Below are 71,268 nucleotides of genomic sequence, written 5' to 3' on the forward strand. Positions count from 1 at the left end.
TCTCTTTGTCTTCAGCTTCCTGAGGAAGTGTAGACAAGTGACTTACCCTTTGTCCCCATTTCTATTCTTTAACATGAACTTACTGGCCACTCCCCCCATCAAGTTTGCAATGACCTATGCATTGTTCCAAAGAGATTTCTTCAACATGGAAGTGGTACAAGAAAAAAACCTCTGCAGCATGAAAGATCATTACTGTTAATCATGTTACCATCCCCGTGAGAAGCACTGGGACTGAATGAACAGCGAGTGCTGCCGAAACCCAAAGTCACCAAGTGGAACATTTCACCCTGAGATATTTTGGGATGTTTAGAGAACATGTCACCAGGAAATTGCAATTCAGCTCTATCTGGTTTCTCCACCCCAACCTCTGTCCTGCTATTCCAGATGCATTTTAAATGTGGGCAAATGGAATGCATAGATGTGGATTTGGGAGCCAAATATGGCAAAGTCAGCAAAAGGGCAGAAATAATAGTATTTAAAATGTTACAAACATCATTTTGCATCACCTACAACCTTTACAGCACATAAATAAGAAAAAAACACAAACCTAAATGTCTCAGCTAATATAATAAAAGGTCTTGGTTTTCTTCCAGGTTATTTATTTGATTAATGGAATAATATGACTCTTTAGCAATATTTTTCACTGTATTCTTTTTCCTCTCCATTAAGTACTGAAGTCAGGCTACAACAAAAACCAATACAGGCTTATCTATATTAGTGGCTTCCCTATGCAGAACCAGATTGAGAAGAGCAAGGACACTGTTTCCTCCTGCAAGGAATGATGACTGCAATTTCTTCTTCCAGCTGACCATATAAAAGTTAAATGATCTTTTTCCCCAATAGCCATCTTAGAACTCATAGTAATTGGTACAAGTTGGGTGCCTTGTTGAGGTTTGTGACCAGGAGGATTTTCCAAAACTTTAGAAAAAAATTACACTTAAAGGAGAAATAGGAATTTTTTGCAGATGGTATGAAGTTTTGAATGCTTGCTGATAAATACTCTGAGTCATCAAAAACCTCTGAGCCTCATAAACACATGAAGCAGTAACAATCTGCACCCAGTGGCTTTCCTGTCCCAAAGAGATTAGCAGAGATGAGGGACAGGCTCATCTGAGCAAGGAGGTAAATTCACAACTCCATGGCTACAGCCACAAACTCAAGGGAATGGGCAGCACTGGAGATCATGCCCTGGTTCAGCTGAGCTCCTGGGAGCAAAAACCAAACCACCTTTTCAAAGAGCAGTCATCCTATCCCTCCTAGTGCTCTACACAAAGCCCAGTGGGAATAGGAGGAAAGCCATAAGAGCCCTGCACAGAGCTTCATCCCAAAGATCCTCAGGAGAAAGTAGTGCTCCCTTCAAATCAGCAAGGTCTTCAGACAAGAAATTGGTAGCCTTTGTATGGTGGAAACCAGAAGAGAAGTCTATTGCTCTTGCTCTCCAAAGCCTAGAGCTATCATTTAATGCTTTAAATAAAAGTCTTCTCAAAGCTACTCATTTGATTTTATTTTGCTTTGGTTATTCTGCAGCAAGTTTGACAACAAGGGCACTTTGCAGGACTGTGTGCATGGCACTTGTAATTAAAGTCAACGGGAGTTATGAAATCTTTAAAACCAAGCCTGGGTGGCTCAAGCCAGTAGCCCAAAATTAGAAGCAACATTTGAAAATGCAGTCATATTCTTTGTGTGTTTGTGTTACAGCATCACCTAGGGGCTGCAGCTGAGATCAATGCCTACTGCTCCTGGAGCTTCCAGGGGTACTGACAGACTTGGATGCTTCCTAATGCTCAGGTGTGCTGTAGTCATTGTCACAGAGACTGTACTGAACCAGGCTCTAAGCATTTCGATGAGAAAGTTCATCTGGTAGATTTATATGTACATATACAAACGCACACAACTATTTTATGCATTGTTTTTTGAGCAAGAACCACTAAAATACTGAACTGGAGGGCACAGCAGTTGTAGAACATACTTTGGATCACAGCCACAGGAATGCTGCTGCTGTAAATTCCCCTACTCTAAAAACATTAAGTAAGCCATCCAGCTATTTCATGATCATCTGAAAACTGAGATCCTCAAAAACGATGAAAATTGAACCCACGTGTATCCTTAGTATAGTCTGGCACTCACACTGTTGCTGATTATAGGAATTCAATGTTTATAATTTGCATTCTTTCCCACACTTGCTTTTTTTTTCTGCACTGAAGTAAAAACTCACTTGGTCTTACCATAATACAACTTAGACTGTTGAGGGCAAGACTGCTTCTTTGTGAGAAAAACAAAATCCAAGCATGAAAGACCAATTCTGGTCTTTTACTGAGAAATGATAGAAACAGGAGAAGATACAGTCCAAATTAAAGACACAGGAAGGAGCTGGAAATAAAAATCAACACCTCAAATTTCCAAAGTTCTTTGAGATAATCATGACTTGGACTCAAGAGTACAAAGGAATTTGATCCATTTTGCTGAGCAGCTGCCCAAAGTGGACGGGTCTCAAACATACAACAGGAGACTTGTGCAGGATCTACTCTTTGTGATGTTCTTCAGATGGATAGCGTAATTGCAAAAAAAGCAACAGCAGATCTAGAATCATCCAGAACCAAACAAACCAACCAAACCAAGGTACTTTCTCCAGACCCAAACTGGGTTCCTAGAGTCACCCTCATGGTTTATGCATATGGCTCTCACGTACAGACAGGTTACTGGCTTCATTGGTAGAACAGAAAACGTGAGCAAGTCTGTGGATTATCTTCACACTGCCTGTGGGCAGCCCTCTGGCCCCAGCTGTGCTGACATGTCTGAAAGGTGTGCTACTCAGTCCAAAAGGTGGAAGCAGCAGAGCCTGACTATCAGCTGGCTTCAGGGGGGCTCATGCAAATGAAAGCAGCACAGGAAGGCGCCTGAGGTGCTCCTGCAGCCACAGCACTGACAGAGGGGTGAGCAGGCATAAAGGTAACAGACCATGTACCCTGCTAGGTATAAGCCAGGAGTCTGGTTGTCCTTGTACCTTTCAGCCCACTGCACGAAGAGCTTATGGTTTTCTAGTCCTACTTTGAGTAACATGTAAGTGGCCAATTCCTGACCAGCCACGCTAAAGCAGAAGTGAGTCCAAAACACCCCGGGAAACTGCACCCTGAGGGAACTACATTAATTTGCTGAATTAGGACCAAGGCCTGCCATTATTCCAGAGAAGAAAACTGTGGTATGGATAAAGAAGGAAGATCACAACTGCAGACAAAGGGAGCCAGAGTACTACAGGAAGTATTTTGAGCATTCAAGCAGATCAGAAACCTGTGGTTAAAATTAATTGTGTGTTCCTTAGAGTGCTCCAGCATATACCAGAGGGAACAGGTGGCTCAGGAGAGTAGTGCTCAGGCCCATTAACAGAACAGAGCTGAATGTGAGCACTCGGACACTGAATTAGGCACACCAACACCTATTTCAATCATGCTGCCAGCTTTTGGCTCCAGCTTCTAGTCTGGGCCAAATCATATGATCTTAATAGTGTGCAAGTTGTGCCTCAGGGTGACTGTGCACAAATGAAGCCACTAGGCCCATCTGACACTGCTGATTAAGCTCCACCCTCAACAGCAACTACCAAGACATAAAACAAAGATTGATCGTTCAAATGCAGTAGAGTTCCATGCTTATAAAGGAGCCCATTTTTTAAGTGTTGCTTCTTACACGAAGTTTCTTCCATTGTTCCAATTTTTTCCCAGTATTTTTAATGCTTTAACGAAGAATGAAAAGATAAACACCCTCCCCTCTTCTCTAATGTAGTAAGCAGTGTTCTGAGAGTGGTGGCTCCTATAAATTTTTAATCAGGTATTTTCCCACCCTTCAGAAGAGGTTTACAAACTGAACACTTGACTTCAGCTGTTCTTACCACACTATGAACAAGCTTAAGTCCTTAGGTTAGGCTATCCCTAAGTTTCCTACTACTTTAGAAGGCCTCTCTGTAAACCAGAATTCAAAAAGATGTTGAAGGAAAGCCCTTCCCAGCAAATCAGAAAGTCCCAGTATTGAATGTCTGTATAGAGAAGGAACTGAAGTAGAAAAGGAAAGCTATGCTGCTTTACAAACTACACATCTGGCTCTGAAGAGCAATCAACAGCTCACAATAGCTCTTAGGAATAACAGAACTGGAAACTGCTGTTGTGGGAACTGTCAGCAGTGGAAGCCAAGGCAAAGTAATTTAGGCACTCAGTGGCACTTTGTACTGGCTGTTTACTTGGTGACAGCCTGTCCTGCAGTCCTTGTACAGGAGGCCTCGTTTCTTCTTTGAAGGTCTGCCATGACACCATCTTGCAACTCAGCTCTCCCATCCAACAATAAATAAAACCCAAAAAAGAACTAGTAAGACAAGAACTTATCCTGTACACTAGAAAAGCTTCAGAAATGATAATGTAACTGTTCTTATTATCAGATCTGCTGCTCCAAAATAATAAATTACAGCAAAACCTTAGAGTGCACTGTAGGCTGCCCAGGAACCACCGCATTTGTTAAAATTCATTCACTTAGAATTAAACATAAGAGCTTCTAAAGGCAATATGTCAATTTCCCATGCCTTACAGGTACAGACAAACACACATTCCAGTGCCATGGGTTGATTTACACAATTATTGCAAAATACAATACTTTGCAATCAATACAAAGCAATTCTATTCAAAAATTATTAAACATGTGGTAACATCTGTGTCCTCTTGTGATAACAAAGCAAAACAAAAAGTTTTAACAGCTGGAACATCAAATGATGATCTTCACAGAAGAGTAACAAAAGAATTGGTCGAAGCCATGCTCAAAATATTTAATAAGATGTGGTGTATGATCCATGCAGCAACCTTAATACTGGAATTCAGTACTCAACATGAGCTCTGATTCATTGTATAAATCTATTTTTAAACTCTCAATTTTTATTTAATCTACTACTTCAAGTTCTTGCCACTACCCTCTGCTTACACCCCGCTGCCTCAAATTAGCCTCCCTTCAATGACTGACATTGATGGACAGCCTCTGGAGGGCCAACTCCAATCTCTCCACAGCAGCAAGGGAGATTACTGGAGGACAGAGAAAGGAAAGAATATCAGAAGCAGGAAAGCAGGAATGAGAGGTTGTGGCAGAACAAGTAGTTTAAAACAGGACAGCACATCCATGACTGTTACAAAACACTGTTCAAGCAGCAGAACTCACACATGGATGCTTGTTGCTAAACAGCTCAGTGATTTGTCATTTATAGGTGTTACACACATACAGAATTCAGCAACAGCACAGTAGCTGATAAAACTGAGATCACTAATTTTACAGCAGTGATCAAAAGCACCTTTCCAATGCCTTCCAGTGCAAAGCTCACATCCAAAGAGATGGGCTGAAAATACAGTTGTCAGTCAGTGGAGGACTTGAAAGAACACATGAGAATTCCAGCCAGAACTGCTGATGGAGGAGACAAAGTACCATTTACCAAGCAGCACTTGAATAGTTTACTTATGTTTCCCTTTTCCCTAGCAATCTCTCTTTTAAAGTAAAGAAAGAAAAAAACCCAAAAACACAAGGAAAAAAAAACCAAACCACCAACTAAAAAAAACCCAAAAAACCCCCAAAACACCCCCAAAACAAATAACTAAAAAACCCAAACAACCAACACCCTCCCAACCCCCCCAAATGAAAGACCACACAACAACCAAAAAAACCCAACCAAACACAAACATTTAAAGTAAAAAGACTTAATTGGAAATAATTTAAATGTGTTGTCAAACAACATTTTTTCAGAACAAAGCTGTTGTAATAGTGTACAGAAGTCAGCTTCCATCAAGATGACACTTCAATATTTCTCTTTCGAGTATTTTTAGGGTGCAGTTCAGCAATGTGAGCACCAGGCCTACATGTACAAAACATGTGCTTGTCCCCAAGGCAGGTAGATGACATACTTCAGCATCTGTTTACACATGTAAGCTTTGTATACATAGTTGGTGTGTATGCCCCTTGCAAGTACAAAATAGGCTCTCACACTGGAAAACCACAGTACTTAAAATACCCAAACCATTAGATTTCAAATCTCTTGCTTTGGTATTGAATCAATAGAAAATTTACAATGCCATTCTTCAGTCTTACACAGACTGAGTTTTTAACCAAGGAAATAAAAGAAATAACATGTCTCAGTATCCAAAGAAATCTACAAATACATTCATCAATATGTAGTACATTACAAATACAAAGGCAATATATGGAATTGCTATAGTATGAATAAAAACCAAGTAGTTGTAGGAGAGCCTGAAAGTCTCCCTAACGTATTTTTTCATGTAACATTAAATGTCACTGTGGCAATGATGATACAGCAGCTCCTACTACATTACTTTCCAAGCTGTACACTTCATGTTTGATTGAAAAGCAGGGTAGGAAATTAAAGGCCTCTGAAGAGCTCAGCAGCAACACTTAAGTGCATTGAAAACATTGATAATCTGTGGCACATAGGAACTGATGGATTACACAGGATACTTTCTTCTATTTACAGTATCATACACTTGCATAAACGTCTCTGCTGTATTTTTTCTTTAGTACCTAGCCTGTGGCAAATCACAGTAACATTAGTCAAAGAAAAAGCAAATCCTATTTTCTCATAAAGACTAAGTAACTAATGGGTATCACTTATCCTTGCTTAAGCTACCTACCCACCCCTCTGAATGCCTTGAATCCCAAAATTTAATTGGCACTAAAACATTTTGATAACTTAATACAGAAACTGATTGCTCATGATTGCTTACCTCTTGACTTAATCATTACATTCACTGCTGGAGAATTATCCACTTTGCTAGATGTCACAATTAATATATTAAAAAAAACCAAAAGAACACTCAGACAAAAAGTAAATCACCCCTCTCAAAAAAAAAAAAAACAAATTGCAAGAAAGAAAAGAGAGACTTTGCTTTTGAGTATCTGATGCATGACAGGAAACACCAAGGCAATGAGCTCTATCACATCATGCTGCCTCTCAGACACCAAACACTACCGCAAGTCTCCACAAATAATTGTGTTTATGGAGACAGTAAGCAACTCAGCTTCAGCAAAAAACTGCCTTATCACCAAGCTCAGTAGGGCATCTGAGCCTTCAAAGCAGTTTCTGATATCAGTCTGAAGACAATAGGATTTCTGGGTCAGCTAGGATGGAAGCAAATAGAAGTAGGAAGAAAGATTGCACACAATGTGGCACAGATGAAAAAAAAGACATATTTACACTTGAAAATGCAAAACACACTACAGTAGAGGAGGAAAAACAATGAAATAACATGACCTTTGTCACTGAGGACAGGAGGCATGGCCCTCTACTATGAAGCAGATTTTTATATATGTATTTTAAAAACTTTTAAAAATTGAATGTGTGTGACTCAAGCAGGACAATGTAGAACAAAAAAATCCCTGTGTTTGAAAATCAATTTCACATCCTTTACAAGAAACCTGGACCCATTTCCTTCTTGGTTAAACCCTGACATAAGGCCTAAAGAGCCTTTAAATAAAAGCAAGCAATATGAAATTTTTAAATACTTACTAACAGTTGCATGAGAAAGTTTTGTTGTGAGACTGAGAAGGAAGGGCAGAGCTGCTTTTAGTCAAAGGGTTGCATACTCTTCTAGAAAACAACACAATAAACCAGACCAAAAAAAATTCAGTCAACTACACCAACTCACTATCAGTTTACTAACCTTTGGGTTGAAGTCCTCAACTAATCTATTAAAAATGGCCTTGCAACACCTGAAAACAAAGCAGGGAGTACCTGCTATGATAAAACAACATTTTTTTCCAGTATACCCCTCATGAACTTTTGATGCCACCTACTGATGAAACTAGATATATATCAGTGAATGGCAAGTGTCATCAGGCAACAATTTATATCAGTGAATGGCAAGTGTCATCAGGCAACAATCTGCACTACACTGGTGGCTCCATCTTCATCATCCTTCTCTTCAACACCTCCTTTTTTAAACTTTAATTTAAAAATCAATCTTCCATTTGATAATTCAGAGCCAGGTCAGATCTTCTTTGTCACTTCTGGTCACACTGTAGGATATCTTTAGATACCACTCTTATTTCTTGCCAATTCCATTTGATACTTTTGATTTGGAGTGTCGATTCCTCCTTCTAGATGAATGGCTTTCACTATTGACTGAATGTTTTGGTGGACTATTGTCAGCACCTGCTGAGAAATAAATATCTATTTAATACATATATATATTTATTTAGGTGACACTGTCAAGCTCCTATCCGAAAGGCAGTAAGGCTTTTTAGAGCTACAGTGTTAACAGTATGGATTATTTCAGGCTAATACAAATTGGTTGATACTTGTACTCCATCTAGTGGCCTAATTTTTTTAAAGCAATTCTTAAGACTCCTGTAAAATTCTTCCCCCGCTCCCCCCCCAAAAAAATTGAAGTTTGCTATAGTAGAGTACAGTGGTGAAACATCCTCCAATTTAAATCATATCAATAATTAAACTTCCCCATTTTTCTTAGTGGCAGAAATTAAGAATTATTTAAGCAAGTCTTAAATAAGAGCAAGAATTATTTAAGTAAAGTCTTAAATAAGACTTTAAGCAAAGTCTTTTAAGAGTACATGTCTGGACTTCAGTCTTTCAAATGACAGAATATGTTTTATTCTGAGAAAAAATGGGAGGCAGTGGGCACAAAAACAAGAAATCAAGAACAAAATGTGAAAGAAGCTTGAAGCCTGTAATTATTGAAGTAACAGGAAGCTACAGAGAAGGGTTTTTTTAGTCAGATTTTTCCAGCATGCATAAATGGAAAAAACATTCTGAGTGCAAATCATTTTTCTCCAAAATATAAAATTCCACAAATTTACTAAACTGAGAATAAACAGCCAGAAAAATCATGTATGAAATATAAAGAAGATCTGTTTTAGCTGCTTTTCAAGCTTATGATAAATAAGAAATATTTTTAATTTTATAAACACCTGGAACATAAACTCTGACAGATAACTTCCAGGTGTGAATTTCTGATATATGTTCAATAAGCAAGACCACACCAAAAGACCTATGGAGGAGGCAGATAATTGACCTCTAGTGTAAGGAAAAGAAGTCAGAAAGAAGCTGCCTTTGCTTAGTGCAGAGAAAGCTGCTTATGACCATCAGGACTGCACTGACAAGGCAAAAGTCAGTAAGAACACAAGCTCCAGGGCCCATTGCTGACTATTTCTTAGCAAGAAGAAATAAAAGTACAGCAAATCAAACATGCAATGCTCAGAGAGAAAACCTGCTCACAACAGTTATGAAATGCATAATGCCCAACACCTACAATAGTGGCCTGGAGTAACAGCAGAAAAAATCAGTTGACACATTAAAAAATAAATACATTTCCAAGAATCAGAATTTAAAAGTGAGCAAAGAAAAATAGCTCTGTAGATGATTTATCTGCATTGGTCCTGCAAAGATGTTAAAACAAGTCCAGCTGAAACTAGGTAAGTTTCTCAAGCCTCATTTTCTAGACCTGAGCCTTAATTATACCATTTCAGGAATACAGCTACAGAAGTACCAATACCTCTGCTGAATTTAGAATGAAGCCAGGAAGCATCTGGACTGTATGGACTGTCTTCACTTTCTGATAAGGTCTGCAAAACAAGGACACATGTCATTGGGATGCTGGTGATTCATGTTATCAGTACTCCTCCCACTTGCAAATGGACTTAGAAACTGTAGCAGAAGTCCTCATAAAACATTCAGACAGTACTTTGGACGTTTCCCTTCCTAGTTAGAAGGCACCACATAGATGATACAGTAGGAACTCACCACTTGCCACGTGATCTGTTGTGTAACCAAGTATTCTTAATATTCCCCTAGCATTCCACCTGTACAATGGGAACATTAGCTAACCATTCATCCTTGAACGCTGTGCTAAAATTACGACCTCATTTTGAGTAACTAAGAGGACAGCATTCTTTAGAAACCACAATGTAATTTGGGATCTGTCCAAGGCCTGCTGAATTCAGAGTTCTTTCTCTTGACTTCAGTTACACTCTAGACCATCCCCCCTTATCCCTATTTATGCTAACTCTGGTAAAGAAATCCAAAATCTAGGAGCTTTGGAGTCTTAACTCTGGAATGAAAAAAAGCCAGGCTTCTTTTATATAAGTACCTTTTCTCGGTGGCCGTAGTACTCTGCATACCAAACCATTCCATATAAACACAGGAAAGTTGTAAAGGCCTAAACAAGGGTGGAGAAGAAAAAGAACAACAAGAAAAACAATCTGTAAAACTTTTTCCAAATTCCTTGCTGATTCAAGGTCTCAGAGTCCCTGGAGATGCCACATTTAGACTTTCATGCTCTGTTTCTCCCTGCATCTTTTGTCAGGATGAGTAAGACTCATGTGTCAACTTCAAGCTACACACAGAGCCTGCCACCATGGGGTATGCAGAACAATTCTCAATGGAAGCCCAAAAATACATCCAGATCAACCACAGGAAACACTGCCAGCAGGATTTCTGTCCACACTCTGTACAGTCATCACACAAGGGCTGGTAGGCACTTGTAGGTATATTAACAGGAACCACCAGACTGGGAGAAAACCAAATTCTCCTTCTCTGCCCCATGCTTCAGGCTAGGTTACATACTCGCTTTCATGGTACTCTGATCTGAGAAGCAATTCAGTACTTCTCTAAAGTAGCAGGAATAAAATCACCAGGCTAAATAAGAGAACAATAAATTCTGACTCCCCATCACCTGTTCAAACTGTGTTCCCAATTAGAAGGGAGAAGTATTTATCTGTCAGCCCATTATAAATGGCTTCTTTTTCACTGACTGTGAAAAATGTGCTTGGCATCAGAGTTACAAGTCTGGCAAGACAAACATCCATTTACTGTTATAAAATGGGCATTTCATGCTGCATTTGCAGTAATCACACTGAAGTACAGAAAGTTACAGGCTTAGTGAGAATGATTTGCTTGATAAATGAGGGTTGTTTATGTAGTTGTAAGACTTCAGTGTGGCACAACACACATTGCTTATTAACACTATCCATTAACTCCTGTTCATTTCCAGCAGGCACTACAGCAAGCTCCACCAAAGCTAGGCTCAATCAAACTGACATCATCTCTCATAAAGATAAAGCTTCCTATAACTACTGTTTGTTCCATTGTTAAGCACCAGTAATCTGCTATGTCAAGAAATGAGAAGTTACTCTAGACCCTTCAATGTGAGTTCTAAGCTATCTAGCATTTGTTTTTACTAGGACATGCATAAGGCTCTTTACCAGCATTGCCCCACAATGATCCCCTGCTGCCAATGTTCCAGAGAGGAAGCTATTTAGATGCTTTCAATGCTTTTGTCATGCTTTATGTTTCACATGAGAAATTTCACTTACCACACAGAGAAGCCAAAACACAACATACAGTATTTGTGTTTTGGAAAAAAGATCTTGTCCAAACTTGATGCACACAATAGCTTCAAGGAAGGCAATTACCCTGTGGGTAAATGAAAGCAGGGAGGAGAGTGATTAAAAACAGTAAGGATTTAACTCACATGTTCACAACTCAGACCCCAGACTGTCAGCTCTAAACAAGCACTACCCTCTAGTGAGCACTCACCTCCCTGACACCACCATTAACCGAAACTCTGACAAATGCAATTTTCTATCTATACTTTTCTCAGCATAAACAGCACACAAGAAGTGATTGACTGGCAGTTCACTGTTCCATGGGGCTCAAGGGAACAAGGAGTGTGTGCCAATAGCAGAGAATCTTCAATTGTGCCTACCACTGTGCTTCAGTTCTCACCACGTATGAATTTCTTTTCCATGCTGAACACCCAACAGACTCCCTTGATGGATGAACTAGAACTGAGCTTTGTTTATTTCTCTACCAGATGTAAATTTACTGCAATTCTAAATTGTCTAGTTTGTTTGCTTCGCATGTATTTCCCATATTTTCACATATGAGAAAATTCATATGAAACAACATTTCAAATTCTCTGAGAACCCATGCATTTGCTCTGGTTTATCTGTAAACTCAGGTCCACACAACAGCTGCAGAGGATTTGGGGAGAAATGTGAGAGGAAAAAATGCAGTTTTTACTTTCCTCTCTGACATTAAAAGGATCAAAAAAAGTATCTCAATCTCTCTCTCTGCTACCAGGTGTTTACATCTTTTCAGGTTCAACGCTATGAAGGCTTTTCCACTACTTGTTTATGAATCCAAAGTTTCTATTGTTTGCCATGAAAATAAATCTAGTTTGTATAGGTCCTGAAGAGAAAATTAGGTAGGTTTAACAATACAAGTGTAGAAAAGTGACACTAAAAACCTGCATTAAAAGTGCAGGAAATTGACTCATCTCAATCTGAAGCAAATAATGAAAAACACTATTAAATTTAAAGTGTAATAGTTAGCTTGCTCAGTAGAGGCTTTAAGGTTGTACATCTGAGCAATGCATGAAAACTCCTCCTCACCTATGTGCAGACACACTTAACATCACATCAAGTGTTCTAGTCTCCCAAGCTTGACACTGCAGGACACATTCCCTACCAGCACTCTCAATAACCAGTTCACAAAAAAATGGCACTACTGCCTTTCAGGGAAGACCCAGTTTCCCCCACAAAAGAGGAAGGAAAATGTGTGCTTGACTAAATCACTGGCATTGCAGAGATGGTCCTGGTATAAGTAATAAATCACAGCTTTCCTTGTACTATTCAATTTGACTTCCAGCATGATAAATGGGGCCAAAACATAAAAATGTGGCAGTAACACCCAACTGACCAATACACAAATCAATGAGATGCATATTAACAAAAAATTGAGAGCAGTATTATTCTCTTTAGTAACTATTTTTCCTTCTTGGTTTTGTATTATTCTTACTGATCCAGCTGCAGAGTAAGAAATCATGAAACCAGAGTGAGAAGAGAAAGATCACCATCAGGAAACAAGCACAGGGTTATGATACACTCAAAGGCATAAACAAAACAATAGGCTATTTTTAATAAGGACTCCAAAAATACAGCTGTTTGCCCTGAACTTATACATTCTGTTATTCCTGTCAAGAATACTTGGGTTAAGCACATTTTACAATAGGAAAGCTATTATAGCTGATGAAAAGAGAAAGAAGGATGCTAACAGTGAAGGGTGTTAGTGTCCTACTGAAGGGGAATGAGAGCACTCCATAGAAATAAATATGGTTAGTTTTCTTTCAAGCAAAATGGTCTTGTAACATTCTAACAGATTTTCCTTTTTGAAAGGCTTCATCTTAATGAAAATAGTGCAATTTCAGCAAGACTGTTGCACTGACCTTGTTCATGCTTTACATCACTTTATATCTAACAAGAGTGATGCAATAGTTATGTCAAGTTGAAAGGAAACAGTTTTGTACTAATGAAAGGCACTAATTTTAATTATAGCCATAGTTAGGCTGCTTAAAATCCCATTTGTGCCTTTCGAAGTGTCTTGGTTACCACAGAGATGAATGTTCCATATACTTCTTTTAATTGCTTCAGAAATTATATTCTAGATAGTTACATTACTGGAAGATTTCATCTTTTTCTGCAATCAACAGGAATTCCTAGTGATGCTCTGTTGTTTCTAGCAGATTACAGAAGTAAGCAGTAGGAAGGAGAACACTTATTCCATACCACTTCCCATTATTAGATCAGACTGTGGGTGAATGTTCTATTGCAGTAGACAATAGAAGCAATCCTGCAGACATATCTGGGTATCTATTTATTGACACATGTTACATTAATGTGTTCAGTGAGAGCTTTGGACCAAGGATGATGGGTTCTGTAGTCCTTAACAATTTTTCAGAAAGCAACCATGCAAACTCTTCATTTAAAGGTATTCTCTAAGAGAAAAAGAGATTGCAGTCAAGGTCACCATGGCTCACAGAAGTACCATAGTAGTCACCATAGCTCACCATAGTACACTCACAGAAACGGTGGATAACCATGGCTTGTTTCACTGTCCTCTGCTGTGATGCTGCTAACAGCAGCAATGCCCACCTTGGCAGCCAGGGAAACTTCACCCTCACAGCCATCAAGCTGTAGAGGTAAGAGCTTTTTCCTTCTCACCTGACTAAGAATATGGGCAGAAAGGCCAATGGTGCTTTGAAAGAGCCTAGCTTTATCCACCAGCTCCTAGTTATTCCTTCTGTTGTCCTTATTCACTCCATTACTTCCCATGTTCTTTCCTCCAAATTCAGAATCTCCCTTTCCTCTGAACTTGCAAAACCAAAACAAGACAAGGCTTCATGGGAACTGCCTGTTCCTGTGCTGGACCCATCCTTGACACTTGTCCAAGTGCTTCAGGAATGCAGCAAGAACACTTACCCAAACACCCAGCACTGAGTTCCCACCCTCTTGCACTGTGTGTCTGTGAGGTAAGCATAGTATTGCCTGAGAAGGGAAGAAAGAAAATTCTTCAGTGAAGTTGAAAGTCCTCAGAATATTTACATTTAGAAAAAAAATTATGTTACAGATGTATCTATAGTGAAAATGAAGTGCTGATGGTTAAATTCACATGCAATCATTCTGGATGTCTACCAGATGGCTTCAATTCTAATAGGACAGATTATCACATATATCAAATAGCTTGAGACAACACAGAAAACAATCCTGAGAGCAAGGACTGAGAAAGTACCCAAACTAGTAGGCTAGCAACATTTGTCTCCTGCCTCTCCAGAGTCTCCAATTCTTATAGAAAAACTGCAACAGTTTCAAAAGAACTAGAGAATCCCTCCTTTTTTTCCACAGTTCATCTTTTATTTATTAACAACCACATTTTCTTGAGAAATGTGGGCTTGAATCTTTAAAGAATATGGCTATTCCATATTATGTTTGAATGGTCTAACCACTGGCATGTTTTCCTCTCAAGAACAGTAAAATTTTTCACTATTCTGAAAACAGTATGGAGGCCATTCTGCTCTGCTCTCTGTGCTCCAGAAATTTAGGAGTTTTGAGAGGGGAATTCCAAAGAAGTGGAATCAAAGTTTCTGTTCTCAGGTTCTGATTTCTACTGACAGATGGAGAAGATTAGTGTTATTACTCCAGCAATACAAGGACTGCTAAAGAATAAAGACTACTACAGGAGTGCAAGTACTACAAAGGAGAAAAAAAAAAACCATACAACTTCACCTATACAAGAGGTCACAGGGTATTTTGGGTGATTTAATTAATAGTGTGAAATCACTGCACATAAAACTTAAGACACTATTTGAGGAATAAACCAATTCATGGCTGCCATTTAACTGTCCAAGGTAACATCACTTTGGACATGAAAAGGGAATTCTCTGCTTCTAAATTCAGACCTGTGTGCATTCTACCTCCAACCATGAAATGGGGAAAAAAAGAAAATTAAGGAACTTTGCTAACAAGGTAAAACAGCACGCATGACCAAAAACAGATTCATGTTCCTATACAGCTGTCAATGCTGCATAAATATTGCTCTGTTCTCACAATAAGCTACTCCTCAATCACAATCAGGAGCTGTTAGAAAAATCAACAGCTCTGGTTTTCCTCATCTACACTTTTGGGAGCACCTGACTCATTAACTTGAATACTTTCACATGCAGTCCTCAAGGATAACATATGCAGCTACCTCACAAAACAGGGAGATGCTACACAAACAGGAGAAGGAACAGACTGGCTCTGCATCCCTATGGCAACACAGTTGTTATGTACATTTTACCTCATTAGTTTATTTGTGAGGAAATACATTTTATTGACAAGAGATTATTGTTTTGCATTTTACGGTGGCAAAAGCATACATTTGTGAAATGTGCCATACTTATTCACAAACTATATGTAGTTCTTGAATGCCTGGAAGTTAAATTACTTTAAACTGAAAAAAACACTGAAGCAAAAAAATTACCTTACAGTGGGTGCTGTAATGATTCCTATGAAGAGAATTCTCCCCCAGCTTAAAGGGTGGCTTGCTTGGAACACAAAGATATGTTTCAAAAAGAATGTGTTCAACTCAGTTAGCTAGATCAAAAAAAAAGCTAGTTAATAATGTTCAACTTACATAATTCCTAATGAATTAGTACAGAAAATGTGCAAAGATTAATATGGAAACTAGAACATAAGGAATTCCAGCTGTGTCTTTTGCTAGGACAAGCAAAGTAATATACTAGTAAAACAAAAAATTCTCCCCTAGAAACCTCTATCAAAGTATTTGCTCTCTTTCCCAAAACTAAGGGACCAGACATTAATTCACCCTCTAGAGATCTTCTGATAGCTTGCATCCTAAATCAAGTACAAATAAGCAAGGCAATTTTGGGAGAAAAGCAGAAGAGATCATACATTAAAAAAAAACCCTCAAACGACTATATCAAATATTTATGGTTTTCCTTTAAAACACTAAATTAAGATTTTTTTTAAAAATCACAGAAGTTTTAGTTTTAAGATTTTAAAGCATTTGTGACACACTATAGAGTCTTGCTGGATCAGTGACAGTATCACTGATCCGTTCAACAGTCAATGGGAAATGAAAAAAATCCAAGAAAAGCAAAGCAAAACAAACAAACACACACCCCCCCACACAAACCAAACTTAATCTCCTGTCACATCAGGACATTTAATAAAAATAAATTAAAAATCCACCACCTAAACTCTACTGACTAGCAGTTTTTAAATCTGTGTCAATTGCAAAAAGCCAATACAGCAATCTGTAACATTTGGCTTTTTCCACAGATTCTGTAATTACACTCTTGTACTACCACATAACTCCCATGAAAGTGCCCTGTCCAATTCCTCATCATCACTTCATTTAAGTGTGTACTTCAGTAACAGACACACAGTCCATCAGAATATTTTTTAGTCCAACATAGGCAGCAAGTAACTGAGCTGATGGCAGCTCTGATTTCACAGAATTGATTTCTTACCTGCCAAATAATCATGAAAAGGTAGACTCCAGCCACTCTCTGAAATGAAGACTTTGGGTCAAACCAGCGGACGTAGGTCCAGCTGGCTGGGGTGAACTGTAACACAGCTCTTTTGATCTTCCCTGTGGTTGTGTGAATGTCCCTGGGAAAAATAATGCATGCAGTAAATACAAGGAATATGCCAGAAGGAAAAAAAACCAAAAAAGCAACAGCTCTGTTACTGATGTTTCTGAGGAACAATCACATTTGTTTGGTCAGCAGAGATCTTCTCAGACACAACTATGTACCAGGCAAGGGGGGAATTCAGAAAAATAATCTATTAAGCATTTCAGTCAAGGTGTGTATTCTGCTAGGAAAGTCTGCCCTTCTCTATCCTCAGTCAATAACTCAGTAACTAACTACAAAACACATTTATCATTCTCTTCACAAAGAAACAAGGACAGCAATTCTGCAACTTCCTTGGAAAATCTAGAGCCTATTTCTTCCTAGTTTATGTTGCCACTGCTCTTACCCGAAACACTCCTTGTTCTAGAGCTCACTGACATCAATCCTTCAAGAATCTGTCAGATTCATTATTCATTATTTGTATTAGGGACTGGCTCCACAGTTTGATAATAGTACACCTCCAGCACACATAAGCCCTGCTATTCTGATAGCAGATGCATGTGGACCTCCTGGAGAGGAGTGATAACACTTTTAAAAGCTAGAAAGCACTTAAATTCCATTTCAAAAGGGAATTTTAATGCACGTTCATCTGATGTGTTAATGATTCTTGCTTTTGATAATATTAATTCAGATGAGCAACAGCATCCAAAGGACACAGAATCTAAGAAAAACTCAGAGCTTCCTCTTCTGAAGGAAGACTAGCAGGACTAGTCATTTTTCACCCTGTTATTTCTCTGGCCCTTCTAGACAAAAAAAAAAAAAAAAAAAAAATCCAAAAAATTCTCAGATTTGATAATTCCAATATTTGTGTTCTTCTAGGCTAGAGAGAGCTTAGATTAGGGAGAATCTTCTAAACTTTAAGATCTGTATTTATTAAATGAAAAAAAAAAGAAAAACTAAAAGGGCACAAGCAAAAGCTTCTCATTCTCATGAAGCAGCATCTTCATGTTAAAGGTCAGAAAAATCTACTCATGCATTTAAAAGAACATGAGGAAAGATTATTTCACAAAGACAGTAAAGACTAGCTGTGCCATAGATAGTCTGCTGTTTAAACTTTCAGTGAGCCCCTCTAAAGACAGAAGGACCATCAACTCTAATGGAAATGCAGAAGAACTGAATTCAGACTAAAGGCTGGATGGTTCTTTGAGTAATTAACAAATCTGTGGGTAAAAAATAAAGCAGTACAGAAATTCACACAAGGTACAAATTTGGAAGTCAAGATCTGAGTTCATTTTCCCTCTCTCAAGGCAATTCGCTGCACTTGACCCTGTTTCATGCTTACCACTGGTAATGTGCAGATATCCATGCTTGCTACCAGCTAGCAGGGAAGAAGGCAGGAGAGGGGCAAAAAGCTATGGAAGAAACCTCAACTGGACAGCTAGGAACTGACATACTAGGCCATAAGCTGTTGCCCTTTTACACAGCAAATGCCTCTTTATTTTACAATTACTCCATTTATTTTAGAAGGTCAGCAATGAGGTAAAGCAATTCCCAACACAGGTACCATCAGCCCCATGCCTCACTGCAATTACTAGTGCTGACAGATTGCCACACTAATGGCTCACCAAGGTGAGCCCAAATCTACTTTAAAAATGTAGGACGAGAAAACAATCACAATTTGTTTTGCTCCCTGACTTCCTCAAAGTTTTATGCATACAAAATAAACTGAAATTTACTGCTTTGTATTGTCCATTGGCATCAGTGCTTGTAACTTGAAATTGCAAAGGAAAATCATATACAGAGTCACATTTACAAACATATATATACAGGAACATTACTATGACACTGATATTCAACATATAAAATAAAATTACAGCACTGTTAGCACAGGAAGATTCCATGCTATTTTTTTACATGCAAAACAATGCTTATCAAGCTTTAATTTAGACCTACTTGAAGCTTGCCCAGTGATAGGTCCTCATCTCCAAGAAACGACAAACTACCATGCCCAACCAGATGCCACCCCCGTTACAAAGCAGGATGTCCAAAATGACTTGATCCCACCAGCATTCAGCAAAATTAGGCAGAAGGTGCATGAAGAAGAGCTATAGAATACAGCAAAAAGACTCTGGGTGAGGAACAGCACAAATTTAATATAAATTCACTTTTAAAGTACACATTCAAAAATCAGCTTTTCAGTACACAGCATACTTCAAAAGGGCATGAGCCACAGCCACTGAAATTTGATGGACATCCTTCCATGAACTTCAGAAGGCCTTGAACAGAATCACACAAGGCATCAGAGGTTTCCTTCTCACTGTTTCCTGTTGAGGCTATGCTGTATATAAGGATATCATGCAGCCCTTGGTTTCTCAAAGATGATACACAATACATTAACAGAAATGTATGAAACAAACACAACAACTGCATTTCCTGGAGGAAATAAGGTGGTTTGTGCTTTAAAATATAAAATTAAGAGAATCTTTGTTTCATTTTTGCTAAATAGTTTTAACTAGTATGTTTGCTAAACCAGCAACAAGATGCAGCAAGTAAAATGGATGCATTTGTAAAAGCTGTCAGTACTAAAGCATGGCGGTGTTTGGGACATAGGACTTCTTTATTTCCACTCCATTTTCAGGAAATTTAGTGACTGTAAAAATATTAGGAGTTCAACAGCATTTCAGCAAGTTTTGCTGCTATATTTAATACAGAATGGCTCAAGAAGTTAAGAGGACATTCCACTCCACTGATGCAGTGAGGGGAACAACTGGCCAGAGTTAAGGCAAGATATAAATATATTTTACCAAGAGCTAGAAACAGGTTCACTGCCTCTCTCTCCTTTAAGAAAAATAAATTTACTTTCTTATTCTATGAGAAAAATCTCTGCCATTAAAAAAAATAGACTGGAGAAGTTACCTATGGACAGGAAATCAAGACAGCCATGTGTTAAGCAGTCCCTCTGCAATACTCAAGGAGATAATTAACAAAATACATAGCAAACTAAAGAATTTACCTCCACAAACACAGTGCAATTCTTGTCAGTTAATGTACGTACAGTGTGGCTGTGGAAGATTATTGGTATGATTTTGTAATAAAGTATCTATTCTTCAGAGATGTAAGCATAAAGTACTGAAAAAAATCAGATTTGAGAAAAGGAACAAGGATGTTTTCTGTATATAATAGGAATGAATTCTGACTCATTTACAGTACATTACAGTGACTAATACTGGCAATGACAATTCCTGTGAAAACTCTTGCAAAAATGTATCAAATGCAGTTGTTTTTCTTTGAACAAGCTACGTGGATTTCAACCTTTACAAAAAGAAAACTTGACTTTCTCTTCAGGAACCAAGTGATACAGTGTTGTTCATTGTCCTGGTAAAGTTTCCCTTTCGTATTTTTAATTAATTTTGCCTGAGAGGGGCAATAGTCTATAAATGTCAGTAACTTCCAGGCAAAGACACCAGAAGTAACAGATAATGAGGCAGCAAGACCCAGAGCACAGGTGTTAGCCTGACAGCCTCTAAGGTTCTCTAGCTGCTTTCTCACAACGAGACACCAAGGTCTGCCTGTTCCCCAACTTTAATCCAAAAGTATGGAGCAGGAGCCAAGCTTCCCATTTCAGAACAAGGAGCTGGCTGCAATCCATGAATGCTAATAGGAAATACTCAGTTAAATCCCTAAGTAACTGCCCTGATAACTTCTGGAGGTTTCTAATTACTCTCCTGAATTATCTGATTTATCAAAAATCCATTTGAGTGGTGATAACATATCTGTGTTTTGAACCTTGTCCAACACATTATCTGTTCCAATAATCTGCCTTCCAACAAGGGGAATATTAGACACCTGATGCTGTATCAAATTGAAGACAAGGGTTGTATGATGAAGAGTAAGAGTATGAGTGAAACAAATCCAAATACATTATTTTCCAGAGGGAAAAAAATAGTACAATAACTAGCTGAGGTGTTTTCTGTGAATGGGTACTTGTGAAATCCCAATCTTGATCAATTTCAAAATCACTTAGAAAACACAGTATCCTTCAATGCCACAGAACAAAAACACATTTTGAAGAGGAACTCACAGCACCAGGATTTTCAAACCCAAAATTTAATTTTAGACGAATAAATCCTTATCTATGCTTCTAAATTACAAATGCTTTGTCAGATAAGCCAAGCATTCTCAAGACAGCAAGCTTTAAAGAAAACTGATTTTAAAGACTAAGTTCAGTCTAAGATCAAGAGATCCCTCAACTAAGATCAAGAAGATCCCTCAACTCCATTTCACTTGTACATTATGCATCACTATACACAATGTGTGATATTGTTATATGTGAGGGACCAAGAGAGTAGATCACAGATATTGCAAGGTGAAAAAGGAGAACAGTTGCTCTGAATCAAGAAATATGTGAAGTAGAAAAAGTAGTATGATCCCCATAACAACAGAAAATAAATTATGAGTGGCACAAATAGGCTGACCGAGACTTCTTTTCTATTCAAGCAGTAAAAAATCACTTACAAAACCCCAGCTTGCTGTTGTCTGTTCATTCAGCTGCATAAATTACTCAACATCTGGCTTATAAGACTTAAACTGTAAACTTCCACTGAGAAGTAGAGAACCATCCTTCTAGTAACATTCACTCTTCCCCCAAGAACAATGCACATCTCTTGCCTTTGCTGATAACTAAGATGGAAGTGGCCTACCTCAGTGAGCTCCCAGGTGATGCTGATAGTCCAGCAGAGCCCGTAGCTGCGGATCAGCAAAGCCTTCATAGCCCAGCCCCAGAAATGTCCAAAAGCAAATATGTCAAAGTGGCTGAGGATTCTCTCCCAGGTGATAACATGACAGTTCACTGCATACTCCTGTTATGAAAAGAAAAAAACCCAGAACAAAATTACTCCAACAACACACAACTTCAGAAAGAAGAAACATCTTTCCATCCAGTGCATTAAGCCTGGAATTACAAGGTATTAAAATCAGCATTATTTCATTTTCTTATCCTTCTAAACTGTGGCAGAAAACTTCCAGTATTAAGACTCAGTACTGCCATCACAGTACAGCTCTAATTTAAAGGGAAATAGAATGGACCCTGGTGCCTGAAGAAGCTTGTGTTTTCTAAGTGACAGAGAAACAACAAAAACAATAAAATCCATAACAATAAAACCAGCAAACAAATACTCCAGAAAATATTTATTTGCCTTTCTTCGGAATCATGATTTGAAATAAGCACCTTTCTCCACATTCATGGTGCCTGGTATTCAGATGTGGCTCATTAGTGGCTAATCCTCCTCAGTTTCTGATGTAATGTTACTCATGTCAACGTTTACTTGAGTATCTTTTGTGTCTTGTTTTTCTCATGAAAGCAATTTCCTAGAACCCATTCATATTGAGGACATTCAGCCACAGGCTTGGATTGAAAAAAAAATGTATGGGAAGATCAAAGGGAACTTGCAAATGTTTTTTCACAGATGAGCAGCAGATTCCTTAAGAATACCAATTAATATTCTAGTCACCAATGACAAAGGAACCAGGTTCTCAAAACATGTTGTACAGCAAGTGCTAGAAATCACTGCCCAGAAAGAAAAAAACGTATGCCACCAGGAGGCTGCAGTTGTGGGCTTCTGTCTCATCACTAGGCACAAATTGAACTATTCTTATAGGAAACACACATTTTAAAAAATCTCTGCTCTTCAATCCTCCTAAAATACATATTGCCACCTGCAGGTGACAAGGCAGCACTGCTCAGTGCTGTTAAATAAAGAATTCTCTTTCAGGCCAGAACTATTCCTAATCCTGCACAAATGAACACTAATCAAGTTGAAGACAAGATAGCAGAGAAAGATTTAAATCCTGGCCACCACAAAGAGAAGAATGCACGATTTCATATAAATCTGTCTATCAGCAGGCAGCTAAGTCCCACTGTGGAATGATAGGAGTTGTGTAGTTACTGTGAGTCACCCTTACTGCTGGTGCTTTCTTGCGCATGCCTGTGCTGCTGGCCAGAGAAAGGTGCACCACCTGTTCTAAGGATGGTAAACCTGCAGCTTTAGTGCACCAAGAGAACTGAAACTGCCTCCTTTGCCAGCATGAGAAGCAAGGAATACACCACAGAAGGTTCAGGCTCCTTGCTTTTTTCTTTTATTTTTACTGAGGCTTTTTCCTCTCTATCTCATTTTTCCAGCTGCAGTTCTGCCAGTCATACAGTGAAATGTGTTGAACTTTTTTTTATACCCAAGCAACTTTGCTAGTCCTGTGCAAGTGACCAAGCTGCAGCCTTCATTACAGCTGCATTTTAAAAATTTACTCCAACTTCAAATGACAATATCTGGATTGCAAAGCAGACCAGGGCAAGTTTCCACTGACTGCTACAGTCAGGGAATCTGCTGTACTGTGGTTCTGTGCTAGTAGTAATACTAGTCCTCCCCTAGCTAGAATGTATTTCTAATTTAAATGACAGGAGAGCCAGGTGAATCTGACAAACCAACAGACTCCTTGTCTCAGCACCCTTTTGTTGCTCAGCAACACCAATGACACTGGTGCTAGGGCTCCATTTACCCATGTGCCCCCCCCTATCCTAAGGGCAGGCTGCCCCTCCCCTCTCCAGCAGCACAGGAGGTTCCTTGCAGAACCCAAAGTCACAGCCCAGAGCTGCACAGCACGTTCTGCTGACAGGCTGAGGTGCAGTACCTGAAGCATGCAGTTTTCCAGGCAAGGAGCCTGCATGCAGCCCTCACTATCAATCAGCCAACATGAGCTTACTGCCCTGTAAAGATTTCCATTCCCCCATGTGCTACAGAGCACGAGTTTGCAGCCACTGCTGATGAGGTGCTGTGCCTTGGTCTGCATAAGCAGTAAATTGTCACGTGTGAAAGACAGCCATTCAATTTCCCTACTCATGAGGCATGAGCCCTATAGAAGCACCTAGCAGTCAACAGATGACATTGGTGGACAGATGCACAAACACAAGGTCAAGGGAGTATGTTGGTCAGATGGTGAGGAGTAGTTTGATGTGATAGTGAGGAGGGCAAGATCGGTGATTCTTGCCTCCCCATGCAGCCTCCTCTTCTGCTTGGTGCCCAACTGTTCGCACTGTGTTCTGCTTGCCTCCCTGCATAACTCACACCCTTCTCCCAGGCCTCCTTTTACAAGCTCAGCTCCCTGTGTTCATGTCCCCACCTAAAGGGGAATGTTCTCCGTATGGAAAACTCTTTGCAAGCTGCTCAGTGAGCAGATGCCACTCCAGATTATGGTCTATGGAAATAATTTCCCAATGGTACCATCATCAGTGCTCAGTTGCTGACTGACTGGAAGGGAGCAGAGTCCTACAGTTGCCATACAAACACGGACTCCACAAGCTCCATAGCACAACAGTAATGTACTAAGTTCAGAGCAACAAGATAAGACCAAAGCTCTTTGAGTAGCTTGCAGCACTGTGGCATCAAAAACCCTGATCTGGAACACATACCGTACAGGCTTCATTTAGATACTACCTTGCTAAGTCTATTTTCAGTATCCATCCTCATATCTATTACTGAAAAGCACCCAAAGCTACCCCACTGCAAACATATATCTTATTCCAAATTGCACACTCATCCAAACATCTACATTACCAAAAAAAATATACTGAGAAGACTCTTTTTCACATCAGCTGATTTCAATGTAAATAAATTGTTGACACAAAGGACTTGTTGACTCTGTCAAGTATAGGCACAAACTTGCACTGCTCATGGCAACAAATTCAGATTTATCCATTCCCACTCATGTAAAACATGCCTAAAGTATGTACAATAAAGTGCCATGGATACATACCATAATATCTGCTTCCCTTGTGGCATATCGAAGATTAGGGTCCAGCCAGTACATCACTGCTTTTACCTGCTCAAAGTTGAGGAAGAGCACGAACACCAGGAACAGAAAATAGAGCACACTGAGACCTGCAAAAAGACTCAGTTTTAAAATCATGCTCACTCACAAAACTGCTTGGAACACAGAGTTCAAAAAGCTGCTTTCAAACAGTTGTTCTACAAATGAATTTCTGTATGTAGCAGCTACATACAGAAAAGCTGAAGAGACCCCAGTCAGATAGCAATGTCTGAGCACTCAGCCCTTCATACACCATCCTGTGACAAGTGATACAACACATGCTCAACTGCATGAACAAAATCAGTCTAATCAATTTAGACATGTGTAGTACAAGGCTGTGATCAGGAAGCTCCTTAGTAAGAAATACATTAGGATCCAGGATTGCATTAGTTCTGTCCTTTGCTTTAAGTATTCTTGGTCTCACTCATGTAAGTTCCTAAGCCTTTACACAGATTTTAACATAAAGATCAATTTAATAATGCCACTTGGCAATTTTGAGCTGCCCTGGTAATAAAGAGTAATTATAAACTAATGCATGTCTGAGTTACTTTTGTGAGCTGGAAAATTTGCTGCTTGAACCTTTTAAAGATAAATATGATTATTTCTTTGCACACCACTATAAATTATGAAACATGATTGCATTTAGGAGTACGATTTCTCTCCTCCAGTCTGAATAAGGACTATTTTAAAAAAAGAAAAACTTATTAGAAACTGAGTCCTAGGTGTAGCTCTAGGGCAGAAGTTTTTGTTAGGACCATATCTTTACATTATTCACAAGCTCCCAGATATCCAAAACCACATTTGGAGGAGGCATACAAACACTTTTTCCAGAGCCTCAAATGTATCGTGCAGCAATGTCATGGAGGGCAGAAAGAATAATCTGAATAAACTTTGGATCTGCCATTCAAAATAAACTCCAGCAATTCTAAAAAGGCCTTTTAAACTATAACCAGGACTCATATGCTGATAGCCCTCAGTGTACACCAGAAAGTAACTTTTGTTCAGAGACACACACATGCACAGGAAGTATCTATATGGTCCTGTGCAGTCCCTCCCAAAACACAAGGGCAACAGATGTCACCCTGCTAAATGAAGCACAGCCTGCAGGCCAGGGTGCATCTGGAAATGTTGAGGATGCACCAGTCCTGCCCTTCCTCTATTGAAGGGGTCTGAGAACTGAAACACAGCTAAATGAACCACACCAGAAGAAGAATTACACAGGGAAAAATGCTGCTCCTGATTTTGCATGCAGCCTTTTCCCAAAAGTACAGGGGCCAAGCTCTGACAGTACCAACATTGAGAATGACCTTTCACTCTACATGTGGTGAAACTTGAAGTGAGCAGTAGGAGCTAGTGTTTGCAGTAGGAGTAGTGTTTCCCAAACTTTCCAAGAAGCAAGTTTGTTTAATGAGTACTGTCTAATCAGCAGTATCCTCTCAATGTCAACAGATGAGTAATCAGCTACTTTGGGAACCTACTTATTTTTAGATATAAGGTGGCAGGAGAGAGGAACATTCAGTCTGCCTAAAAAATAAGCAAATGTGCAGTCTAGCATATGCTCTGTGAGCCATGAATTATTTGAAAATAAAATTCCTCATGATTTTGCTGTGTAATTCAGATGTTTAAGGAGCAGGATTTCACTTGTGAGTTTTGCAGCTAACAATTATTTTTGGAACTGTAAATGCAACTGATTTTTACAAGTACTTTTAATGAAATAAGTTAAAAATATGAATACACACATGTCAAGAATATTAATAAATGTTAACCTATGCAATGCTACAATTTAGCAAACAAATAAAGTAACAGCATATTTTGCCTATAATGAAAAGAAACCAACTACTCAACTGTGTTTAAAAATCAGACAGTATATGCAGTAGCTGGGGTTGGAAGAGCTGTCAGTAGGAAAGGTGTGGGGGAAGGAGATTGGGAAGCACAAAACAGGATTAAAACTGTATCAGAATGAATGATCCCTTTTTTGTGATTTCATTTACACCATCCCCACACAGAGTAACTACAATGATATTCCCAGACATAACTAAGAATAGATTATAAGCAACTGCTCAGGAGCAGGAGGAAAGTAACATTCACACAAGTTTGACACACAATTATGTTTTGTGACAATTCCATTCATCAGAAAGCTAAAAAGGCAGGTCCTGCAAAATCAATGCAAAAGTTGGAAACACAAACTTACCAAAAACCATCCTCCACAGAGCAGGGTGAGGACGTGTAAAGGGTCCTATAGACAGCAAACAAAAAGCTTATTAGGACACAGTCAGTAAAAACCACAACATTTATTTTTGAGTCATTGCATATGACTACTTGGCATGAGCATGGATCAGTTCTTCATCAAACTATGTAATACACCTGAAAGCTGGAGCTCTATGCTGTTAAAAAAAATTCCAGCAGATTTCAGAGTGGAAAAAGGAGACTGCCAGTTGGTAACATGAAGACAATTTTTCACTGTTTTTATGGAGTCATGTCCAGAACAGTAGCATGCTGTTTGTTCAGCAGACACCACATCTCATGTGTCACCTGAGGATGTCCTGACCTGTTTCCAGACTGCAGCTTGCTCCCAGTTAAGATATCCCATACAAATTCGTCTGGTTAACAAAGAAACATGGTGGTTAGCCTTCAGACCAACAAGAAATGTTACCAAACAGGCCTCCTGAAATTTCCAAACTGAGCATCATATATAGCTGACGAGAAGGAAGACACCTATGCTCTTTACTAGTGTCAAATTATTTACTTTAGAGCCAGGGATGAAACTGATTTATTAAACCTCTCAGCTAATGTGAACAGCAGAGAAGGTAAATCAGGTGAAACTGGAAAATGTCTAAAGATGAATCATACATTTAGGTAGCAAGAAGTGGCTCAACAAATATTTTCAGCACAAACTGCAGACCACTCTTTCACCACTATATGCATCAAGCTCCTTTTTCTCTGGCATTCAGTTTTTTGGGCAGCACTTTGTGAAAAGCATGCATATAGAATTTTTAACATCTGGGGAAAACACATCTCAACTCTGCAGTAAAAAGCTGCCCTGCACATGATCACTGTTTTTTCCTGAACATTGCAAACTGTGAGACAGTTTAGACTTAACCCAAGACTCACAATTTTGCTGACAGGAATAAGCAAAAATGAAAAAAACAAAACAGACATACCAGGTATAAGCATTTCTTCCACAGAATTAAGTGACACAGAAACATTCTTACATTTTTATACTTTCTGCTCCTCACACAACTACCAAAACTCTTGTCCAGCTTTAATTTCTACTGAGCAACTGTGGTTTTACATTGTAAATGCAACTTAAATCATTTCTATTACTATCTTCTGGTAAGGTGCTGTGTCTGAGAACTTTTAGAATTACACTTCTGTTGAAACACACTGAGGCAAAGTCCTCCTAAACATTATTTAAGGGTCTGTTAGCATCATTACTTACAATCTGAGCTGCAACTGCACATCTGCAAATAGGACACTGATTTTGAGAACTTGACTTCCTTGTTAAATACAGACTATAAATAACAAGTTATAAATAATACTTATCTCTGCTCAGTATGACTACAAGCCATTTTTAGACTGTTCCTTAACATAAAAGAATTCAAATGACTAAAGAAAAATACACTGAAAATTGGTATTTAAATAAAAGTCGAAGTAAATATAGTGGCAATAAAGAGAAACCCACATTTAAAAATCATGAAGTACAAGCTGTATAAACCTTACTCACCATTAGGAAAAGCTAGAACACTGATGATTAGAAAGAAGAAAATCACAGAGAGGATACCCCTCCAAATATTATCCTCTGGTACAGAATCATCCCTAAAGAGACAGACAACACAGTATTAAAGTACATTATAAGGATGAAGTCAAAAGGCTCTCAAGATATATTATTCAAATAAAGAATACATGGAAATTAAATATAAGAAATATGCATGCCCATTATGTAACAAGTTAAAACAGTAATTGCACTGGACGATTTTCACACTACACTTCTGGGTGTCTCTTTCTTACAAGAGGGTTAATTATTTAGTAAACACATGCAAGCCATTAGCATTGTTAGGAGTGAGTGTAGAAGTGTAGAAGCAATGACCAAATTTAACATAAGGTGAAAAAAAATCTTCCTGCTTTAATACTTACAGAAAGATCATTCAATTACTTTTACACAGCAATTTTTACTTTTACACATAAACTAAAACCTCTGGAAGGCTGGATGCAATTCCTAGCTTTCCTTCTGCTGTTTTGGTGCTACTTGCAATACCCTTCACTTCCCTTTGCCTATCCTCAACATCAAATGCCTGAGATGAGGGCAGAAATAATGATTACAATCAATCTTTAGAAATAATGAATGTACAGCTTAGACTCTGTAACAGAGACACAGCACAACTTAAAGGATCCAAGGAAAAATATCAATTTGCTTTAAGATCTATTAAGCCAAAGCTCTGAATATAGCATCATGCATTAGTTATGCTACTGTTACATTACAGCCAGAAGACAGACCTAAGAATTCAGTTTGGAATGCTGAGGCAAACTTGAGGGACTCTTTCTTTTTGGGCAGGTAGAAGATTAAAAAAATAACCCTCACCTAACTTTTCTAACCAGCAGACAGCTTCTGGGATACTTCAGTAATACAAAACAACAAACTTCAGTCTATCATAGTATAAACAGTGAATATTTCATAATACCCACTGCAACTAAAGTCAAAGTTTTACTATCTGGGTAGTTAGCATTAGGATCAGTTTATTCATTTCAGTATATTTGTTTATTTACTCACAACACAATAACAAAATAATTCCTAGCAAACTTTGGAGGTAATAAAGCTCTTCCTGGAAGAGCATCTGTCACATTTCTGGATGGTTCAGTAAAGAATCCATGACAGCATAAATGCTCTCCACATTAGATACTTGCTGCAGTTAGAAAATCTTTCTCACTTAGCCAAATTATTTTTCTTTTCCTCAAAACTGAACTTTAACAGCTTCACAGCAGGCTTTCATCACTGTGAGGCATTTAAGCACTGTGTTAGTTTAAATGTATGGAAGGAAAAAGTGCATTAAACACAAATGGTTTCTCTGCAGGCCTTAGGGACTCCCCACAGCATTTTTTTAAACCAGCTGAGTTCAGCTTTACCAGTCATTTTCCATCAGCCATGCTGCACAGGCTGACACTTTATACCAGCTATAAACTCCAGGTTCCAGAGCTTAACTCAGGCTCCCTTGGCAATCCCAAGACCTTATGCCATCCAGTGCACTTGCTAGCCAGAGCTTCCAGTTTTATGCCTCAGGCAGCTAAACCATATCACTCTTTTAGCACATGTAAATAACACACTGGAACATTCTGTCATGGCTGCCACCAAGAGGATGAACTGGTGTTTTTTTTAGATAGAACAAATAACTACAGTTGCATCACATCAATTCATCACAGCCAACAAAGAAGTGAAAGACATTGTGATCACATCACTTAACTGCTGCACCAGGTGAGACTAAAGGTCCTTACTTTGCATATCAGGATTCTGAGTACTACTCAGCTTCAGAAAAGCTCTCCTAGTCATGTTGGCACCACTTCCCCCCAAAATCAACCAAGATGTATGCAGTGATAAACTGCAACTCATTCCAAGTGAGTGGCAAGGCATTTTACTTTGGCTTACAGATACATTTCACAAGGGATAGACACCCAACCTTCTTGCCAGAAGCAGGTAAGAACTGGTGTGAGCAAGAAACTTGCTGCTGTACACTAGCTGGTATAAGAATTATAGTGTTTACCTGGAAGAACTATTCTGGGGAATGCCAAAGGGAAAGATGCAATCATAACAAGCTGCAATTGGGAAAATGTGCTAAATCATCTCCTTACATAGCCCAATAATTGTTGACTCTGATTTTGAAATACAAGGATTCATGCAGCAGAAGCAAGGTTTCTAATGCTTACATGGGAGGACAGATGAAAAGTCTCTCAATTTTAACCCACTTTACAAGGGCATTTATTGTGGCTTTTTAGAGAAGAAATTAAAAAAAACAAAGTGCATAAAAACTGCATAATCTTTATCCCTCTTCTGTTCTTCTCCAGAGCAGTAGATTACAAAAATGTCAACGAGTGAGTTATTATATCACAAAAAAAAAGCTGGAGGGGGGAACTCAATTGAGGAAAAAATAGCTAGGACACTAAATTTGGAATGTGGAAGAAGGAGGAAAAACATCTTCCATAAACTCAGCCAAACCTAAATACAGCTAAATAATCCAGTTTAATCAAGCCCATTAATCAAGGGACATGGAAGACAAAAGCCCTACATCCTACAGGTCCTACTCCTGCTTCCACAAACCCAGGCAGCTTCATCCCAGAAGCCACTAGTCTGTCACCCTCCTCAGTCCTGTTGTTGGGTCCCACAAAATATCCCCCCCAGGACTCACTCCTGCAGGCTGCCTCTGGGCTCAGAGAGGGCCACACACCTCTGTCTAGGGTGGAAGAGGACAGCAAAAGCTAGAGCCACTCCCCACCTCTGCCCCAAGGCACAGGATGGAAGCAGTGGAGCCTCTGTCTGGCTCATTCAGCAGGAAACAACCAAGGAAGCTGCAGCCATTGTCAGAAGCACTAGAAGGATGTGCTTTAAAAGAACAGAATACCCTCTATTCCCCACTTTAACATAGAAAAATAAAAAAATACATTTCTTTTGGATTATTATCATCATCATACCTGAAGATTCCTGCTATCTGAAGTTCAGTTTCACCCTTATCTGTCAGCTCAAAGACAGTAGCAACCACTCTCAGTGATCCTAAGGAGGACTTCATGTTATGTATGGCTTGCTACACACAAGGGAAAAGCATTTGCTAAGCTCCTCAGAACTCTCCACATAGTTCTAACACAAAGCAATTACAGAAGAGACAAGAATTTAAGGAACACAGAATTTCCTCTGTCTATGGTGAAGTTCCTGAAAAAATAAATTTTACTTCACAACATCAGCATGAATCTATCATAGAAAATCCCCCACTCAACAAAGTGCCCAGGAGAGCTACAGAACAACTGACAGCACAGGGGAAGCAAAGAATCACTTGTGACACTTTACAGGGAAGTCTACAGGGCCTTGTGCCCAGCAAGTGGGAAAATGAACTTAAACATCACCTCAATTGCATGAGTCACTGTAGACTCAATGCAATAAGCTGATGGAAAGGAGCACAGACTGTAAAAGCATGTGGGAAAGTATCTTCTCTTCCCCAGTCTCTCAAAGAGTGTATATGGTTTGGATAGTGTCCCAAATGAGGCCCAGAGGCAGCACTCTGGTATCACTCATGAGATCTATGAAACTCCTACAACAGTTGAAAATAGCAGAAGGAAGAGAGGGGAAAAAGAAAAATCAGAGTACCTTCTACAACTTGAGAAGAGGAGAAACAGAGAAGAGTTAAAGAGAAGTCAACTGGTATTTAAACACAGGAAGTGAGGCAGACAGAGGGAAGAAAATGAAACTGAAGAAGTCAGTTAGAAAGAGAGCAAAACAAACGGAAAGACACACCAGCAATCCTCTTGGAAAAATGCAAACAAACATCCCAGAAGCGAAGCAATTTTATTTGGGCCTAGAAGACTCCAAAGCGCTGAAATTACTTCTTAGCTCACCCTCTGCTTGAAAGAATTAATGGCAAAATTCCTTCCCCAAAGGTGAGCAATCCATTAATCCATTAATCCTCCAGAATGACACTGTGATGAAAATTTCCTAGTGAGTCAGAACTTTGATCTAAATTAGCCCTTCAGGGGAAAAGTGATCAGGCAAGGGGACGAGGAGCACTTGTACCAAAGGTCTGTAATTAAACATTGTAACAGAGCACAGAAATATGTCTCTGATTTTGGAGTTAAGAAGGGATCCAAGTAGAACAAGGGATGTGATCACCAAAAGTATCTCCCTTGGGGCCATACACATGTTGAAACAAGAAAAGGCACACCTCAGACCATCTGCAGTTACACTATTTTACTTTTCCTTATGCCCCTGTCTCAACTCAAGCCAGGCTTGGCCATTATTTCACAGCTGATAAAAACTAAACATTTGGATTCTTAGAATAAGATTACACATTGAACTGTGTATCAGGCTTAGTGGCAAATAATCTTCTTACATCAAATGGAGAGTTGTCATAAATTAATGTTTTAAGGTCACTTTCAAGGGGGGAGTTCACCACAATCAGAGTTTAAGCCACAAGACCACTGAAATCCATGACTGTCTACACACAGTGCCACAAAAGTTTAAATGAGTCTAAAACACACTGCACTACCTAGCCAAAACCTCGCAGGAATCACTGCCTACATACTACACAACTTAGTCTACGGGAAGATTATACAATCATCTTCACATCCAGTGGGAGGCCATAAAAAGTATACACAACTTCAAAAAACATGCAGGATACCCCTCAGACTGCACTGCTATACCCCTTGTTTTCAAGCAAGGTTCCCGAAAAACCTGTCTGTTCCTGGCAGTATGGCCATGGATGACCGCAGGGGTGATGCCCACAGAGCCTTCCCTCCCTGTGGTGCGCCAAGGATGCGGCTAAGCCCACCCGCGCCAGGGCCTGAGCCCTGCTGAGCCCACCCGTGCTGAGCCCACCCGTGCCAGGGCCTGAGCCAAGCCGAGACTGGCCACAGACAGCGTGGGGTACAGAAGCGGTGCCACAGAACAGCCACTGCCGCGCACCGCACGCTTAGGAAACCATCTACAGGAGTGATGTCACCGCGGGGCTGCTCGATAGCCTAATAAAGCCCATTTCTGGCAACTCCCTGAAACACAATTTTAGTAGAGACTTTAGCAGAGATCCCCAGAACGATTACCAAGTTCCCAGGAAACGCAGTGGGGATGATACCCGCTCTGGAAAGGAGGGCAGGATGCCCGCTCTCCAGCACGGGCCTGCCGAGCGGGGGGCGCGGGGCGCTGCAGCAGCCGCCCGGGGAGCGCACCGCAGGCACGGCCCGGCCGGAGCCGCGCTGCCCCTGCTCGCCCCGGGCCGGGCACCGACCCTCCCCATTCCCTGCCCGGGAACCCCGGGGCTGCCGGCAGCCAGGGGCGGGGCTACGGCTCCCCGCGGCGGCCGCGCACCTGGTGAAGGCGAAGGCCATGAGGCTGAGGATGGTGAAGCTGAGGAGGGTGATGGTGTGCGGGCGGTAGAAGAACTCCAGCGTGATGTCCTCCACCTGCTGTTCGTTGATCATGCGGAAGTGCAGGCGGTAGTTTACGTCGTCCTTGCTCAGGGTCCGGCTCCCCACGCACGACGCCATCTCGCCCGCTCTCTCCCCTCGTCTCAGCGCGGCTGTGGATGCGCGGGGCGGCGCGGCCCGAACCAGCCCGGCCGCCCGCCCGCCCGTGCCGCGTCCCGCCGAGCGCAGCCGAGCGGGCCGAGCGGGGCAGCGCCGCGCCCGCCGCGCCGAGGGGCGGAGCTCCCCCGGCCGCGCCCACGAGGCGAGGGAGGGACAGAGCAACGGAGCGCGGGAGGAGGGGACGGCGGGGCCACTCCGTCCTTTTACAACACGCGGAGGAAAGGACGCTGCTGCCTACTCCCCCCCGTTTCCTTCCGAGTGGTCTCGCCCGGGCCGGGCCGGGGAGTGGGGCGCACACGTGGGCCGTGCCGTGCCGCGCCGCGCCGCGCCGGTGAGGCCCCGGTAGGTCCCGCTGTTCCCGGGCCGGGCGGCACTGCCCCTTCTCCTGCAGGTTACACGCAGCGGCCGCCGGCGTGGGGAGCCCTGCGAGGGGAGGACGGTGGGCGCGGCCCGACTCGGCCTCCCCGCCCTGTGGGGTTTTACGCGGAGGGCCCCGTGCCCCCGGGAGGGGTTAGGTCCTGGCTGGGCTTCCCCGTGCTCCCGAGGGAACGGCTGTCCTAGAGGGCGGCGGCCTCAGACCCGGCTCTTCCGTTTGTGGCGCGTTTAAAGCCTGAAGGCCGTAGGTGGTGCTTTGTAGTGAGGGATTGCTGTAACGCCGGGGGATTGATGCTCCCGGCTGTACGGCGAGGCGGGCAGCGCCCGTGTCACTCTCCGGCCTTTTCCTGCCTGTAGGATGCCGTGCTGCGGTGGGTGATGGCCGTGTGGGCTCGGCACGCCTCCCGCTGGGGCTGCCTGCTGAGCACGGCCCGTGCTGCTGCTGAGCTTCCCCGGCGGCTCGGGGGTGGCGGCTGCCCCGCACGGGCCTGCCCTGCGCTGGCGCCTCGGGCTGTGCTGCCCGCTGGAGAGGAGGCGGCTCTGTGCAGACTGCAGGGGTACAGGCAGCTGTCCACAGGGAGCTGTTCCCCGCCCCACAGCGCCAAGGATGGAGCTTTCTCTTCTCCCGAAAGTAACCTGCCTTCAGTGCAACAGGGGCAAGCAAAACCAGAAATATTGCCTGATTTGAATGCCAAAATACTGGACGAAGGTAAGAGGCTTTAAGGAATACAATTTCTCCCGAATCCTCAAATTATGTTTTCAGTATGCTGTGGTTCAACCCCAACTGGGTTCTCCTTTTTTGCCCTGTTTGCCTAAAATATGTATCTGGAGTTCCTGACTTTCACTTCTGATTAGCTCCGTAGTTAATTCAGGTAGTTATGGTCGATGTGGCATGCAAAGAATACCTTTAAAGTGAGATAAAGGTATAATGTTTTGGGTAGAAATGTAAGTCTGGAGCTGCTCTTTGAAGGAGTTTTCATAACCCTACCTGCATCTGTTTGCCTTTCCCTCACAGATGTGGTGGTACAAACTAAAGGGTTTTGGTTTGGGGTTTTTTGGGCGTTTGGTTTTGATTTTTTTTTAATATTTATTGTTTTCTTTGTTTTGTTTTGGATTTTTTTGTTTGGGTTTTTTTTTTTGCTTTTTTGTTTGTTTTGTTTTTTGTTCGGTTTAGGTTTTTTTGTTTGGTTTGGTTTTTTTTGTTGTTGTTTTGGTGGGTTTTTTGTTTGGTTGGTTGTTTTGGTTTTTGTGGGTTTTTTGTTTTTGTTTTGATTTGTTGGGTTGTTTTTTTTTTTATTTTGAGTGGGGCTGGGAGATAGCACGCCTGAAGCAGCTGACACTCCACGGTTTGAGGGATCAGGAAGGACCAACAGGAGGCAGTGGTGTGAAGCCTCCTTAAGCGCTGCTCTGATGAGAAATGCTCACCCAACTGTCTTCTGAGGAAAGGAGATAAATGCAGCGGCGCCTTGGTGTTGTTGCCCTGAGGAAATTTACTTACTTTTTATCCCTACTTTTACATCTAAACAAAAATTATAATATTTCCATCCTTTCGAATTACTTTGGGTATGCTAAGGAAATTTGCTCTGAATTATTGAGCAGCTTTGTATGTTCAGATTGTGCTTTGAGCCCAGCCAGCCTGGATTATAGAGAGCTTATTATTTGGGGTGGCTCAGACCTGCATCAGAGATCTGTGTGTGTAGCTGGTTCTGAAACAGTGCTGCACCAAAGTGATGGGTCAGCCAGCTGCACCTGTGATGCAGTTTATCCACTTGCTAGATTTTTATCTGCCAGCAGACTGACTGGAGAATGTGTGTGTGTAGCATTTTGCCCAGTTGTCAGTCTGTATAATGGAATAAACATAATTGATAATTTTGGGGGGTTTTGGTAGCTTGAAGTATGATTCCCAATAGGAAGTGTAAGGACTTTAAAGTGGCAATAAAAGACATGCATGTATCTGGAATGGACGTTATTGTATATTTGTTTGGTCCTCAGCAAGTTGAAAAAAAACACTTGATATTCCTATAGATTCCTAGAGAGTTCCTGTTCAATGTGTAAATGTTGCTGAAAGCATTTTACTGTGCTTTTGTTTCTGAGACTATCAGAAAAAGACAAGACCTTCAACAGCTATCAAGCTAGTCTGTGCAACTCTTCCTGGAGCACTAGGCACATCCTAATTATTTGGAATTACTTGTAGTAGAGTTCTGGTGTGCCTTTGTTTCTTGACTTGGAAGAGTGTTTCATGGTCTCTCAGAATCCATTATACAAAGGTATAGAGCACTGAAAATCCCCTTCCCAAAGAGTTTTTAATCAGGGCATCTGATTAGTAATCAAGCTGATAATTGATGTGGATGCTAGCTTGCAAACAGCAATCTTAATCTTGCTGCTTTGAGCTCCTGTCAATGAAAAAAATAAATCTATTTAGAGAATTTGTTTTTTAAAGACAGTGAGTTCTGTGACTTGGAACACTTAAGGGAAAACAAGCATAATGATGTTCCCTTTGAAACCTTAGTGAGTAGGAAGTTATTCTTTTTGCTGTTAGAGATAGTGGCAGTCAGCTGCCTTTCTGTAATGGTTAAGACATAATAGATTGGCTGGAGTTGGCTGTGAAATACATTGAAAGTTAAAACAGCTGCATTTCAGGCTGCATATTCAGGAGAGCCACAAAGTAGTGGGCTGGTTAGGTTATGAAGAATAATCTTGGCAGTAGCCTTCTATCTGGCTGTGATCAGGCAAGAATGCATTTGTGAAAACATGAAAGGCGATCCTTTTCCAGAGGGTGATTTGATCTCTTGTCTGCAGTGTCTAGGCAGCAGGCTGGGTACTACTCTCAGATTTGGCCATATGAGCAAAAGTTAATGGGCAGTGACCAGGAGATGGAACAGAGGCAAAAACTGGGAGCAGAGTCTATGTTTTTATGTTTTCAAATAATAGGCTGGCTGTTTATCACATGGCACAGTGTTCCTGCATTTTGGAAGAGATTTTAAGAGATCTGTATAGCATTTGGTGGGAGCAGCTTTGTCTTTCACAACATGCATTTGGGTTTTCTATATTTGTTTCTCAGACTGGGATGACATCCCACCTTCATCTGCTTTGGAAGTGATTTCTGAGGAAGAAGCTGTACAGATCATTGCAGAACCACTTCTCCCCATTCAGTCTTCCACGCTCCGAGATTATGTTGATCACTCAGAAACCCTTGCAAAACTTGTCCACCTAGGTATGTGTGATTTTGTTTGTGTGCTCTGCCTATGGCAGGAGCTTTACAAATCCTGTCATTTGTGCTTTGCTCTTACTGATTACCTTGTAAACTTGAAAATGGTAGCAGTGACCAATGGTAAAAAGCTGCAGAATGTTATCCAGGGTAAATTGACAAAAAGAGGGGACTGTGTCACTAGCAATGCCATACTACTGGGAAACAGAGCTGGCTGATATTAGTCCCTTAGTGCTATGGGTGTTAGAAGGAGGCATCTCCCACAGCTTCAGGAGGTGGGGATCACTATGTAATTGAATTGGTCTTTCTTCTTTTGGGCTGGTTAAAGATGCTTTAATTTGCTGCAAAACAAGCTGCAGCTCTTCATCCTTGGAAGGAAGGAAAGAGAATGGTTGCTATGCATAACATTAGGAGTGAGGCACAGCACACTGGAGAAGCAAGAGGCAAGGGCTTGACAAGAACCTTCCTTCTCATTAAAAAACACTTGGACTACAGAGATGCCCAAGTTCAAGCTTTCTCACCACCTTGTTGCCCAAACGTGCAAGGAAGACTAGAAGGAGGTTGGAAAAATTAATATTTGAGAGAGGGAATCTGTCCCCATATAGTAAGAAATTGTCATGTGTGAGTCAGTATACAAAGTCACTTCACTGCAAAATTGTCATCTTCCCTTTTATAGCAGATTTGGAAATTTCATGCACACATACTTCTGTGCAACAAGAGCAGGTCTCTAAATGTGGCACATGCAGGTTTCACTGCAAAGGTCTTTCTTCAAAAAATAAACTCAGCAAAAGCTTCTAAAATGACTGCTTATTTTATCTGGAGTCTTTCCACAATATACAAGGTGGTGTAGCCTTGCTGTGTTGAGTAATTAAAGTATGCAAAATCAGTGCAAAAAATTGAGTAGTCCTATACATTCCAGCATGCCTTTGGGAAGCACTTACAGAAAGCAGGGTCTGTGTTTAATTAAAACAACTTCTAATTTTGTTTGTTGTAGGAGTTGACTTATCCCAAGTGGAGAAACGTCAAAAGGCAGGTCAGCTCTTACTGACCTTGGACTTTGAAAAAGATGTAAAAAAAATACTTCTGTTTCTTAAGGATGTGGGTGTAGAAGACAATCAGCTGGGACCATTCCTGACCAAAAATCCATATATCCTTGGTGAAGATCTGGAAGCTTTAGAAACCAGGTAAGCTTTTCAAGAAGTAGCAGGATGTTAAGCCCCTTGCCTTGAAGATCTGGTTTCCCAGTTGGTTTACTTTGTCTGAAGGAACCTGTGCTGCCTGCTGCCTCCTTTCTTACTCTTACTCCTTTCTTACCCTGGCTGCATATTCTTGTGCCTCCCCATCTGTTGGCACTAATGTGTGATGTTATACAATTCTTGTATAACATAGACCTAACTTCTTTCTCCTCTGTTCTTCCAATCTTGTGTTCAATAAGTGGCCTTTCAGAAACAATATCCAAAAAAATACCCTATGTCATTTTCCAGAAGCAGTTTTGAGTTTAGGTATCAGACCAGACTGCTCTTCTGAAGAGAGGTTTGGGGTTTTTTTTGTGATAAATATCCTAATTCGTCCATTAAGTCAGACTTTATTTTCAGTGGCACTCCTGTGGCACTGGCTGATTGGTAAAGAAGGGGCTAAACAGAGCAATCCAATTTGTTCTTAATTTTCTGCAGTACGATTCTTCTGTAAGTTTGACACTGGTGAATGATTTCCTGCAAGCTTTAAAGTAAGTGAGTGTGCTGTAAAGGCTGTGAAGTGAGTGTGTCTCAAATAGCTGTCTTTTGAAAGCTGAGTATCACCTTTGCATAAACAGTTCGGTGCAGATGGACGTGGTATTGGTTACATCACTCTGGAATGTTTTATTGCTATGGATCCCATGTTGCCAGGAAACAAAACAAAATTTCAATAGGTTTGGCATTTGACTTCAGATAAACACTGTAAAAGTCAAAACATTCCATAATTCCTAACAATTTTGACAGTTGCAAATCAGTGTCTGTACTGCAGCTGCACCAGATGCTTTGTTTTATGCTGGTGTTAATGATGACTTAAAACTGTTAACATGCTACATAGAACTGCTGAGCCCTGTAGTGGAACGAGGGCTGACCTTGGTGCCAGCACTCACAGATGTATCTCAAGCCTTGGCCAGGTTGGATAGCTGTGTTCCTTTAATATTCCAGTTTCTACAGTCAGGTTACTACAATCTTGCCATCTCTCTTTTAAGTTTCTTGCCTTTCCAGGAAGAAACGCTTTAAGTGTGAATCTTAATGACTTGTTAACAGAAAAGAAGTGGAGTCAGGACAGCCAAAAGATTTGATTTTTAATCTGCTCGTTTAGCTGTTTCTGGGATGCTTGGAAGCTGTGCCAGTTCCATTATCATTGCCTGGAGCCTAGGGTCCTACTTTCTGTGTTGGGGTGCCTGCTCAGTTAGAAATTGGTCCTCTAGATCTTGCTTTTATATCTTCCATCTGGGAGTTTTTGGCTTGTGAAAATTTCTGAGGATTTGTGGAAAGGGGGAAGTTGAGTGACTGGAAGGTAATTTTTTTTTTTTCTTTCCACAAGACATGGTTTAACAGAAAGCCCATTTTTTGCTGAATATCTGCTTCTGCAGAATATTCTGCAACCCATTTATTATCCTAATTACTACCAAATAAGGCAATTCTTGTTGTATGCTCTAAGTTGATCTGACTGCAAATACTTCTCATATTGCAACTACTCTCATCTATAACCAGAGGAAGCCTCTCCAAATTGTAGTGTAGTTGTTTAGTACATGGTAGTATGTGGATTAATTGTGTCTCTTTACTTGGTGTGCTGTATTTCTCCTCTTCAAGCATTTTTTTCTGGGAGCTGTGGTAATCATCTACTGCAAGTGGGACTTGAAATAGGATTTCACTTTCACTGAAATCAAAGTTTGGAAAAAGCTTTGACTTGGAAAGAAGGAAGGAAAACAAGCTCTGTTAAATATCAAAACTTTAGTCAACTCCTCTTGCTTTCTGACAGCCAGATGTTTGTTACTCACTTGTTAGACCAGTGACTGAAAATAGGGCAAACACAACTTCAGCTGATGTAGAAATGTCTTTTTCAACAATATCTGTACACACAGCACCCTTGTATGATATTTCTACTCCAATGCTATTGGCAAAACAGGAGTGTATGAGGTATAGGACTCCATTCTTTCAGCAGTAGAAATGGAATTCATTAAAATAGCAAAAGGCTGTATATATCTTCTTGTCCATACCCTATTAATGTGTTTGCAATCTAGGAGACAGACTGGTAGTTAACTGCAGGTTAACATTGTTATCTGCTTAAGTACAGCTGGAAGGAATTAAAATCTATCTTCAGTATTGACATTCTGCTCTGAGGTTTATTTTACTTCTAATTAATTGGAAGGGAGGGTATTTTGCTTTTACGATAACTGCAGATTTCACCTTAATTATTTTTGGCAGGGTTGCATGTTAATGCTAGAACATCTGTCCATTTATAAGATATCACTGAGGAATTTAAGTGATCACTGAATAAATGGAGGCAATATAATTTTCATCACTGGATTTTATTTTGTTTTTGCTCTCTTTCTAGAGTGGCTTACCTAAAATCAAAAAAATTTGGTAAGTCAGAAATTGCTCAGATGGTCTCAAGAGCTCCATATTTGCTGTTGTTTTCAGTGGAAAGATTGGATAACAGACTGGGTTTCTTCAAAAATGAACTTGGTCTCAGTGTAAAAAAGGTAAAGACTGAAGTGTTCACATATTTTATTAGTGACAGTTGTAAGGTCTTGCGATATGAATACTCCAAGGTGTTTGGAGATTATCAACAAACATTGTGTTAACATCAGTAATGTCACTAGAGGGTTATAGGAGGGTAACATGGTTTTAACTGTCTATAGAAGTGATATGGACACCTGACATTCAGAGGACCTGAAGTACAGTTTCTGAAGATGACCTGCTACAGTTTATTATCAAATAAGCATGTGTATGTCCAGTTCTGTTATTTGAGGTGGGTCAGAGGACTGAATTAATTACTGAAACAGCAAGCAGCTCTTTTAACTTCTGGAAAATTATTTGGTGCTCTTCATCTCTTCAAGATACTTCAACATACTTAAAGAATTTAAAAAATAGTCTAATTTGTGAGTATCTTATCAAGATAAATGCCAAATCATATGCTCAGCTCACCAAGAGTGACCTCTGTTTGCTCATTGGTGCACACCACATTATGCACTTAGCAAGTATTCAGCACCTTGCTTTGAATCTTAAGGGCAGGTAGTAGCTGGACTTGCCTGGAGTAACTGGGCAGTTTTAGTTGTCCTGAAGTAGGTGGGGATTGCAATGAATACCAAATTCTAAGTGGAATCTTGGGTTCTTCTGTTAGCTGAACAGTCATAGCTGCTACAGTGCCCTATTGCTGGCCTTTCCATATTTGAGGTGAGACATCTCCTCAGAAAAAGGTTTAGCCATCACCTTGTACTCAGGGTGGACTACAAGTAATCAGACACTTCAGGGAATGTGGAGTATTTCTTGTAGTGCTGTTACATGTGGTCTAACCAGATTCAGAAGTTAGCTCCACTGCCACTAAAAACCCTTTTATAGCTTCCACTGGGTAGTGTGTTGTTTTACTTTTTTTAAAAAGATGGGAAGAAACAACATGAGGGCTGAGAGAAATTGGGCACTTGAGCATACTTTCCCCTTTTGATGCATGCTTTTACTTCCTCTTCCTAGCAGCTTTACAATTATATTATTTTTTGTTTTCTAAAAGAACATATTTGAGTAGTGTTTTGTGTCTTAACATACTGCTGTTTCATGCAAATTCATCTTTTGTGTAGAGATAAAATGAAATACAAAATGAAATGAAAAAAAAATGTTTATATAGGATCTTTCTTTCGAAGCCTTCTGTAAAACTCATTAATTTATGTGTTTTTCTGATTGTAGACAAAGGATTTGGTAATTCGTCTTCCAAGACTACTGACTGGCAAAATAGAGCCTGTAAAAGAAAATCTTCAGGTGAGCTTATGAATAGATATTAAACGTGTATTGTATATAGTTGAGGAGTTGTCAGGAGATAAAATTCTTGTAGGGAATTGTGTACAGAAAGAATTTATTTAAATGATTTTGGTGGTGATATAAAGTAACTGTTAAACCATGTATTTTCCTCTATAGCATGCATACTTACTCAATGCATGGAGCATTACCTTATTCTCTCTTCTATTCTGATGTATTACCTTCCTGCCAAAAGTTGCTATATGATGACATAAATGGTTACCCATTTTTTAATGAGTAGAAAAATACTCAGTCTTTTTTCCCCTCCCCTTAATTAGTACTTTTTTTGCTAACTTGGATTGTCCGTGAGTATTTAGGAGCAAGACATGTGCAGTTGATTATTTTTCTCCTGGCAGGTAACTAGCCTGCCAAAATGTGCATTTGAGACCTATTGTCTGATAGCAGATGGTCGTTAATTGTTGGGTAAATAACTTCCAACCCCTGGGGATTCCTTTCCCTTTTGAAAATGTAAGTGTATTGCTTTAATTACTGTGCTGTAAAGCCATCGAGGCCAAACAGCATGATGTAGTGTAACAATTTGTGAAATTCCATTATTCTATAACAAATAACTATAAATCAAAATGTATAATTTTCAGACAGACTCACTGTTCTGAAACTATTAAACACTAGAAGTCTTGCAATCTGAAATGTGTGTGTGGTAAGGGAGGAGACTGGAAAGTAGCAGACTGTTCTAATTAATAGTGCTTTCTTTTAAACACACATTGTTTCCACAGGCTAGGGAGCCATTATTATAATGAATGTGTTTTTGAGGTCTTTAGTTCTATGTGACTATCTTGTTTATCCACCAAGAAATACAGCATAGCACCTCTATTTTTAAAATGTGTGAGAAAGGGAAAGAAAGGAAGGATTTTTAGGTCCCCACTGTTGGAATCTACTAATTCTTAAAAGCTGAAGCTTTTCAGGAGGTTGGATTCAGAATCTCTGTTCAGACCTGTATGTCCTAAACTGCTGGTGGGAGGACAGTACTTGGAAAGTGGTATCACATACCAACAGTTCAGAAGTGATCAGGCTGTATCCCTCATTCTGAATGGACTGTTATTTAGAAACAAGTACAGTAGCTGATCTTGGTTGTCGTAAGATACCAGTCATGGACTAAATGTGCTGAAGGATTGCTTAGTCCATCCTCTGAGGGTTTAATCAAGCACAATTAGAGATTCATTGACAGGGTAAAACCTGTCAAAGCTTTCATTACCTCTGCCTATTGTGGGAATTATACATACTTTGTTGACTATTGCTGAGGCTTATGCAATAAGGATATTAGCATGTGTGGCCTAGAGAGTTATTGAATATTAAACATGTTTGCTGTCAGACTGAGTGCAGCTTACACGTAGGCTCACTGATCATGTCGAGGGAGCTGTTCCATGTCACAGAGCAGAAGATAAAAGCTCAAGATTCTTGCCACAATTACCTCTATAGTGGGGCCCAGCTTTATCTCTGCAGTAATTTAATATGGGGTCTTAACTCCAGTTGTGTATCTTGATGCAGGAAGTTACCCCTGCCAGCTCAGGTCTACGGAAGATACTATTCATGTGCAAACACCTATTTCCATACTTGAATGCTGTCTTAGTTAATTGGTATTTTGTATGGTGCACAAATATTTAGAAAGCAGAAAAGCTAAAATGAGGAATTGAAAGACCTGACTATAGCTGCCTCTAGAAACAGTTCCCTGCAAGGATTTGGAAGTCCTAAGGTAAATTCAAAACCCAGATTCTAAGCCCTTCCCTTCATATTTGACAAGCAGTTCTGGAAAAAAGCCGCAGTCTTGGCACATCAAATTGGGCGAACAAAGACACCACCTTCTTGCCAACTGAAGTACCTTAGTTTGATATGAAAGTCTGGTTATGTTAGCTGGCAAGCACACCCACTTCATGACTGAAAACAAGCTGCTTGTAAGTGTCACTGGAGGATAGAAGAAATTACTGAGTTAACAGACACTCTTGTATGCTGAATTCTTTCTCAACAGCTCAATGACTTGCTTGCCATTCTGCACTTTGGGAGGAGTGCTCATGATTTTATTGAAAAAATGTGTTTTGTTTTCCTTTTGGGAAATCATAATTGAAGTCAAGTCAGTCTCTGAAAAAGACATCTTACTTTAGACTTTATTGAACTGTAGAATAAATCAAATACACTATGTATTCTACATATCTCTTTTAGGTTCAGCAGTCTTAAATTGAAAACTATAGAAATTATACTCCCTATTTAAAAAAAAAATGTACCTTGGATACATTAGCAAAAGAAGTAACACATTAGCAAAAGTAGGCACTAGCTATTTGGTTGCTGTGTTTTACAGAGCTCAACAGCTCCACAGGAAGAAAGTCTCTTGACAGCTTGGTATTGAAAATGATGAAGGACTCTTAGGGGAAAATCTTTATGCTTTTAACTGCCATACATATGGAGACATGGCTTTTTTGTTCATATCTCAGACAAACTGAAAAATACATAACATTCGGAGAAGTTATCTTTATTTTGGGGATATTTTATAAACAAATTACACTTTAATCTAGAACAATAAATAATTTGCATTGTCTGACTTGAGAAGAACTGAAGTGGCAGATATTTTTGTGGTTTGCATTCTTGTTGCTGTGTAAAAAAGAATAGAAGAATTTTGCATTAGTTTAAGTGGCACATTAAAATAAGCTGAGTTTGCTGTAGCTGACTTGCAAAGATAAAATTGTGCTCTTTTTCAGGTTTGTCAAATTGAACTTGGTTTTCAACGTAATGAAATTCAACAGATAGTGTGCAAAACTCCCAAGATTTTAACTGCAAGTAAAAAGAGACTCAAACAGACATTTGACTACTTACACAACATAATGGGCATTCCCCACCACATGCTTACTCGCTTTCCTCAGGTGAGCTGTTGATCTGAGAATAAATTGTAGGTGCTTTTGTCACAGCCACTTCACTAACATACTGAAGGTGGAGCCTTGCTCTGTGCAGAACATAAGTGAATTCTCCAGCTAGCCTGTGGCTTTTACTCTAATTTGGATAACTTTAATTAGCAATCCAGAAACTATTGAAGATTTCCGATGGAACTGCTGCTTATTTTCCCTTAGCACATGTGACATCACTGCCCACAGTCTTGTGATATTTAAGGTTTTTAACAGAGGCAGTCATGCTCATCTCTTCTGTGTTCATGCAAGAGAGATTACTGCCTGCTTAGGGACTTGCTTGTCCTGAAATCTTACCTAAGAGACACAAGAGAAGACAGATTATGCAGAAGATCTGTTCATTAGATAACATTATATATATAAATATAAACATTTTTTTCAGGTTTGTCTACTTAAAAAATAACCTTTAGAAATTTTAGGATCTGAAAATACAGTGTAAAGGTAAGAGAAGTTCTGTCCATTAGACAGTCATTAGATTATCATTGGTCTTCTTATTGCTGCAGCAATTGCTAAAATTTTGATTGAAAATATTGAAAATTTGATTGAAAATTCAACAGGATTGAAAATAGATTTGTTTCTTAATTACTATCTTGGGTTTTTTCTACCTCCTCATTACTGCTATTTCCTCATAAATTGAAAGCTGAAAGTGTTAGTCACTTCAGTCAATGACTACAAGCAGTTGCACTATCTTCTTACAAGGTAAAAATGAAAGTAGAAATTACAGCTTCTGAACTGCAGTAATTTTCTTTCTAAAGCAAGTCTAGTAGAGAATCTAAGTGGCTAGAAAGCCAAAATTGCATGGGGGAATAAAACTATTCCTCAGGACTTTGATTATATTGCTATTTAATCTATCTTTACTTAACAAGGATGCTTGCTTTTATGCTCATCTTTGTTACTTTGCCCTCCTTCATCTGTAAATTACCACAAGTTTTGCTCACTTCTTCTCAGTTGCCTTAATTGTTGGCTTTATGGTGGTTCACCTCATTATTTTTCTTCCTTTTGTTTGGTAGGGTAAGTGGAGTGTTTCCTCCATTCCTTATTCTTGGCACAGTCTCTCCCTCTCTTTCCTGTTCTTCCCTTTCACCCTTGAAAGCTGTGAATTCCAGGATACAGGTAGTGCACATCAGTCTGTGTATGGTTGGGCCTTAACTTGTGCCTTCACAAATACATATTTATCTCCATCCGCACTCAGTTTTATCCTGATTGACGGTAACGTTAAAAATAGGAAGTATACAGGGTTTTTTTTTTGGTCAAATTCTCTCTGATGTTACAGTTGCTCTTGTAACCATTCTGTCAACTATAAATGGTGGTTAAGTGTTTTTTTTAAAATTTTCTCCTGTATTTTGACTGCGTCTTAAAATTCAAGAGAGGCAGAGGAGGAACAGTAGTTTTGTTTTTCCCTCCTTGTTCAAATTAATTTGCATCCTCATGGAACTCTTCTTCCATCAATGGAGTCTCGTTTTTAGTAAAATCTCTTCTTCCTGTGGCATTCATATTTTCATCATTATTGCCTCTAAAGCATCTCTCTCTATTCAGTTGTACTGCTCAGGAATGAACTTGTGATTTATGAACTTTTATGACTTAAATGTGCATCTCATCTTCCCCACTTCCTTCTCTTTTTAAATGTTCTGCTGATTTATTTTGTGTTTCCCCTACCATTGTTCTCATCTTTAACTGTCTAGATTATTTTTTTTTTTTGGGGCAGGTATCTTCAAAGGTAGGCATTGCTGTGCAGCAGAAGACAAATGGTTGCTTTGAACCACCACTGTGCCTTTTAGCCACATTATCATGACAGGAGTCACATCCACTCACCTCTGCCCTTGCCACCGTGCCACTTTGTAATTTGCATTATGCCCTGTGGTCACCTCTTCATTTCTTCCTTGTAACAGTGGTTATTTGAATCTGTCCGATGCTAGAGGGAAAGTGCTCCCTGTTACTGAATGTTTCCACTGTCTTGGCTGTGATTACACAGTAATTACAAAGTAATATACTTGTTATATAGAAACAACTCTCAAGCACATTAGGTTTTTTGTATCACTCCCTGGTTTTTGTTGTGTATGTCAGCATATTGTATTGGAGTATTTATTTAGAATTTAGATAATTTATATATAAATGTAACCTACCTGGTGTTTGACGTAAACTAATGGAAAATAAGCATATTATTTGTTTGCTTCCTAGAGCTTCAGTTTGTCTAAAAACAGCTCTAATTTTTGATGCCTCAGGGTCTGACATTTAGACAACCTAAAAAATGGTTCCCTTTTTTCTTTCTTAGGTTTTCAACTCAAAGCTATTACGAATCAGAGAGAGGCATATGTTTCTTGCATTCTTGGGAAGAGCCCAGTATGACCCAGCCCAGCCCAGCTACATCTCCCTGGATCAGCTGGTATCCCTGCCCGATGAGGTGTTTTGTACAGAGATTGCCAAAGCCTCTATGCAGGACTTTGAAAATTTCTTAAAAACACTTTGATTAGTAACACATGTAAAAAATTATAGAATTAAGTTGCAAAATAAACATACTTTATAAAACTACTTCCCTTTAAGGTCTCTTAACTTTTTAATTACTGGTTTAAGAAGTCATTGTTTATGAAGTGTGTAGGATTTAAAGGATTACAATAATACTTATAGTAACTTAAAAATGTATTTCAGAAGGATTGAGCCAATATGTTAATTGCTACTAATGCAAGCCTTGTAATTAACCACTAACTTAATTCAGAGTGGATGATGCAGCACATTAACAGAAAGGTAAATTCAAATTCCTCTTTTTTGCTTTTGATAATGGCAGAATTTTGGGAGATTGGAAGAAAACTGGCTCGTGACTTATTCCCCGTCTTGCCCTCTGTTATCTTCTCCTTTCACCCTCTTCCCCAAAAGTCAGAATAGCAAGATAGTGTGATAGTGAAGTAATGTGTTTACTTGGTTGAGCTAATAATAATAATGTTATTCTTTTCCTTGTATGGTAGAAAGAATCACACCATTAATATGTGAAGCTCCTCATACAGAAAGGCATTTTATCAATAGGTTACAAAGGTGTTTCTTGTCGAAGCTGGCTGCTGAAACTGGTATCCTAAAAGCTGGTTAGAAATGTCCAAAAAAAACCCCAGCAAACAGAATTTAGGAAAAGTATAAAAAGAAAAAAAAAAAAAAAAAAAGATGTTACTGTCCCTGAAATCTAGAAGAACTTTATTTTAGTTACTTAGTTACTTTTTCTCTTCTCTGTGTTCAGTTTTTCTCCCCCCCCATACCAATGAGATTCATGTGGCTTTAATACACAAGTAACCATGTGAAAAGAGGCTGTAGTATATATTAAGGTGATAAGAGTTGATCAGTTGTAAAAGCTGAAGTAAATTCTGACATTGGGCATCATGGGAGTATTGAAAATACTTAAACTTATCATTAAACAGAGCATGTTAATATGGAATTATCAAATGTGTCACAGTGTATTTGTGAAACAAATTCCCAAACAAACCAAAAAAGCTGCCTAAACCTACATGCAGAACTGTTTGATGTTGTTTAGAAGTTTGAATTCCTTCATTAAAAATAGCTCAGGAAATCTGAAATCCAGATGTTTTAATTTGGATTTAAACTTATTTAATGAAAATGCCTCAATGTTTTAAAACCTCACTGTTGAAGCTAAAGATACCAATTTTTATGCACACAGCAGAATAAAATCCAAAAGGCTAAATTCTATTAATAGGTGGGAAATAAAGATTAAAGAGATTTAAAGAATGAGAATAGTAGCGATTCTGGATTATGACTTTGGAGAAATTCTTATTCGTTCAAATTAAGAATTAGAAAAACAAGTGCTTGAAACCCATTGAAAAACTACATTCATTGTCTGCAATAAATCTGAGATGATCTCTTTTGTCTTTTTCCTCATGTTTTCTGTTCCATTGGCCTGGAAAGATTGCTTGAAATACTCTATTGAATAGACTGTTCTCGGAGGAGATGCCTAACAAATTTCACGGTGGCTGAAATGTGCTGACTAAGCACTTCCCCCCATTGCCTCCTGTTAAATCAAAGTATCCAAAGTCCAATATGCTTACTTGGATTTTTGACTGTATTAAATGCTAATAACAAACTGTAATCTTCAAATAATATTGTAAAAAATAATGTTCACAGTAAAAATGTTAGTAGAAAAAATGTGGGCTCATAATGTTGGAGTTAATTTTTGCAGATTTTCTCCACTAGCCTTATTACCATGTGCCAAACCATTGTAACAGAAATTATATTACAGAGTTTGTATATGTCGAATGTCTCAAAGTTTGAGCTTTAAATTCCTTTACTATTTTTAAATGTAGGAATGATTGCTGCCAGAGCAAAACCAATTTCTTTGAATTGTTGAATTCACAAGCTTCTGCCGAAATAGCTTCCCCAAACGACGATGAAGAATGGACGGAAAACATTTAAAGGGAGTGCTAAAATGGAAGGGGAGAGGGGATCAAAGAACTTTTTGAGGACCATGACAAAAACTTTGTGGCTTTACGATTAAAAATAAAACAAACCACAGACTTTTCTGGCTGAAATTACCCACTGCGTTACCTACTACCAATTTCTGTGCTCCCCCCACGTCGGCATTTTGTTTCTTTCAGTTCGCAGTGGTCCCTTCCTGCAGGAAGGCCTGGGCAGATGCAGCGCTCTGTGCCACCGCTCACCTGGCGGCTGCGATACCTGAGCAGAGATAGCTTTCTGCTCCTTGGCGTGACCCATTGTTGCTTTGCTTATCGTGCTTTACAAAGCGAATTTTTATTTTTCTGTTGTTTCCTCTGTCACTTCTTCCTGCCCCCCGGCCAGAGCGCAGGCGCCACCGCCGGGCCGGCATTGGCGGGCCCCCCCCCCGCGCCGTACCCAGGAGGCCGCGCGGCGCCGAGGTCAAGATGGCGGCGAGGGCGCCTGGTGAGGCGGCTGGGGCGCTGACGGGGCAGCGGGGGCGCTGAGGGGGCGGCGGGGCCGGGTCTGTCCCTGGCCCCCTCCCGCCTGCAGTGCTGGGCTCACCTCGGCCCGCGCTGGGCAGCGAGGCGGGCCGTAACGGGGAGAGGGGGAGCTGGTGTGCACAGTATGCCCTTGACAGGGACAGAGAGTGCCGGTTCCACAGTCGCCGGGGGAATCTCCTCAGCGGCCTTCCCGCGGCAGCGGAGGGAGCCTGGCCCCCATAGCTGAGCTTTCTGGGCGCAGAGAGCGCTCGGGAGCACTAGAGGAAGCCTTGGGCTGCTCCTGAGGGGCCCCGGGCATTGCTGTCCTGCGCGGGTACCCCCTCGGTGCGCAGTCGGGCTAAGGTTATTCCTTGTCTGGCCCTGAAGGACGAAGGAGTAGCTAAGCAACCTGCTGAGGTAGTGCTCTAATGAGCTCTTTTGGGGTGTTTTGGGGATGAGCTGGTAAGACGGATGACTTAAAAGTCACGTAAAACAGCTCGCCCGCGCTGCGTTGCTCGTGTCGTGCCGTTCGTGGCCTTCTAGACCCCTTTTGAGGTATTTGCTTATGTGTAAAAGCACCTCTGCCGTCCCAAACCACATTTAAAGGAAGGTGAACGTGCTATATGTGGCATGGAGGTCTGGTTTTGTTTTGGTTTGGGTTTTTTTTTGTCTGATTAATTGTTTTTGTTTGGTTGGGGGTTTTTTGAGGTTTTAGTGTGGATTTCGTGGTTGACTTTGGCAGCTCCTTGAAAAAGGAATAGCATTCAAATATCTGGAGAGGAGAGCAGAAGGTTAACAGTATGATAATAGCTAGACTTGAAGTCACATAGTGACAGCCAAGGAACCTAGATAAATTATTGAAAAAGCCTGATGGTTTTGCTTTATGCAGACACTATGGGTTTGGCTTATGTAAATGTTACAGAGTCTAAGAGTTTTGTTGTTGTCTTTGATGAGGAATTGGTAGCATTTTTCCAAGTCTTAAAGCAGCCTAATATTCAGATTTAGTGAAATGGGTTAAACTCTTGTATGTAATGAGTTCAGTGTCAGTTATGGGATACTGAGAAGTGGAGGCCAAGTCATGTATGGTCAAATTCAAACTCGATGCAATGTTACATTGCTGCATGTGTTGGAGGCCAGCAAATATTTGTGTACTGCACAGTACTGTGTAAATGTTGAATTTTACCTTGCTGTGCAACTGATGTTCATGTTCATTTGCATGTTCAGTTGCAGGAGGTGGTCGCCTGTTTGACAGGATTTGCAAGTGGTATTATAATGCAGCTGGATTCAACAAATATGGTAAGTGTTTCATCGAGTTTTAAAAATTGCAAATGTAACAGTTCTCAAACTAGTTATGGTTCATAGCTGGCATATGTACATGCAGGTTGGCATGAGTCCTTTTGATCAAAACTAGCTACTACTTCTGTGGTGAAAAAAGTTGGCAATAACTTCAATTATTTCTGTTATTTCCATTATTTCTGTGTTTGCTCATGTTCCAGTGAATTAACTTATCACAGCTAAGGCCAAGCTGGGGCAGTTGAAAAAACTTTCACAAAGCAGTCCTGAAAACTCAATTATTTACATTTCCCCACTGAGTCACTTTCACTGGCCAGTGTCTTCTAACCCACAGACTGCCCTTGAAGCTGGAGAGGTTCTCACTGATAGTAGTCAGCCTATCTGCAGTACTTACGCAGAGTATCCAAAGTGCAAAAAGGATTATAGTTGTTCTGCCCTTTGTGTCACCATAACTTCAGCTGGCATCACCCTGGCCTGCACAGTGGTGGAATAGGTGTCAAAACAGGGCTTCCTTAAGGAGAAGAGGGTCCCCTAAGGGTATTGCCTTCAGTTTATTCAGAGTTGTTACCAAGTTTGTTTCAACCATTTAGATGGCAGAACAGTTCTTGTATGACAAGAATCTGAATATTCAGATGCTGCAATTTATTGCTCACCACAATACAAACAAATCTCTTAAAGGAAGTTAACACACCTGCCCTGGGGAAGTTAGAAAAGAATTACAAGAAAACTGTAAATAAGTAGCTTAGATCCTTCTTCCAGAGATGCAGTGCTTAATTCCTCTTTTATAGTGCCTGTCTGCTGAATTTCTGCTGCTTCTCTGGAAATGCAAGTAAAAAATTAGAGAAGCACCAAATTTAATATAGTGATTAAACTAGCAGCAGTGCTCCCTGTGCCTTTGAAATAAATTACAAAACTGAATTTAAAAATATGTGGCTCAAATTTTTCTTTTATTGAGACATTACTGCCAAATCAGTCGCATGAGATGAAAACCTTTAACAACAAGTCAGTAGGTATGTTGTAGTAATCACCTTGGAATGCCAAAGAAGTAATGTTTTGTCCTATTTTCTTAATACTGAACCTTACAGAAAGGTTGGTTGAGTTTCAAGAATCCTTTGTTGCACAGAAGGTGTGGGAGTGTGATTAGTTTTGAGAAGTCTGAGTGTTTCTTCCTGATTTAACTTCTGTTTTGGAGCTCACACACCAAGATAGAGCTTTGGGTTTCCATAGCTTCATATAGTCAGCAGAGGTCTGGTCATCATGAGCAGGGCAGTTTAGAGAAATATTCTTCAGTACTGAGAGAGTCTCATCTGTGGCTGACTGACTCTAATGGATTCAGAGCTCTCAAAAACCCTTTACCTGGACAGTCATCTTTAACAGAGATACAAAATTAGATGCACAGAAGTTCTCTCCTTAGATCCAGAGAAGTTTTTGTTCTGTCTGTGTATATTCTCATGAAACACATTGAATGAAATACCCATTTTCCTTATTCCTCTTTAAGAAAAGGATTGAAAAAAATAAATGGAGTCTGTGTTAGGATTGCTTGTTCTCTCTGAGCAATTAGTGGCTCTCCTGGATTAGTTTGACTTTTCTTAACAATTTTGTGCTGGAAGTGTTTTGCTCATGGTACATGGGCAAGTGTCAATCCTAAATCTTACTGAAGAGCATTTATTCAGTGGTACTGTAACTTCCTCTTGGTGCAGGGTTAATGCGGGATGATACATTGCATGAAGACGATGATGTGAAAGAAGCACTGAAGAGACTTCCAGAGCACCTGTACAATGAGAGAGTATTCCGCATAAAGCGAGCTCTGGACTTAAGCTTGAAACATCAGATCCTTCCCAAAGACCAGTGGGTGAAGTATGAAGAGGTGTGTGCATGGAATGTTTCCAGGGTGCAGCTCTTAAATGGCACTGGTGGTTGGGATTTGCATTCTCTGGGGAGACACATGTTTACATGTTCTCTGTAGTGAACGAATCAGTATCTGATGGAATACCTCTGGAAAACACTTTGGATTGCAGTTTAAAAATCTGGTTTTCTGTTTGAATTAATACATTTTTCTCAAGATGACAGAAGGTTAAGCTGCAACTCAGAATCACAGTGCATTGTTTGCGTTCAGACAAAATATTTCTTCTAAGCTGTCAGATAAAGAAATACAATGTAAATAGCTTTGGAATTCTTAAAGAAGGTCTCCTGCTTTTCTGATTAATTTCTTAATCTTGCAGAAAATCTTGAGCCAAAGCTTTTATTCATGAAGGTGCCAAAGAAGAATAATTTGAAGGGAAATCATGCATTAAAATAAGTGCCACCTTGTACTTTAAAAAAACAAACTTCACTTTCCTTATCAGATGTAACTAAATTTTATTTTTTGGTAATGAATTGGTTGACAGACTTTGCATCACTGTCCACCTCAGCTTTCTCCAGATTACCTGGCAGAGAGGAATTTTATCGTCAAACTTTTGAGTATAGGAGAGTATAAAGGTATTAATGCATCTCTGAATAAGGCTGTTTCTTTTAGTCTCATATCTCATATTTAGGTAACTGCTGCATTGAATAATTGGTCACATATTTCCCCAAGCAGCAGTTTGGTTTGTAAGTGTTGAATATGGTCAGGGTGTTTAATCAAATACAAGTTTACAGTGCTGTTTAGAAGTTATGCTCAAAAGAGAGTATCTGGAGTATTATTGTTGAACTTTGAACTAATTAAAGTGGATCTAGTACATTTGAGTATCTGCCAAAAGGAACACTGTTTCTAAAGGCATAACTGGAAACATCACTTTGCCTGCTAACGTTGATGAGGCATTAGGAATTAGTGGTTGCTGCAGTAGAGAACTTGTCATCACAGACTTGGCAGACACAAGGTTTGCATTTTCAAGGTAAGAAAGGCTGGATTTTTTTTTTGTTTGTTTGTTTTCCTTGATAGGTTGGTGTTTAGTCAAACCTGGGAAAGAATTAGAAAGAAATAGTCTGTAGGAATGACTTGAGATGTTTCTGGACCTTGCTGTAAGTTTAAATATATTTCTTCTTATATCTCTTCTTTTTCAGGATCACCGTTATCTTCAACCATACCTAAAAGAAGTAATCCGTGAAAGACAAGAAAGGGAAGCATGGAACAAGAAGTAACTATTGAACTACTTCATGCAAATATCCAGATATTTCTGTTATTTTAAACATTTGGTTGTAGAAGTCCATAGGGAGGCAGTTGTGGGGCTGAGGAATACTGTTTCAGCTTGTTCATTGAGTCTGATCATCCAACTAAAATAAACATGTCAAACTATAAAAATCTTGGAAGAGTTCTTTCTAAATGTTAACAAGCTAATGTTCAGATCTTTCCTGTGAGCATATACATTACACATTAGCTTAGTGGTATGCAGTCTTCATTCCAGCTTTTGATTCTTGCTCTTTTCATCATACAGCTGTTTTCTGCAGTAGTAGAATTAGGTAAGAAATGTTCAAGGCTGTTGGTGCTAGTTGCTCTCTTAAGTTAAAGAGGATTTGATATTCATTCATCAGTTGTCACTGTGGACAGCAATACTGAATCAGTATTGATGTTACAATGGTATTGTGAGACAGCAGAATGTAATATCCTGTGTACCCAAGCAGATACATATTGTAAAAATGGAAAATATAGATGATTCCTTCATCATAAAATAGGAAATGTTTCACTAACGTTTTATACCATATACATTGTTAAGCCTTAAAAACTATTTTCATGTAAAACATAATGACTGTCTCACTTCTGCTTTTTGAGACTTTTTATTCTTTTAAAGAGTAAAAGTGGTATTCTGATGTACTTTAAACAACATAGTACTTAACATAGTTAACTTCTCATGGGTTTTTTTAGTCACCTAAAGCATGCTCTAGTTTTTAGTGATTCGTATCCAGAAAATACTGGCTCTCACTGGCTGAAAACCTGGAGTTTAATGGTAGTGTGCATTTGAGGCAGATACTGGTATAAAGCATAAAATTCAGAGCCTGTTGTGTAACCTTCTGCATAAAATACAGAATCTTGCATGATGGCCTCAAGGTTTGCTTTTTTCCTTTTGTTATGCATGCTTGTCTGCCAAATACAACACTCAGTTTACAAAAAGAAAAAGGAGCAAACCACATCTGCAGTTTTGAATTGGTATAACCAAATAATAAAATATTGGATTAGAAGCTTTTAGCTTTGCTCATCACTCTGTTGCTAACATTTCCTTGCTTGCTTAAGTCCCTTACATCTGTAGGATTGATACAGTGATCCCTCAGAACTTGACAGCCTGATGTGGCAAAACAAAATTCTGCAAAAATACCTTCATTGCCAATATTCCTCTAAAGTCTGCATGGAAAATATATTAAGAATTTGAGGTTTCGTTTTTCTCCTGTAGTAAAATCTAATGATTGAACCATACATAATTTGATGTGTTTTTAGGAACTTTATGATTTTCTTCCAAGAGACAAATAGGGCATGAAGTTTCATACTTCTCCTTATAGAATTATTAGAGTATAGCTTTCTAATGAAATTAGAACTATTTCATTATCTCTTAGAATTATATTGGAAGACTTAATTATATAGTGAAAGTAGTACTTTAAAATCATAGCTGGTAAAATTTCTACTAAAGCTAGAATTCTGTGGAATGACTTTTATCTGCTTATTTGACCACAGGTTTTGATTAAAAAAAAGCCTCTCTATAATTACTTGCTTTATACAAAAGGGCTTTGTTGGCATAAGATGCTTAAAAATAGGCTGACCTTTGAGGGAAGTGCAAAGCAGCCACACCACAGTTGGCCTAAACCATCTGAAATCACTGACCCCTTTACTCTCAAATGTAACATCTTAAAGAGTCAGAGGTCAGTAGTAGAAGTTAATAAAAGTGTCTCTCCAAGTATTTTTTTGGGCAGCTCAAGGGAAAGAGGAAAAAGGAACCTATCCTGTTAAGAGCTAAGCTGTTAAGAGCTTTCCTGTTCACTGAAGCTTCATTTAGATGGGTTTTCAGATGCTTCTGATTTGGATTGATAATTTTTAACTTTAAATTTCCATAGTGTCTGAAGTAGTCTTCTGTCAAAGCATTTTGAAAAATTTACTATTGTCTAGTTGTATCTTGGAAGGCTATTAGTAAGGAAAATGTTATTTGCCATTTTTTGGCAGAGATGGGTGTGTATTTGAAACATTTAGGAGTATCTAAAAATGATGAGGAATAGGGAGGAAGGAGGTTGGTGTAAGAGTGGCATCTATTGCCTGGGAACCAGGAGCTATAGCAGCTTTGTGTTAGAGACCAAACTCTTCCTTAGGATATGTGGTGTGAGATCTGTATGCTTCTGCTACTGGCTAATGAATGAGTAGCTTGGGAGACATTTCATATTTCACCTTCTGGTGTTCTCCTCTATACACACTGAGTTGACAAACATTAATCTTAGCCAGAAGGAATAGGAGTTTTCTTGTATGTAAGATTTGAATCCTGCTGGTGACAAGTTGGAGGGTCAGCCTGATTCCCAATTTTGAATGCTTGTAGTTATGCTTAAAAATGTCTGGGATGGGAAGGAATGCATTTGCAAAAATGGAGTTTCAGAGCTGTAATTTCACTGTATTGATTCTACCCCACCTGTCCATCTCTCTGTGGAATCCTGCCCTCTGAATCTTCCCCGCCTGTGCAGCCATCAGCTTGCTATCTGCAAAGCTGCCTCATTTTAAGGAAAAGCTTAGTAACAGTAAAGGGGGTCAGATAGCGAGGGAGGAAAGGAAAGGAGGGGAAAGGAGGGAAAGGGGAAAGAAAAAAGGGAAAAGGAAAAAGAAAAGAGAAAGGAAAGGAAAGGAAAAGGAAAAAGAAAAAGGAAAGAAAAAAAAAGGAAAAAGGAAGAGGAAAGGGGAAAGGAAAGGGAAAAGGAAAGAAGAGAGAAAAGAGTCTGATGCGGAAGGAAAGGACATAGTGCATTGGAGAACTGGGATTTCTTTATTCTGCTATCACAAGGTTCTTCTGTTTTACTAAGCAAGACACTTGGTTCACAGAAGCTCCATGAGAATTTTGCTAAGTGCTTAATATATCTGTGCTTGGAGCTACATCTGCAGAAGTGCAGAGTAATCACATCTATGTCTGGGTTCAGTTCATCAGTTCTGAAAATATTAGGTGTGAGTGTTGGTATTTATCCATACACACAATGGTTACTACAGGTGGTGGTAGCAGGAGCAAATTTCACAGGGATTCTCACTATTCTCATTCCTCTGGTGGTAAGTGCAAAAATACTTGCATAGAAGATGATGTATTTGTGGCCTGTACCTGGTACTTTCAGAAAGGAAGGATGAGTCGTGCACTGAAGAGGATTGTAAACAATTTCTGAATGAGAAGAGTGCCTGAAATGTGAACCTGCAATTTAAGATCATATCATCATGTACAATGCAACAGCAAATTTTGCATCTCCTTATTCCTGATTTCAAAACCTTCAGCTTTGTTAATGTAGTTTTTTGGATATAAATTTTGTAGGGATTCCATAAATTACTGAGGTGTTTTTGTAGTTCACCACATCCAAATTATGTGTGTAAAATTTAAGAGTCTGAGCTGACATTGCTAGTCCTGCAGTTTGATGATAGTTTTAGCTTAAATTATTCTTCATCACTTTTGAGCAAACCTGTGCTTCACTTGAAGTTCTCTCTATTAAATACATAATGAAATACAAGAATACATTTTGATTGCTGAAGATCATGTTTGCTATGTCAGACTGATTTCCTTAAATTTTGAATTGGTCAACCCCAAAACAATGGATTTTTTTCAGCACTGTAACAAGAAACATATGCTTGTTTTACATCCAACTTCCATCTGAAAGAGAGCTACAGCAGATACAAATCCCATAAGAATTTTGATGAAACATTGTGCTTGTCATTTTAGTGGAAGCGTTTTAGCATTAGTATGGTAAACACATTCTGACTTGAGGCATTTTCTCTCTTGATAGCAAAGGTCAAAGATGACCATCAGGATTTCTCCAGTGTTAGCACTCGGGTTTCATGGACTGAATCTGTGGCCAGGGCAAGGGCTGTTCCTGGGCAGCAGAACAGGCAGAGGCAACCCCTCCAGGGTGACACCAGAGTAACCTCACTTCTCATAGCCTCTCTTAGCTGATCTAGGGCCCAAGGGGCTAACATCTTGAAAAATTGTAGGCCATGAACTTCATTGTAAACAGTTTGTGTTAGCATCTAAATACCATGGGGCCTGATCCCAAAACTGTTTCCTCAAACTGCTCTGCAGGCCATGTGGAGCTGTAAGCTTGCTTCAGTGTCAAGAAGTCCCTGACTCAGCCAGAGCCTCTGCTGGTGTTACTGGGATGAGGTGACAGGCAAGCATGCTGTCCCAAGGTGCAGACAGCATCTGCACCTCTGCCTTCCTGGCAAGGTACGTGTTAAGAGATGTCTGTAGAAGGAGCCCTCAATGCCTTCTGCTCACTGGTGATTTAATGCTGAGTTATGCTGGCAGCCTGTCAGCTCAATTTTTCTTCACAAAAGGTGTGGATTCACAGTTCCCTTCTTAGTGAATGCTTACATATTTTACATAATATTTACATATTTTCTGGAGCACAAGTAGGACTATTAATCCTTTTGGCTATCTCTCTTCTGCTATGAAAGATCTGATAAGCTATACCAGGAGACACGAGGACTCAAATTGGTTGCTTAGAGCTTTTCTCTAAGTTGGTTAATGATGTGCTTCAAAATAAGGTCAGTGCCTGACTCCACCTGCCTAGAGGCACTTGCCTGTCTGGGCAATTACTGCCCACCAGCTTCTGCCCTGCTCTTTCCTGTAGTACCTGAGCCCTGGCACTGGATCAGGGAGATAGGCCAAGGGCTTGAGTGAGGAATGCAGGGTGGGATAGGGGTTGAGGTAGACCCAGGATTAGGGAATCATGTGCAGGGATCTGAAGGAAGTATAAGGGATATAAGTTGACCGCAATCCCCTTTGCCTGCTTTAGATGTGCATGCTGAGGATGAGGTGGAGTTGATGCATTTATGTGCAAACACATGGTTTAATAAATTTTGGGAAATGGGACCACTGAGTATGAGCATGTGGAGAGAAGTGTGAGGTAGTTTGACAAAGGCAAAGGTGCTTTTCAGGCCACTGCAGAGAGTGACACCTGTGTGTTCTAACTTTGGGAATGCCGAGTTCATGGCACTCATTGAGGCTTAAGTTTTCCCTAAAGAATGTTCAAAGATCATCCACTGAACCTTACTGTGAGTGGAACCCAAGTTGTCCTTGCCCTGCCTCCAGGATGCCCAGACAGGGCCTCAGTGTCCATCTCCCGTGGCACAACCTCATCTGTTTCTTTCATGAAAACCAGAATATCTTCAAGAAGATGCCCCCACAGTTACAGGGTAGGTCTGAGTTTTGGATGCTCACATCTCTGCTGAAAAGGGGAACACTGGGTCTTTCTCTTCCAAAGCCTAAGCAAGTGCTGGAATTGTTGTTGCTGCTTTATGAGAGTGTGCTGCTTTGGTTCCTGTGCTGGGAAAGGACCTGGAGCCTGAAACCTGATCAGAAGGAGGTAACTCAGCACAGCTGGGCTGTGCTCTCCTCAGCCCTTCCTAAAGTGGTTCCCCACTGGCCTGCATGGATCTGGTTCTTTGTGTCTAAATCTTCTGGATTGCAAAGGGTGGCTGCATAATGAGACATGGAGTTAAGCACTGCTGCGCTCAGTATTCCAACACCTAAGCCCATTTATGAAGCCTCATACTCCCACTGCAGCCTAGCAGATTGAAATGATTGTTTATAAGCAGCAAAGTTCAGAGTCCAAAGCTCAGATCTCTTCAAGGCACTTCAGAGGGTTTTCTGTCTGCAAGTTGTGTTCCCCAGTGGAGTATTAGTTTAAAAAGATACTATTATGAAATAGTCATAAAAGCAGCTTGAGCTGTTTGGTTTGCTTCAATTCTCCATGTTTCTTCAAGTTCTTCATGTTTCCCAGTGCAGTCTCTAATCCTGAAGAAGGTGGGTGAAAACTCCATCAATGTGCAAGTGAGCCCTCAGCAATGCTCAGCACTCAGCCAGCCTGCTGGAGCTCCCACACTGTCGTGGCAAGGTAAAGGTGGCTCTGCTAAAAAGCAAGATGCATCCTGCTGCCAGGTGAGGCTTGGCTCTGCCCTGCTCTGCACACTGCAAAAGCCAAGGTACCAGAGGAGGGGTGAGATCATCATTTCAGAGCTTTATGGAGGCAGTCATCCCTGCTTAGGAGCACCTGGGCACCTAGGACAGGGCAAAGTCAGGACATGGGGCTGCACTGACAGCAACTAGACACGCCTTATTTATATATTTTATATAGCAACAACACACAAAAAAATTCTAGAGAAAAGTAAAAGTAACAGACCATATTTCCTTTCAGAAGTACAGCTTTGATTTTTATCTGGTCACAGACTCTTGCTCTTCCTCGTGGAAAGGAGGGGTGCAGTCACCTTCACCTTTGGAGCTCTGGGGGATCTCTTCAATGAATTTCCATCCTTAGCTTTTCATAAGTATATCAAACCCAGTGGTGGATCTGAACATGTCCAAAACAGCCATTAAAGCCTTATTCAACAAGCTACTTCAAAAAGAACAAGAGGAAGTGTGCTTTGAAAGGGGACTTCTCCTCCAGCTGCTTCCACCCAGCACTTTAAAAACACATAAGACACAATAAAGCACGTGTTGACATAAGTGAGCCTCAAAAAAACCATTGGATTATTTTGAAGGAGTATAATCTTAAGTGAGGAGAGTTATCATCCTTCACCCAGCAAAACAATTACATCAGTGCAGCTTGGATTGGGATCTGCCTTAAGATCTCCCAGATGTTGCAAATGGTGTAGTTGCCGACCAGTTGCTCTGGGTAATTATAAGCTGTCAGATGGAGGAGGGGAGGTTGCTTCTCAAATGAAACAACATAAAAGCTTTTTGGGGAATTGTAGAGAGGAAGATCCACTGTTCACAGCTGACACCAAGAGCCACAACAGTCTCTGCTTGTGCCTGAGTGGACATGTCTCAGAGCCTATCTCAAACCTGAGCTATGGCACGCTGCATAGAGATGAGCCCTGCAGCAAGCGCTGTGCTGTGGACTGATCCTAGCAAATCTGCTCAGAAATCATTTTAGCAGAATCTCCTAGCCTAGAATGAGGGACCTGCTGCCCACCTCACTAGCAGAAACCCATCTGATCCTGAGGAAGCAGATACCAGCCCTTACACTCAAATGGAAAGAGGCAACCTGGGTAAAAACTGCCACTTTGCTGGCCCTGGGGGAAATCAGCTTTCCCAGCCACAGGGCTGGTCCCCTGCTCAGACCTGGCCTGAGCAGCTGGAGGACAGAGCTCCAGATGAGGTGTTGGTGCTGTGCTGCAGCACAACAAGAGTTCAAGACTCTGGGAGCTGCAAGAAGATGGGGAGCAGGTCCCTGATGCTGTAGCTGGGTGGCTCAAACACTTACCAGAGCCTGTCCCCAGCTCCAAGGTTCATTTTTGTGCAGTTTCTCTGAAGCATTTGTTGTTTGTAGCACAAAAAAGCAGTGGGAATGGTGAGCTTATGCCAGAAATAAGCCCGGCTCCTCTCCTCATTGCATGTGACTGCTACTTCCCTTAAACACACCAGCAGGTCACTGGACTCATGGAGCATGCTCAGGTCATCAGTGACCCTCTGCTCAGCCCTTTGAAGGATTTGGGAAGGCACCAGCATCCTGAATGGCCTTTGGAAATCAGCTAGGAAATGCTTCAGCCTTAGAAAGAGAGGGGATTTTGGAAATCCCCCATGCTGGTGTTTCCATGGGTAACATGAATTGGTGAACTGCCTCTCCAAGGTCCCTTCTGAGAGCTCCAGATCACAGTCCCACTGAGCTCCAGCCATGCCATCTGTCCAAGTGGTGAGTGTCTGGGGTGTCCATCCAGCTCCCTGCAGCCCAGGGCATGTGACAGAGCCATGTTTGCCAGCTTGCAGCCGTGCCTCAGGCTGTGAACAAGGGCAGGGGAAAGCATGGGGAGGGTGAGGAAGCACCACCCCCACATGGCCTGCCTGGGGTGGTAGCAGCAAACAGCAGCAGCAGCTGGCGCTGCCCAGTGCCACGGCAGAGGGAACACAGGCTCCCAGCCCACGGCTCTGGCCGCTGTTACCAGCACTTTGCTGCTTCCCCACCACCTGCTCAGTGGGGTTCCTGAACCCCTGTACAGACAGGGATGCACTCAGGGAGGGTGTGCTCAGCCACCACCCTTGCAAGAGCTGCCCAGTGCCAGAGATACAGGTGGCACTTCATCAGCACAGAAGGGTGACAAGCTCAGCATTAGGTCAGCTACACAAAAATGAACCCCTGGCAATGCCAATGCCCCATGTGGAGGGCTGGCTCTGTCCTGGACACAATGATAACAGTGGGGAAAAACACATCACCCATCTCCAGCATCACCAATCAAGGCAAGCTCGCCCTGACGCAAGGTGGGGCTGTGCTGTAACAGAACAAGCGCCACCAGAATGTCCTGGCATTGTCTTCTTCCCTTTTTTAATTTCATTTTTCAGGATGACAACACTTTAGAGGTTTATGACCAACAGGAGAATTTACTACTAAGTCATATACTGATGTAATGAAATCTAATATATGCTGTGTAATGAGTTATGAGATGTTATTTAGTTTCAGGGTTTTATTACTTCAATCAGTTATGACCATATTTCCTTTTATATGATTGCTCACCCTTTAAACATACCAGATGACTGTATAAAGAACACCTAATAAAGTCTGGAGATGTTAAAATATAAATGTTTTAATTTTTGCCATAAATTTGTTTTAATTCTACCAATGGTGGCTTTTGCACTGGAGACGGTGCAGTCCTTGTTAGCAGTGCAGACCCTGGTAGTGTTGACTTGTTCCTTTGTGGGAAGGAGCTGGACAACTGTGCTTCATTACAAAGCACAGTTAGTCACCAACACACATCCTTGGTGATTATACACAGAAATGGGAAGTTTTTTAGAATATAGACAAATGAAAGACAACACTGATCTGTGATAGAAGTCATTATCTTAATTAATCTCTCACATTTACCCTTGCAATTGCAACATACACATGCTGTGGTTTCTACCAGTCTTCAAGAAGGGAGGACCAGGCTTAAAGTCTTCAGTATCAAGATCAAAACCAGGCATGTTCTGCCCATGTACCATTTGGCAATCCTCCTAATTTTTCCATGCTTATGCATTGTATTCTAAAGTCTTTTGGGATAATGTCATAGCAGTGGAATTATATAGCTGTGAAATAAGATCAGGATCAAGTCTTTAATAAATCAATGTTTTAGCAAGCAAAGAACAATTGCAGGAGTAGAGTCTCAGTTGTGACATGTTCATGGTGAGTGAGGAGTTCTCAGAAATTATTGTAGAATGTATTTTATGATGTTAACAACTCTGCAGTAGGAGTTTATGTCCAAGTGGGTACCGACTGGTGTAAGACTGCAGCATACGGCTGCCCTCTGGTGAGCCACCCACTCCTGGGAATGCAGAGGTCTCCAGCTGCCGGCAGGCGTCCTGCAGGGGTGTCACCTCCTGGAGATGACACCTACATATAACAGATCTAATTGTAACATTCTAATTTCCTCCCCACCTCTGCAACAGGCAGCACTGAAGCTGGTGGAAGTCCCCACTGCGGGGTCCAGGGCAGGGCAAGCCAGGCTGTGCTGTGCTGCTGCACTGCTGCTGAGCTGGCAGGAAAGAGCCTGGTAAACCTGGGCCACTGTACAGGCTCTCTTGGCCAGCTTCAAGGGGGAGAAAACTGCCTTTTAGTTACAGTTTCATTTAGTGTTTGCAGCAACCAGAAATATTTTCATCGTGTTTGATCTGCTGTGACTGTGGCTGCCACGTATGTCATGGTCCAAGGATGTTTCTGTAGGGATGATCCCTGCTGCTCTATTGCCTGCAGCAGAAAGGTACCAGAGGCCCAATTTGACAGAAGTTCCATGCCCATCTCCATCTCCATGCCAGCCTCCAAGTCCTGTCTGTGACCAGCCAGTGCCTTATTTTAGCTGTGGGTAGTATTACTGCCAAATGTATTCTTTCCTTCCAATTCTGCAAGGCAGGGTGTCATCTCAGAAGAGTCCTTCTGGACAGCTATTTATCAATTCAATGGTTTTTAGTTGTATGTACATCAATATGCTTTACTTCTTCCAGTATTTATTCAATTATTGATAGAGATACTAATGGAAGGGAAAAATTTCTAAATGATTCATCTTACTTCTCCATTCTACTAATCTCTATTGCTAATTGCATAAATTTTAGGAGAACTACAGCAAGAAATGAAATAAAGAATTTACTATTCACAGTTCCAGGCTAATAATTCAGCCAAAGAGAATCATACATCAAATAAATGGCCAAGTGTACTTAAAATGTGTCTTTGTACAGTAACAAGGCAGAATTTAATCCCATTAAGAAAATGTTGGCAGTGGCTCGGTGTTTGGGAGTATGCCACTGAACTGTCCTGCTGTAACCTTGGATGTAGGAAAAGTTGAGACAAAGCAGCATACTCAGTTTGACACATCTTTGCCCTTTAGGTCCTTAATGATGCAGTGATTTACTGAAACATTTAATATTGTTTAGCTGCAGAAATTATATGTGGAAGCTAAGCAATAACATGCTTGCTGAATGTGCCCTATCTGCTACTTCATAAGCAAAGTTTATTTGCAACTCCATAAAATACAGATTTCTGAGCGTTCTCAAAAAAGCAAGTCCACATATTAATTTGTGAGAAACAAAATCCTTGTTCCATATATCTTATTTAAAGAATAAAAAGACAGGTAGGTTAATATCTCACTCACCAAGGATTTAAGAAAAACATTTTTTTCCTCAGGTATTAGTTTTCATCTGGGTCACTCTGCTTTTACTTTGCCCCCATTGTTCTCAGAAGGATCCAGAGTACTTCTCTTCTCCAGGTACTTTGTATGTGGCACTTTGCTGCCAAAACAATTGACTTCTTTCTAATTAAGAAGGATTTAATATTTACCTTAGAAAAAATAGTATGGCTAGATGCATTTCTCATGACCACATATTGTATCCTTGGAGTTTTAGCTGTGGATCCGGGGAAAAATACTCTGTGAATTAATGAAAGCATTAAATTTTCAAGACAAAATCACAGCTCATTCAGTATAACCTACCTCTAGCAGCATGCTGGGGGCTCAGCACTGCTGCTCTGGAGTGCCCCCCACACTGCTTCTACTCCTCCCCATGCACACAGCTCTCTTCCCTTCTGCTGGTGTGGCACCTCCCTGATTCTCCAAGCATGGAAGGAAAATGGGTGCTTTGAGTGTTACTAAAATGCACAAACACTGTGAGTTGGAAGCTTCAATATTCAGTGCCTTCCACTGGTCCTCTATTGAAAGTCTTGCCCCCAAAGTATCACCTGTGTGATTTCCCTCCAATGTTACTTGCAATATCAGGTTGTTGTGTGGAATGAATCACTTGACAGAGCTTTGTGTCTCTTTGTACTGCAACAGCTTCTAGAAAGATTCAAACTGGCAGTTTCTGTAATAAGGCATGAGGAAATATATCTGAAGAGTGCATGTGTTTTATAGTCACAAGGTCAGAGAGTATCCATACATCAGGGCCACAGTGGGAAATAAGAGGGTAACTATAGATATATGCCTAACACACAAACATAAGTGATTATTTTTTAACTCTCATCCTCTGGCATTTGCTGTCAAACCAAAGAGAAAAAAAATGCTGTCTCCTTTCTGTGTGATTGTAGGAGCCTTCACTTCACAGAATACAGTTCAGAAACCACAGGAAGCAAATAGTGTGGCCCATAGAGATGGGGTAGCCCCATTTCTCTGGCACTAGTCACAGTGCTAAGGATCTGGCAGAGATACTCAAAGAGGCTGTGCTCCTGTGCTGGCAGCCCCATGGTCATGGCCAGGATGGGGTAACTGTGCTGTTTCCAGCAGATTGCTCCAAGGAGCAGAGGGGCAGCACAGCAGGGTGGGGTGGTGTACCCTAGCAGGGCTCAGCACCAGCACTGCCTCCTAAGGGCTCTTTGCTGCTGACAACCTGGTGTTGATGTTTTAAGGGCAGCTTGCGGTCAGTGGAGGTAATATGACAAAAATTAGGTAGGCAAGAGGGATTAAAACATGTACAATATTGCAGAACTTGTTAGGCTCAACTACACGAGTCAGGAACGAGTGGAGTGTTTGAAGACCTGGAAATAATTCCAATTTGTCATACCAGGAGACTCCTTCCCAGAAACCGGCTGTGTAAGCAGAGGCAAGTCCACCATATGGAGAACAGATGTCTCAAGGGAGCTGAAAAGAAGATACTTTGCTAGTACTAAAAATATTCAGTGTGAGGAGGTGATAACAAGTGCTTCTAAAGAAGAAGCAATTATTTATCATTGAGTAGACAATTTTTACTGTTTCCTAGAACACAAACCTATATGCTTAAATAATCTCAGACTGCCAGAGTGAAGAGGCACTGATTCACAGCTTGGGGTAGAAACTATAATAATAAGCAGATTGCACATCTTGTTTAACTATCTGATTTTTAAAGCATATTTTATCACAGTCTGTATCACTCTGAAAAAAAAGAAAGGAAGTCACAAGACAGTGAGTTGTTGGTATACAGTTGTTTTAATGTACAAAGCAGTGTGGTTGCCTTTGCCATTTTTAGCTTGGATATTTTCCTTTATTCCCTTTAATTAGGAACTGTCATGGAGGTTGACTCAGATTACAACTCAGTTTTGTTAGAATAGTGTCTGTGAGAGCTGCCTACAAGATCAAATCTGCTAAAACATCAGGAATGAGACTTGAGAGAAGCACTTCATCACTGCCTCTGGGTGCCTTAGGAGATGTGCTAAGGGAAGATCCAACTGAGCAAGGAAGCCCAAGGACTGCTTGAATTGGGGCTCTGCAATGACTTGCTCGATGAGCAAAAGCATGCAGCTGTGGCTACTGCCTGTGTGAGTACCAGCCATGGTGCTTTCACACATCCCAGGCAGATGGCTGGGTTTTCCCCCTGACAGAGCAGCAGAACAAGAGCTATTGGCACAGCTCCTTCACCTCCAGCAACTCCAGCAAATTACTGCAGGGAAAGACAAAGCAGTACCAGCAAGGGCCCTGTGGCTTATTCTCTGGTGCTGAGAAGAACTGTGACAGGCTGTCTGCCACAGCCATTCATCTAATCTGTTCTCAAAAACCTCTACTGACTGCACTCCCCCAGTCGACAAAGGCAGCATGCTCCTGAGATTATATGTGTTTATAGCTGGGTAGTTTGTCCTACTATCTAAGCTAAATCTCCCTTGCATCCTGTTAAATCTATTACTCCTTATGTCCACTCTCAGTGGATATAAAGATAACAGATTTTCATCCTCTTTACAGAAAAAAATTTGAAGGCTGTTATCCCACTCCCTTTGGACCTATCTATCTTCTCTTCACTAGACTAAACAACTCCAAGATCTTTCAATCTCTCCTCACAGGTCAGATTTTACAAACCTTGTAATACCCTTGATGGTCTCTCAGGGCTTTCCTATTTCATTCATGTCTTTTCTAAAAGGTGATGTCCAGTTGCTGGATGCAAAATTTGAGAAGTTCCCAATGCCATGAAGTTACCACTCAGCCCTGAGCTTTCACACCCCACACCTCCCCTTGTGGGTGTCACTGTGGTCAGCTGGGGTGTGTTCACCTCAAGGTCCCTTCTGCTGCCTGGTTGGTCACTCCTTGTTTCAAAATGAGGCCTTTTGACCTCCTAGCACTTTGTATGTATCTCTCTTTGGTTCTATTTGTTGATTCTGGAAAAGGTCTCCAATTTTTCATAGCTATTTTGAATTTTAATCCTGGGCCCCAATATGCTCACAATCCTCCTGGCTTAGTGTGATGGCCCGATTTTATAAGCATACTTTATTCCATTATCCGAGTTACTAATGAAAATATCAAACTGAAACAGGCCCCAAACAGACCCTGGGTGACCCTATTAAAAACGAATTTTCAGTTTGATGACAAACCATGATAAATTCAGCATGTTTTCCAACCACTTCTGCACCCACTGATTAATGATTTCATCTCTCCTTAGCTGTCTGTATGAGAAAGTCATGGGGGGAACATTCATATGCCCCACTCAGTTGGGCAACTGCTATTTTAAAACTGTAAAAAACCATTATTAAATATATTGTCTTTTTCTGCTGGGGTCTGCAGTGATCATGAGTCTGTAATGCACCAAGCACCCAAGGAAACAGCTAAGAAGGGAAGGAGGAGAGCAAGGCAGCATCCTCTGCAGGGAGCAGCCTGTACTGAGGCTCCTTCCCTCTCATCCTGCATCTGCATGTGGATGCTCCAAAGAAAAACCCAACATCTCTGGTAGCCAACAGTGAGAGCAGCAGCACCCACAGCCCCAGAAAGGCCAAGGGATTGTTGCCAATTCAAGGTGAGAAACATTCTCCTTGATTCAGGAAAGGATCAGCATTTCTGTGCAGTCCTCACATGCATGGGGAGCCCTCCTTCAGCGAAGGGTCTGTCAGAGGGAAAGGAACATTCTCCTGGGAGAGCACAGGAGAAGACTGTGCTTTTCAGGCTCAAGCTTGAAGAGGATGCTGCAGGAGTGACAGGACTTTATTGCTAGGGAAGAGACAAATAGGTTTTAGTACACATTTTGGTTGCCCAGGGCCGAGTGTATATTGGGTGTCACAGCAGCTTCTGCAGCCACAGGATTCAGGACAGAGCCTTTTCTGCTGGTAGCTCTGGGCTATGTATATTACACCTTTACATTCAATATGATACTGCCTTTAGCCTGCTGGCCCCCTGCCAGTGCAGCTGCAGAGAAGTTGGGGAAATTTGCCATAATTTGCTTGGGAATTCTTGTGGAAAGTGAGTTTCACCTACTGCAGTGGAAGGGGATAGGTTTAAGGGGTTTGGGTTTCTTTTTGTCCTGAAATGCTCATCCTTACTTAGAAGGATGTGGAGTTTAACATTAAAATATTCCAGCTTGAACATAAAGGATAACTGGAAATCAGTGTTGAAGACTGTTCAGAAAATGCACTGAATTAATTCCCCACATTAAAACAAGGCAAATGTTACTTTAACCAAGATCCTGTGGATGTTGCTAGTGAAGAAGAAAATCATCTCAACCCAGATTTTGGTTGAGACCTTTAAAATGCACCTAGATGGGTGTTTTAGTCCCTGCTCAGCCAGGAGCACAAGCTCAGCAGAGTCAGGCTTAAGGCAGCCTTGCCCACATGCTGCTTGGCCAGCAGCCAGTCTTCCCCTGCCTTCGAGGGGTAAAATCCTGGCACTAAAACCTCTGCTGGCACCAAGAGCCCCAACTGCTACACCCTTCAACTGCAACAGGGGTCTGCCAAGCCTAGAGGAAGAGGACCACAAGGGTATGGACAATTAGAGACACAGTAGACTTTTATCTGTTTCCTATCAGGAAAAGCATAAGTGATGTTTTAGGTTTTCAAGAATACCCTAACTCAGCATTTTGCTGCAGCAGGGTGGTCACCGGGCTTTGGACTGCAGCCCAGCCAAACAGAATGGAGCTTTTCGTCAGTTAAAGTCCAAGAAGGGAATAATGATCTCAGAGTTTTGTATTTATCATTGGACTTGGCCTCCTGACCCTCCTAAAGAAAGGCAATGACTTGAAACAGTTTTCACAAAGCCAAGAAATAAATGGTTGCAGTAAAAATTAATTTTATCCTGATTTTTTTTTTTTTTTACCCCCAGATACAGAATTTCTATTATGTTTGGATAAATCTTACCCCCTGGTTCCCTCAGAATGGTCAACGCAGTTCTCCACATTGGAAAGCTGTGCTGGTCCAGAGATGTCACTATCTTGGCAATAGCTCACACAGCCCCAAAGAGGGCTATGTGGAGCTCTGTGGAGTTTTTATGATTCAGCAGCAACAAGTGTGAAAAGGCTGAGACTGTTAGCACTCACCCTTCCTCAACCTTTTCATATTCCTGGCACTCCCTGCGAGCATTGCTGGCTGCAGATATTTAAAGAGCAAGAAGAGTGAGTACTGAAGTTAGCTTTTTTTTTCCACTTAGCATTTTTTCCTTCCTCTTTTTTCATTTAGGCAGATCTTTATGCTTTTATGGACATGACAATCTTCCCCTGGTTTATTAGCACCAGCACTGATCATCTTGTTCTCCCAGCAAGCACCGTGCAGTGATGAGCAACACTCCTTGTCCCAGCAGCCTTTCTCCTCACAGCAGGCACTTTTCCCTCTCACCCAAGAAAACAAGCAGGGTTTGTGTGGTGGAAGCACAGGGGTTTTTCTGTCACATAGTGGGTTCAGCATGGTGGAGCACAAGCACTGGCTAAATGATGAGCTATCTTATATGTTCCCCTTTACAAGCTGCACTATACCAAGAGGTCTTTGCATTTTTTCCAGAAGGCTGGACATTACTGCTCTTTGAAAATTGAAAGGCCTCCACATAAAAAAAACCCAAACCACAACATAAAAAAACTCTGAAAAAAGACTCAGGGATTTCTATACTTTCCAGTACACCTATGGAAAATGGAGACAAAATCTTTCCATGCT

General features: G+C 40.6%; 3 protein-coding genes across 5 annotated transcripts; 2 read left to right on the forward strand and 1 right to left on the reverse strand.

The window, feature by feature from the left end:
* Window positions 1–4,603: 4,603 nt before the first annotated feature.
* PTDSS1 (phosphatidylserine synthase 1) lies at window positions 4,604–34,221 on the reverse strand. Of its 2 annotated transcripts, none has more exons than XM_071421547.1 (13): window positions 33,877–34,221; window positions 28,546–28,637; window positions 27,013–27,057; window positions 24,768–24,892; window positions 21,662–21,820; window positions 18,915–19,066; window positions 16,857–16,998; window positions 15,845–15,957; window positions 14,305–14,370; window positions 11,359–11,458; window positions 10,134–10,202; window positions 9,540–9,609; window positions 4,604–8,182 (listed from the first exon to the last, which is right to left on the reverse strand). In XM_071421547.1, the coding sequence occupies exons 1-13, from the start codon at window positions 34,053–34,055 to the stop codon at window positions 8,073–8,075; spliced, it is 1,422 nt and encodes a 473-aa protein (XP_071277648.1). In that variant the 5' UTR covers window positions 34,056–34,221; the 3' UTR covers window positions 4,604–8,072. The 2 variants fall into 2 exon arrangements, with proteins under 2 accessions (XP_071277648.1, XP_071277647.1); XM_071421546.1 differs by having other exon boundaries at window positions 4,604–8,185.
* An 85-nt stretch (window positions 34,222–34,306) lies between these two features.
* MTERF3 (mitochondrial transcription termination factor 3) lies at window positions 34,307–49,485 on the forward strand. Its single transcript, XM_071421548.1, has 8 exons — window positions 34,307–34,436; window positions 34,827–35,178; window positions 37,531–37,683; window positions 38,672–38,861; window positions 41,251–41,398; window positions 42,597–42,668; window positions 45,413–45,574; window positions 47,886–49,485. Exons 2-8 carry the CDS (start codon window positions 34,848–34,850, stop codon window positions 48,078–48,080), a joined length of 1,251 nt encoding a protein of 416 aa, XP_071277649.1. The 5' UTR covers window positions 34,307–34,436; window positions 34,827–34,847; the 3' UTR covers window positions 48,081–49,485.
* An 892-nt stretch (window positions 49,486–50,377) lies between these two features.
* On the forward strand, window positions 50,378–55,971 carry UQCRB (ubiquinol-cytochrome c reductase binding protein). 2 transcript variants are annotated; one of them, XM_071421549.1, is made up of 4 exons: window positions 50,378–50,506; window positions 51,748–51,819; window positions 53,517–53,683; window positions 54,859–55,971. In XM_071421549.1, exons 1-4 carry the CDS (start codon window positions 50,488–50,490, stop codon window positions 54,934–54,936), a joined length of 336 nt encoding a protein of 111 aa, XP_071277650.1. In that variant the 5' UTR covers window positions 50,378–50,487; the 3' UTR covers window positions 54,937–55,971. The 2 variants fall into 2 exon arrangements, with proteins under 2 accessions (XP_071277650.1, XP_071277651.1); XM_071421550.1 differs by lacking the exon at window positions 50,378–50,506 and adding an exon at window positions 50,919–50,940.
* The last annotated feature ends 15,297 nt before the right edge of the window (window positions 55,972–71,268 follow it).

This window comes from Agelaius tricolor, unplaced genomic scaffold (genome assembly GCF_023055355.1).
Source record: "Agelaius tricolor isolate 1412-34295 unplaced genomic scaffold, bAgeTri1.0.p SCAF_2, whole genome shotgun sequence".
In the NCBI taxonomy this organism is placed as follows: domain Eukaryota; kingdom Metazoa; phylum Chordata; class Aves; order Passeriformes; family Icteridae; genus Agelaius; species Agelaius tricolor.

Excerpts from the sequence above, each read along its gene's own strand:
- PTDSS1 (XM_071421546.1), bottom strand. The coding sequence starts at position 34,055 with ATGGCGTCGTGCGTGGGGAGCCGGACCCTGAGCAAGGACGACGTAAAC. Across the intron at positions 27,058-28,545 it reads TGTTCTAGCTTTTCCTAATG|GACCCTTTACACGTCCTCAC; the intron begins GTGAGTAAGGTT and ends TGCTGTCTATAG. Across the intron at positions 15,958-16,856 it reads TTTTCATGATTATTTGGCAG|CTAACTGAGTTGAACACATT; the intron begins GTAAGAAATCAA and ends TTTTTGATCTAG.
- MTERF3 (XM_071421548.1), top strand. The coding sequence starts at position 34,848 with ATGGCCGTGTGGGCTCGGCACGCCTCCCGCTGGGGCTGCCTGCTGAGC. Across the intron at positions 37,684-38,671 it reads TGCAAAACTTGTCCACCTAG|GAGTTGACTTATCCCAAGTG; the intron begins GTATGTGTGATT and ends TGTTTGTTGTAG. Across the intron at positions 41,399-42,596 it reads TTGGTCTCAGTGTAAAAAAG|ACAAAGGATTTGGTAATTCG; the intron begins GTAAAGACTGAA and ends TTCTGATTGTAG.
- UQCRB (XM_071421549.1), top strand. Across the intron at positions 51,820-53,516 it reads AGCTGGATTCAACAAATATG|GGTTAATGCGGGATGATACA; the intron begins GTAAGTGTTTCA and ends CTCTTGGTGCAG. Across the intron at positions 53,684-54,858 it reads AGTGGGTGAAGTATGAAGAG|GATCACCGTTATCTTCAACC; the intron begins GTGTGTGCATGG and ends CTTCTTTTTCAG.